This window comes from Parasteatoda tepidariorum, chromosome 2 (assembly GCF_982258835.1).
Source record: "Parasteatoda tepidariorum strain Cologne lab strain chromosome 2, Ptep-v5.0, whole genome shotgun sequence".
Lineage (NCBI taxonomy): Eukaryota > Metazoa > Arthropoda > Arachnida > Araneae > Theridiidae > Parasteatoda > Parasteatoda tepidariorum.
This window is the reverse complement of record NC_141756.1, coordinates 55316078-55388166: the sequence shown is the minus strand read 5'-3', so window position 1 is coordinate 55388166 and position 72089 is coordinate 55316078. Positions and strand designations below refer to the sequence as shown.

Here is a 72089-nt window from a genome sequence, read left to right as displayed (position 1 = left end):
TATTTAGCCGAAAAATTCGTGTCATAAAAAATACGAAATGCATAAAAAATATGTTCTCTGATTCAAGTCAAAATTACGATCTGTGGATGAATGGATGCATGAATGGGTCCGCCCTGTAAGCGAGTGTGACGTATGGTGTGGCAGAAGTCAAATTCTTGGCCATAGATGGCGCCACTGGAAAACAAGAACAATCGCACCCCTTCTGCCTACAGGCATACGTCAACAACGAAATGTAGAATTAAATTCATGGATAAGATGTGCAAAGCCATTATAGGGTTTCGAACCCAGAACATCTTTCAAAGAAGCGACTCCATGTCCGAGACCATACCTTCACACCCTTCATATTGTTTTAAAAACAAATGAATGATCATAAAAAACCGTTTAAAGGTAATGCTTAATAAAACAATTCATATTTTCACGGAAATAATGGCTTGGCATTTTTTTTTCACAACTAGAGTTGAATGGTAGCTTAGAGAATACTTTTTACAATAATATTACTGTAAAAAGTAATATATAATAATAATAAACGTCAATATATATTTTTCAATTCAAAAAAACTTTGTTGCAGCATCTTTTGTATCTGTTCCTATTTTTATTCGATGTTTATGAATGCTGTTACTGTCTATAATCTGCCATTGGAAATAATATATATATATATATATATATATATATATATATATATATATATGTGTGTGTGTGTGTGTGTGTGTGTGTGTGTGTGTGTGTGTGTGTCAATATATATTGACCTTAAAGTATTCCCAAAATGTTAACAATGTATTTTAAAGTAAGGCTTAATAATTATTAAATCTGTAATAGCAGTTGAGACGCAATAACTATATTTTGAACACCGAAATAAAGATGTCCCGGACAATAAATGTAAAAAACAATCTTCGGGGCATTTCTTACTTATGGCTATATTATATTTAGTTTGTTCAAATTCAGATTGCGTTTATCATTATGTAATGTTAAAAAAATTAAACTTTAATACTTTATCATCTTTAAAACTGAACCGGAGTAAGAACAAATTGAAATTTTATTTAGCTTTACTTAATTTACCTTTACCTATTAACCATTACCTAATAATTTTACCTTTAATTACCTTTACCTAATCTCTCTTTTTTAAATTAAATTCCTACACATAATTTAATTTCTAAAAGTAAAATTAAAATTCGAATGCTGTTTTTTTCATCCAAAATACTTTAATTTTTAGAATATATATTTTTCCTAAAGTAATAACTCTGTAGGGGTCATAAAAATTAATTACTAAATTAATTATAAAATAAGACTACACTGAGAAAAATAGTATATTAAAAATTACCAGAAAACTATGAAATCGACCGTGTTTCTTGCTCTATGAGAACACAAGAATTCTCGGCAATTTTTATTAAAGCATTATCCTAAAAAGTTATAGATTATTTTGAGTATTTCATGACTTTCTCTCACGTGACACTAATTCAGATTTATTTCGGTTGTTTTACCAGAATTCTCTTTTTTTTTTAGTTCAATTAGCCACGTTTTGCTACACTTACCACATTTAAAAATTAGTAACAGTGTACTCTAGTAGATTCCGCTGCAAACTGAAAACTTTAAAACATTCTTTTTAGGATTATCATCAATTGCATCCACAGCATGGTGCAAAAAACGGCACATACGCCAACATACGGAAACGCTAATATTTCAGTTGAAATGATTTGACGTACAGCAGTAAACATTCCTTTACAATTTTCTCAGCTAGCAGTGCCATCTGTTGAAAAACTTTGTAACTAATTTTTAAATTTATGTATACATCTGTTTACTTAAGAGGAAGACATCAACACGTATGTTTCTTTCTTTTAATTTTTCGAATCATCGGTCATTTTTGAGATACCCGGCAAAATAGAAAAACTTTCAGCATCAATTCATTCAGTTAATATGGATTTATAATTTTATATTTTGTGTGTTTACAGGTAAAGGGAAGTGTTGCTACTTAAGGACTGAGACTTCACAAAGGAAAAAAAATGCTCTTAATTACACTGAGAAAAAAGTATGGTCAAAACTACCAGGCTATGGTAAAACTTACCATGTTTTAAATATATTGGTAGACAAAAAATCACGTTAAATTTTACCGAAGCGATTTTATAAATATTTTTGTAAAATTAACGTTAAAATATTGCTTTGTAATAAGTGTTAAAATTTGGTAAATATGATAAAATGTAGTATTTTTTTTGTCGTGATACCTTAGAGCATGACATAAAAACCTTGTATTCGGTAAAATTTACTCTTTAGTTCTGTAATTTTTACTACATTTGGGGTAATAATAACTATAATTTTAAAAACTAGAATTTCCGGTAAACCGTTACCATAGCGGAAAAATTATCGAAAGAAAGTTTTAAATATTTTAATTTTTTTAATCTGAGTTACGTTATTTATTTTTTTTTTTACTAGAAATGTTAATACTATACCTTACGGTAATTTTTCTAGATTTTTTATCTACGTGTATGAATAATAATATGGCTTTATTATTTAATAAGAAACATGTGTTTCCCGTCCAAATTCAAAAATATTCCCATCTGTGTTAATATTTTATCTCATACACAAAACAAACTACAATATACAACATTCAAAATAAAAAACAGTTTTTTACTCAGAGGTTATAGAATTATTGACCTTTTTTAGGGACTTTACATTATCTATTTTAAAAATATACAGATACAGATAACATTTTTCTCTATAATTAATAATAACTAAGTGTCTTTTTTTATACACGTTTTGAATTCCTTATTATTCCAGCAATATTTTTTTGTGTCATTCATTTGTAATTTATTTATACGACTAGCATGCATTATTGAAAGAAAGATATGTTGGCTTTAACGACTATGTTGAGTTTATAAGTAAAATATAACAAGCATTCACTCTATATTTTAAAATGCAAAATGATTATCCTATTAAAACATTTATCCATTGAAAACACTAGGTGATAAAGCAATCTTCCTTTACATATGATCAAGACACTTTTCAAAATTAAATTCAAAGCAATATCTGGCTTTTATCTGAGTCAATCAAATTAAACTATCTCGATAGAATATTTAGAAACTACTCAGTTGAATTTTTTTGAACAAATCAGTATTGTGAAATAAAGCAATCAATTTCAATTTCTTACAAATCATGACAAAACACAGTTTACTTTAAAAATGCTGAAGCATTCCACAAACCATGTGTTTATAATCATTCCATTCCACTTTTAACAAAACATGGTATCTGTCTAGAATGATAAGGAACATATAATAGTTAAGTTTAGTTTGAATATTTTGTTTATATACCTTGCCGTGATTAAGATAGAATAACTGCTTTCAAACAGAGTTGCAAAATGCATGAATTTAATTATATGAGAGTTGTTCTCGAAATGCTGACTACAAGTATTTATAATACATTTCATTTGATATTTTACAATTGTCCGCAAAATAAACTTCACAAAACTGCATTTCAAAATAAATAAAGCATTTCAAACTGTAAGCTAATAAATAAGGTGATTTAGTGACTTTTAAATTTAATTGTAAGATTTAGAAGTTTGTATTATTGATGTACAGTTCGCCAAAAAAGGGACCAACTTAAGCAAGTTTTGATCGAATGATTGGATCGTCACGTTCTGGGACTCAATTTTAATGGTTCGAGGGGGTGACCTCAAATATCATAATTAATAAATAAGGTGATTTAGTGACTCTTAAATTTAATTGTAAGTTTCAGAAGTTTGTATTATTGATGTACAGTGCACCAAAAAATGGACCAACCTAGGCAGCTTTTGATCTAATGATTGGATCGTCACGTTTTAGGATTCAATTTTAATGGTTCGAGGGGGTGACCTCAAGTATCATAATTAATTGGTGCAGACGATATTTAAATTACAAAATTAGGCACAAAAACGTACTTTCTCTTAATAAGCGTACCTTTATTTCGATGCAGTCTTGTTTCTGACCCCCAAAATATAAGAAGTAGCCGTTATCTTATAAATATGGTTCCCAAAGTTTGGTTAAGAGAGCGATCTAAAGTTTGAACCCCATAGTGTTAATTTTACTTTTTGTGTATTTCATCGTGTCTCGAGAAGTTTTTAAGCGAATTAAAAAATTTTTGCACACAGTTATAAAATCCGTTTATCCAAAGATAACTCCACACAAAAAATAAATTTTAGTAAATATGCATTATATTTTATTATTTTGTTTAATAATAGTCGAAGTATGCAATTCTTACATCATTTTAAAATATGTAATTTTACTAAATACAAAATTTGAGCTAAATCGGTTGAATAGTTTCTGAGAAATCAAATTTTAAAAAAGTCGTATAGTTAAAATTCAATTTCCCAGGAACTATTCTACCGATCGATTTTACTCCAATTTTGTATTCTGCCATGTATTATTACATATGAAACCTATACATTTACATATAAAAATAATAATTACATGTAATTACATATAAAAAAATGAAACTGACTAGAAATCAGTGATCATGGGAATTTGCGGTTGCAACTCTTAAACATTGATTCGGACATAAATACACTCATAAAATCTCATCACGTTCCTCCAAGTCATCAATGTTTTTAAAGAAAAGTTATAATTTCAATAAATACTTCTTCAACAAAATATTTTTTTTTTAAATTTTCCTCTTAATTATGTACCTTTTTCACTTAAGGTCCATGGGCAAGTTTTGACTATTTAAAGAAGTCAAAAAAAGTTTCGGATTCACTTCCTTTAGATCATGTCATAAAAACTATTTGGTTAAATTTACTTTTCAGTTACGATGTATTACATTTTTTACGATGTGTGATAATAAGAATAATAATTTTGAAAGCTAGAATTTCCCGTTAACGGAAATATTACAAATAAATGGCTTAGGTACCGAATATTTTGGTTTTATTAACCAGAATCCTGTTTTTTTTACCACCTATGCCTTTACCATACAGTATGGTTATTTTTCCAGAATTTTACCAGAATTCGAGAGAGACTTTCATGCTTTTTCTCTCTAGTTAATTAACGTAGAGACTTAGCTTGTCTCTTTTGTCCCCAACTGATTTTTAAATTGAATTCTAAATACTGATAAAGGGCAAAACTTTCAGGAAATTTATCTTTTGAAAATTGTTCGGAAATGTGAATTTTCCCATCTAATTCTATGTCACAAACTATTTTTTTTTTTTTTTTGCTTTTACACAAGGAAAAAAAGTTAGTATGACAGAAAAAAAATAAACTTCAACTTCTTACTTTTTGAAAAAGATCTACCAGTGTACTATGTCACTACAATAAACTGACTTGCTACTTCTATAAATATTCACATTATCTTCCAACATTATGACACCAAATTCAACAGTGACATGCGTTTAGGGTATTAATCTGCAGTGAAACGCTATATTTATACACATTTTACAACCCTGGAAAGAGCTTGTTATTATGATTAATAGCTTTCACAACTCTTCTTATGTTTAAAACGATGATGGCTTTCTCTACTCGCAATTACTTTATCCATAATAAATGTCTGCATATAAAATTCTTAGAAAGTTTGATAACTTATCTTAGTTTAATAATGGCAGTTTTCTGTGTTTTACTAGATGCATGATTATAATACCGAGAGACACATAAATGTAACTTATGTGCCTGATGTGGCTATATCTTAAATGTAACGTACTTGTAAAGTGCGTCATAAGTGTGTTAATATCAAAGTATGTTACTTCAAAAAATTATGAATATATACTACAAAGCAAACTGAAAGTATGAAATATTGTCTGAACCGTTATTAAGAAACGACATTTTAAAAATCAAATTAAAGTATATTTATGATGTAGAGTGTTCATCTCCCATGTGTTGACCCATGCACTCAAATCTCATGAATTGTTCGGCTTATATATTGCCCTGATCACCGCAGAGTTGATTTAAAAAATCCTTTGTGAAGGTCAAATCACGGGTTAAAAACCTCTTTCTATTGGTCAACTTTAGAAGTTTTTAATTGTGTTCTTTTAAAAATGAAACAAATGTGGGTGAGTTGTTCTCTCAAAGAGACCTCCATGAAAAACGTTTTCCTCTATCTAGGAATTCACTCGTCCTCTGGGTTAGGTTCAATACAAGTCACGAAACTGATAGCCGAAAATCGGATGCGAATTGGCTGTTCAACACCAGTGAATTACCGATCAAAAGTAATAAATTTATGAAAGATTTAAATACCTTTAGAAACAAATATATTTATTTGTGTACGCAATTGTTCAAAAAAAGTTATGCTGCATCTTCATTTTAAAGTACAATATTGTCTTTAAAATTTGAGTTTATTTAATGTGAGAATGAAAAGAACTAGATTCAAACTCTGTTCATGCTGCACTAACTATAAAGTTTCAAAGCAAATCTTAAGGTAACAAAGTAATTTAGTAAAATAATTGAAACTGATAAAAAAAAACGGTTCACTGTGTAACAAGTATATTGCAAACTGTATGAAATAGAAAAAATAATTGCAAACACAGCCATAACATAACATATCATGCATAAACAAGTATATATAGTTTAAAATACCAAGAGAGTGTAAAATCATAAATATTATATTGTTAAAAATTCCTCAGAAAAAATGGTTAAGTAATAGTTTGTATAGTTGTTGCTTTACCATATTCAACAAAACAGTCAAATAACTATATAAAATATGGTATTCAATCGTCAGGTAAAAAAAAACGTTTATTGACTGTTTTCTTCTCTAATATGGTTAAACAACCAGAGTTTGATCCTCTCCAACTTGACCCACAGCCAGTGAGAATTACGCGCATGCTCTACGAAAGCTGGAAGCTAAACCATGTGGTAAAGATCACGAATTCACATTTTTACTTTTCATCATTGGATAACTAAGACAATGGTGGATGTTTAAGATAATAAGTATGTGGTGAACACTTTAAAAAGCTACTTATTTCCTTGTAGCTGAAATATACCATAGTTTAATCTGTCTAACTTATAACTGGCTGAATAGGTGTCCATATCCCAGGGTTAAAACCAGGATTAAAAACATAATATCAGTATTGAGTATTTAAAAGACACAGAGTTCTCTTTGTGGTAATATCATAGTAATTTGAAAGCAATTATACAGGAAGCTTATTCATCTCGTACTTTCAATGAGGTGATTCGGGTTTGAATCCCTGCGATGGCTGGTCGATACGAATTCCACACCCGGCTTGCACCGACCACAATGCTGATGTAAAAATATCCTCAGTGGTAGACGGATCATGGGTAAGAGTGCCCTTGCTATCAGGCTAACGATGGGAGGTTTTCCACTCCATTTATAGCAAATGCGGGTTAGTTCCATCAAAACGTCCTTTATGAAGGCAAATTTCTTTCAATACTTAGTCCAGGACCTCTTTTGTCTTCTTGATTGGGTTCAAAACTACAAGGCTATGGAGCTGAACATTAGTTATCGTAAATCCAAAATTGGGTCAGCTGTTCGACGACAGTTAATAAAATAAAATACTTTTTTTCTCAGTTTACAAATTAAATTATATCTTTCACATTTTGCTTCAAACATTTCATGTTACTTACATTTTCTTTTGCTTGTGTTTTCATAACTTTTTTTCCTGCAGCAAAAAAAAGACTTAATTTATAGCTATGTGGTGTAAATGTGTTATTCTTTTTCTTGCGAATCATTGGAAGTCAAAATTTGGTAAAATGGTTTTCATTCAATCTATCTAATTATGGTCGCTGAAATTCGTCAAAACAATGATAGTTTGCTTCTACTGTGCAATTCCTGACGTAACGAAATATTTTTCTGCATATATTTATCACTTTAATAAACTGAATTTCAATTCATATATTTGTATTGCCCTTTTTTTAAAATTTGCTCATAGGAAATTTTAATTTAGTTTAAAATCTATCTAAAATCTAGTTAATATTCAAAAGAAGAAAAAAACGTTATAAATATTAAAATAAATCTAATTAACTAAAATATTTATAAAAAAAATTATAACAAATTACATTGTAATAACGGTCGCGTCGAAATATTTTTCTGCATATATTTATCACTTTAATAAACTGAATTTCAATTCATATATTTGTATTGCCCTTTTTTTAAAATTTGCTCATAGGAAATTTTAATTTAGTTTAAAATCTATCTAAAATCTAGTTAATATTCAAAAGAAGAAAAAAACGTTATAAATATTAAAATAAATCTAATTAACTAAAAAATTTATAAAAAAAATTATAACAAATTATATTGTAATAACGGTCGCTAAATGTTTATTTTTTCCAACAAGAAATATTTTCTGATAAAATATTTTTACATATTTCATAAAGAATACTTTGTATAAAAGCGTAAAAAATATTCCAGATAAAGTGTCGAAAATTGGCGTTGCTAGAGTAAGCGAAAAGCGAAAATTTGGAAGAAGATGTTGGCAGCACCTGAATTTTCTTTCTATTTCCTGAAAGAAAACTATTCCACATAAAACATATCCGTAAAACCAGTAAAAAAGTTATTGAATTTAAACTAAAAAAAGTTTCACAAAAAATAGCATGCGCAAGGCGCAAAGACCGTAACTCGTTTTAATGAGTTTGGAACTAAGAAAAATATTTAAAAGAGACGCGAAAGCCCTAAATAAAAACGTATAAACGAGAATATTTTTCATCGTAAAAAATTTCATATCCTTTAAGCCTTTCTACTTTAATAGCTGTGTTTAAAAAACTTTTCTAAAAGAAAAGAAAATATTCACTAGATTATTTCGCAAAATTATTGTTTTATATAAGTAGATTAATAAAGTGCGTACTTTAATTTTAAGACTAAATTGGCTTCTAATTACCAGCAACTTTTTGATATAGCAAGAAAAGCAGTATATAGTTAAGATTTCAATGCAGTTAAACTAAATAAAATTTAACTGCATGGTTTTGTGCATTCAATATTTTAGTAATTATCGAAACTCTTCAAAAAATATTACAAAATTCTGAAGCAGCAATTTTTTTATCCATTAACACTTTATAAATTTAACGTCATGTCACGCAAGAGCAAATCAATATTTTTTTTTTTTTTTTAGAAAAATTTCTTAATTAAAACTTTACTTGTAATTTCTTCTGTTTAAGTGGGAACGCATAAGCATGTTTTCTTCTCTGTTTATACAATTATTAGAGCTATCCGAAAATTTCAACAAGTTTCAAATTTCGTTATATTTGTGCTATAAATTATTAATAGTTGTGATAAAAAGACAAACTAACAGCTAAGAGTTCAGGGTTATTAAAAAAGGAGCACTACAACACTTATTTTCATTAATGAGCAATAGTTTTTATTTTCTAGTCAAGTAGTTTCCCGATTTCGCGATCAATGATGAAACTTTATGCTATCCATTCAATGATGACCATTTCAAAAATACAATTTAATGATAACGGGAATTCTTCTTTGAAATATTTTGCATTCAAAGATTAATGTAAATAAAAGTTAATGCACCAAAATTTTTAAGCATCGAAGTGCTGTATCAAGGAAATTCAACCACACGATCAAAACGGTCAATTTGAAAAAAGATGGCATGGGAAAGCAAAGCTTCCACAAAAAATATTTAATTTGCTATTTTACACAAAATGTTATGGTGTATTTTTTAAATCAATAAAAAAAAATTTTATTAAAACCCTGCTTTTTGTTTTAAAGTTATTTCCAGCGTCCATTTAGGAACACTATAAAGTTAAACAGGAGAAAGTCTTCTTTTAAAAATTCGTCTTAAAGTAGATAATATTGAATCTTAAATACAAGTATTAGGACACTCCTGCCTAGAACAAAAAAAATTTCTCTTTTAAACTCTTATTTAGATTGCATTTAGGCTAGATAATTTTATACTCACAATCATACACTGAGAAAAAAAATATGGTCAAAACTACCCAAATATTGTAAAATTTACCGTATTTCTGACGCTATGGAAACTCCAAAAATCCCGATAATTTTTACCGAAACACTTTAGTTATAGTTTTGGTAAAATTAACAATAAAATATGATTTTTTAATGCGTGATAAATTTAATAAATGCGGTAAAATTAGTTTTTTTTTTCATCATGCATTAGAGCACGGCATACAATTTATTTATTCGGAAAAAAATTACGTTCCAGTTTCGTTTTGTTTCTTACTACAAAACTGTAATTTTTTGTATAATAAAATTTCTTGTAGTAGTAAGAACTATAACTTTTAAAAATCAAAATTTCCATAAACTGTTACTATATGAACGAAAAAATTACCAAATGAATGATTTAAATACGATATATATATTTTTTTTAAAATTAGGTTTTTTCCTTACTAGAAATATCATGTCCAAGTGCTTTGTTGATGACTTTGTTAAAATTAACAATAAAATATGTCTTTATAAAATTTGATAAAATTTAGTAACTGTAGTAAAATGTAATAATTTTATCATGATTTCTTAAATCATGACATGATGACATGAAAATCGACATTCGGTTAAATTTACTTATCAATTTAGTGTTTTTCTCAAAATGTGTGAGAATAAATTTTATTACCACACTCCATAACTTTCAAAACTGGAGTTTCCTGTTAATCATTACCATATGACCGGTAAAATTACCAAATGAATGGTTTAAACCGCATATTTTAGTTTTTTAACTACAATATAGGAATTCTTTTACCAGAAATGCCCTTATCCTTCAGAATGGTAATTTCACCAGTATTTTTTTCTCTTTGTACTTATTAGAAATGCTTACAAACAAAATAAACAGTTCAACATTCAATAAGTCTGACCTATATCACAATATTGTTAAATACCTAAAGCTTATGTTATTTTTCAAAACAAGCTATAATAGTTAAGGACTACATTAAACAGTTTTCAGACTTGTTGTCATTTAAACTAAACATATATCATGCTGAGGTAAATATAAACACATAGAAAACTATTTATTTTACTTTACACGGAAGGAAAATTTCAATTGTTGAGAGTTTATTTATCATAAATTCACTTTTCAAATCTTAAAATAATTTTTGAACGATTGTAACCAAATAAATTAAAACAAAATAACGTTTAATTCCTTGGTTGACAAAACTCTTTTTACGCAGTTCCTTTCCAAAAAATTTCAATCATATTTAAATAAATGATAGAAATATTAAACAAGTACTGACTCTTTATTCAAGTTTCATTAAACATTTCAAGCCTTATTTCCCAAATTATTTCATACCATTACACGGTTTATTTATTTCAAAAATTTCAATTTAATTCAATGTTTTCTGAGCAAATAGTTTCTTTGATTTAAACCGAATCAAATCCATCACAGCGTTAAGAGTTTATTGATTTCAAACAGGCGTATCGCGAAAAATTTCATCAACCAAATGATACTGCCACACAATCTTCAATAAACGAATGAGTTTTTAATATAATGCAAAGAAGTTAAATGCAATCAGTCAGAGAAAGGCACAAAGTCTTTTCTTTTGCGTTCCCAAAACAGAGTAACTATATTTATCCATCTAATTATTGCACTGCCATCATCGCATTTCTCTCTTCTGAAGCATACGAAATATCCCCCCCCCCTAACCAGCATCTGCATTCGCGGATGATGGATACATCCCATTGCATAATCCACCGGGCCGTCTAATTAAATGAGTTTTCCAATTTACGGTGCACTGATTGCACCCTAAGAACATCAATAACTTCAGCCCGGTTCTCTCTCTCTCTCTTTCTCTATAACAGGGAGTTGTATCTCTAATGCAGATTATGTCTAAGCCTCTTCAACCCTAGTCATTGTTCATCGGTTAGAAAATCTGATGATAAAATGAGTTCCGTGAACTGTAGATTAGCATGGTATAGAGAATTTAATTATTAGTCTGTGTGACCACTATATAGTTGGCAAAAGAAGTTTATTTTGGGTTAGAAACTAATCCTGAAACAAGAGTTTGCAATAAACAAAAATTCCCGTAGGCTATTAACGCAATACAGGGTTATTCATAATTCCCTCCGGGGTTTCGAAGCGTTATATTAAAGAAACGAAGACGAATATGGACAGAATGTAAGAACATATGAATTATTCCAAAAGTATACAAGTTTTAATTTAAGCAACTGCCGGTAGATGGCAGTAACATGTGCCACTGAAGCCAGTTATAGTAAAGAAAAATGGCGTTTACAAGCGGAGGGAATTATGAGTAACCCTGTATATAGACAATAAATATCTATGTATCACGATATTTCCCAGTTTAACTGTTTTATATTGCTATTATATCCACCACTAGTCATCGTTGCCCAAATGCAGCTAATACGATACACTAACTATTATTTCACATTTGTCTTTTATCGTCCATTTGATCCAATTCAACAAATTTAGATTACAATCAATAGTATATATTACCCAGATGAAATTTATAAACACTAACCGTAATTGTGAATTTTTATCGTGTATTGGACTAACTGTAATTTGGTAGTTGTTTTTTATAGTGTATCAGATTTGAAATTAATCCCAAAACAAAAATTTGGAATGAAAAGTTTCCATTGACATTTTCTATAAACTATGACCAAAATTCCATGAAAACATTCAATTGACAAGAAATATCGATTTATCACGAAATTTTCTCAATTTAAGCAATTTATATTATTTTGATATTAATCAGAGTCTTTATTACCAAAATAAAACTTATAAACGTTAAAGATAATTTCATATTTGATATTTTTCATTCGTTGGATTTGAAGCAAATCCTGAAACACAAGTTTGAAATGGAAAACAAGTCGAGGCGTTAATAACTGAAAATTAGGATCGAGGCGTTAATAACGTGATGCATCGTCGTAAGAAAAATCGATATTTCACCACTTTATAATATTTCACCACTTTATAATATTTCACCACATTATAATGTATCACCAATTTATGATATTTCCCCACGTTATGATAACTTTCGTTTTGTGAAAGAAGTTTATTAATACTAACGTAATATCGAATTCGATATTAATCAATTTTTCACGATATTATGCAATATTTTCCTTCGCTGAGTAATATTTTTCTATAAACGAACGTTGTTTATTAAATCCAATATTGGTGTTCCATATTTATCGTTTATTGATTTAGAAACTAATCTTGAAACTGAAGTTTAAAATTAAGAAACGAGCCCTTTGCGGCAAATTAAAAGAGAACAAAATTTCTATAGAGCAATGTATTGACCAGCAGTATCGATATTTTACAATATATCACAATATTTTCTAAATTTAGCTAATTTACATTATTTTTACTTAAATCAATATTTTTGCTACCCAAATGAAACTCTTAAACACTAATGTAGTGCAGTATTTGATATTTATAATGTATTAGGTTAGAGCTAATCCTAAAACAGAAGTTAGTATTAAAAAGAACAGTAGACAAGTGCTGTAAATCAGTGTAGGTCGAAATTTTAATAATACAATAAATAGGAAGCATTGACATCGGATGATATAGCAATATATATCCACTTTAGCAAATTGATTATTTAATTATTTTTAATTATTTATTTATTGAACTATATTTTATATATATATATATATATATATATATATATATATATATATATATATATATATATATATATATATATATATATATATATATATATATATATATATATATATATATATATATATATATATATATAAGTTCAAAATGAAGAATAAAAACAAAGAAAAATTATAGACATATGAAAAAAAGGGGGTGGGAAATAATAAGTAAAAAAAAATAAACAACATTTTATTAAAAAAAAAAAAAAAAAAAAAAAAAAAAATGAAATGTTAATTAAAAAACCGGAAAAAAAAGATATAATCTTTTCTTCAGCCCACACGATTATATCCGCAAAACAGAGTGCTTTCTGATATTGTATCAATAAAGCCAGAGCAAAATATATTAGTACAATAGTGTGAGGAGCACTCAAAAAAATTTTTTTTATATAAGATAACTACATAAAAATAGATCATAAAAAGTAAAAATAACATGTAAAAACAGATAATAAAATAAAATAAAGAGAAAAAAACATGAAAAAGGGGGGACTATAAAGCGAGTAGCAAAATCATAACAACTTACACGGACGGATATTTTTCAAGAATGATTTAAAAATATCAGATAATTTTAACCACGGATTTGCCCGAAATGGATTTACACATGGAAAATTGTATAAATTAATAAAGAAATTTTTAGCAGACAATTCTATCCACGGATTTGCCCGAAATGGATTTGCACATGGAAAAACTGTATAGATTAACAAAGGAAATTATTTAGTAAAGGAATTTTTGGTAAATAATTCTAACCACGGATTTGCCCGAAATGGATTTGCACATGGAAAAATTATATAAATTAACAAAGAAATTATTTAGTAAATAATTTTGGCAATGAATTTTGGCCGAAAATGGATTTGCACATGGGAAAATCATAAAAATTAACAAAAAAATGTTTAGAAAATATATCCACCAAAATATACGATTAATTCAATGATTTTATATAAAATTTTATTACATTAGTTGGGTATCCATTGTTTTTTATCAGATTTTGAAAGAGTTTATCGATTTGTATTTTGGATAAATAAATATTACTACATATTCTTTTAATTCTGTTCATTTCATTAAAAGTGGTATTTAAATAGATGCTCCTAGAAACGTTAGAATTCCAAGTAACTAGTTTATTAATATTAAAATTAAAATCATTTCTTTTATCGTATAAATCAACAAAGCAGATATTATCAACTTTCATAATACCCAAATCCAAAAAATTGAAATTAATATTATCATCATGATTACGAAGTAAGATTAATTCCTCAGGGTATATATCACTCAATAAAACAGTAAAATCTTGGAAATTAAAGATAATTAAGTCATCAATATATCTAAAAACAAATTTAATACTCAAAGTATAATTTTTTTCATAATAATGCAAAAATAAGTTAGCTAAGAGAGATGAATAATTAGATCCCTGTGGTATTCCATTAATTTGAAGAAAGGTATCCCTTCCATTGTATAGATAATTACTAAAAAGACAAATATATAAATAAATACAATAATATAAATAAATAAATACAAGAAAACACAAAGAAAGTTAAGAAAAACAATAAGTATCGTTTATTGCGCTTAAGCTGCAAGTAAACAGCACTCATTAGATAAGTTCAAAATGAAGAATAAAAACAAAGAAAAATTATAGACATATGAAAAAAGGGGGTGGGAAATAATAAGTAAAAAAAAATAAATAAATAAACAACATTTTATTAATAAAAAAAAATGAAATGTTAATTAAAAAACCGGGAAAAAAAAGATATAATCTTTTCTTCAGCCCACACGATTATATCCGCAAAACAGAGTGCTTTCTGATATTGTATCAATAAAGCCAGAGCAAAATATATTAATACAATAGTGTGAGGAGCACTCAAAAAAAAATTTTTTTTTTATAAAATAACTACATAAAAATAGATCATAAAAAGTAAAAATAACATGTAAAAACAGATAATAAAATAAAATAAAAAGAAAAAACATTAAAAAGGGGGGACTATAAAGCGAGTAGCAAAATCATAACAACTTACACGGACGGATATTTTTCAAGAATGATTTAAAAATGTTTTCGCAGAAAGATTGCCAGATTACAAAATATGAAAACAAAAGAGGAAAACAAAAGCGCAAATTGAGTGTAACAAGAGGGTTTTAAAGTGTCGTTCTTACTGCACTGCTGAAGTGATTTCTTATTCTGAGTTTTGATTTGTTAGTTACCAAGGATGGGCCCGAAATGGATGTGCGCAAGGTAATATTATACTGGATAATTTTAAAAATTTATCATAAATAGTTTTAGACGATAGATGTTTATTTAAGAAAAAATATAAAATAGAAAAGAGAAACATAAATTGCCTGCTTTGCAAATAATTTTAGCCGCGGATTTGCACGATATGGATTAGCACATAGAAAAATTATTTAAATTATCAAAGAAAAAATTTTAATAGATAATTTTAACACGGATTTGCCCGAAATGGATTTGCACATGGAAAAATTAACAAAGAAAAAATTTTAGCAGATAATTTTAACCACGGATTTGCCCGAAATGGATTTACACATGGAAAATTGTATAAATTAATAAAGAAATTTTTAGCAAACAATTTTATCCACGGATTTGCCCGAAATGGATTTGCACATGGAAAAACTGTATAGATTAACAAGGGAAATTATTTAGCAAAGGAATTTTTAGTAAATAATTCTAACCACGGATTTGCCCGAAATGGATTTGCACATGGAAAGATTAACAAAGAAAAATTTTGTACATAATTTTAGCCACGGATTTGCCCGAAATGGATTTGCACATGGAAAATTGTATAAATAAAGAAATTTTTAGCAAACAATTCTATCCACGGATTTGCCCGAAATGGATTTGCACATGGAAAAACTGTATAGATTAACAAAGGAAATTATTTAGTAAAGGAATTTTTGGTAAATAATTCTAACCACGGATTTGCCCGAAATGGATTTGCACATGGAAAAATTATATAAATTAACAAAGAAATTATTTAGTAAATAATTTTGGCAATGAATTTTGGCCTAAAATGGATTTGCACATGGGATAATCATAAAAATTAACAAAAAAAATGTTTAGAAAATATATCCACCAAAATATACGATTAATTCAATGATTTTATATAAAATTTTATTACATTAGTTGGGTATCCATTGTTTTTTATCAGATTTTGAAAGAGTTTATCGATTTGTATTTTGGATAAATAAATATTACTACATATTCTTTTAATTCTGTTCATTTCATTAAAAGTGGTATTTAAATAGATGCTCCTAGAAACATTAGAATTCCAAGTAACTAGTTTATTAATATTAAAATTAAAATCATTTCTTTTATCGTATAAATCAACAAAGCAGATATTATCAACTTTCATAATACCCAAATCCAAAAAATTGAAATTAATATTATCATCATGATTACGAAGTAAGATTAATTCCTCAGGGTATATATCACTCAATAAAACAGTAAAATCTTGGAATTTAAAGTTAATTAAGTCATCAATATATCTAAAAACAAATTTAATACTCAAAGTATAATTTTTTTCATAATAATGCAAAAATAAGTTAGCTAAGAGAGATGAATAATTAGATCCCTGTGGTATTCCATTAATTTGAAGAAAGATATCCCTTCCATTGTAAAGATAATTACTAAAAAGACAAATGTATGTAAAATGAAAATTTATTTACTTATTATATATATATATATACATATATATATATATATATATATATATATATATATATATATATATATATATATATATATATATATATATATATATATATATATATATATATATATATATATATATATATATATATATATATATATATATATATATATATATATATATATATATATATATATATATATATATATATATATATATATATATATATATATATATATAATTTTATTATTTTATTTAATTATTTTAGTTACTTATAAGAAAATGTGAAATTGAATTCATTTAAATAGAAAATGAAATGCGTATATGAAAATAGAAGATGAATGATAATAACTTGGTAATATAGTGGAAATAAATTCGCATGAAATAAATGTTACAAAGGATTTTTTTTAAATAAAATTAAATAACAATAATTATATGTTTTAGTAATTGTTTTTAACGATTATTAAAAAGAAAAAAGTATTTAAATAAAAATGGAATTGGTATATTTATGAAAAGAGGGGAATATGAAAATAAAGTAAAATGGAAAAAAATGATTCAATAGAAATTTTTTTAAGAAAATAAAATAATACCTTTAATAATTATTCTATATTTTTTTCCAGAAACAAAAAAAGTAACTTTTTTTTCTTAAAAAATAATTTAAACATCAAAGGTTTGCAGAACACTCCATTCATGAAACGAATCAAAATAATCGCTTAAAGCTAATGATTTTTTTTTGACGTAGGTATTTAATTACGAAAATTAACAGAAACACTAATGAAATCTCTAATACTAAATAAACAATATGTCCCAAGAGAAAGTGATAGTCTTCAATGTTAAACATTGCGTTGTTTGCTTTCGTTATTAAAAAATTCACTTTGTTATGAGAAATATATACAAAGGGCTAAAATAAACAGTGAATTGCCTTAAAGCAGGATAAAGAGAAATATAATAACTATTACATCACTGAAGTGTTTGCTTACATTTGCCGGTGGAGAAAAAATCAGTTGCGTGATTTTCTGCAGAGAGTTATATTTTATTATAATTTAAGCAATGTATTTCTTAAAGAAATTAACAGGTTATATAATTTAGCTCTATATGCATATACCAGGTTGCAGAATCTACAGAGTAAATCTGTAACACAAATTCATAATTTCCAACTTGCCTGCGATCTTAACGTAGACGGAAACTATTATAGTAAAAAATAATTTAATGTGACATGCGTACAATAAAATAACCAAATATAAAGTGGATCAAAATTATACACAAATTTATTATTTTATTTAAAATTTTTTATACACTTTTAAATAAATGAAAACTGAAATATTCTTTATGAAATCTATAAGTAAACGTTTAGAGTTTACAAAACATTTTAAATTTACATTTGTTTGTGATTTGTTTTTTTTTTTTTGTTTTTTGTATGTTAAATTCTCTATTTTTCAAAATATCATCTTATTAAAGAACATTACTTAGAATTTTCGAAAGAAGTCAACAATTTTCCTTTGCTCTTATATCTGCAGATAGACAAATATTTTTTGAGAACCTGAAACATTGAGTAATTGAGTTTCAGGAAATAAAAATGAATCATCAATTTCTCCTCTCATTACTATTTCAGGCTTGTTCTTTAAATCTGATATGTAAAATTATATTCCGATTCTATGCTGCTCTTTTTTTCCTTTTTAACCTGAGATTATGAACTGAAAAATGCTCCGCAGATGCCCTGATAATCTGCAGAGCCAGCTGCCATGCTAGAGGATTTCTGCTACAGAGTGCATATATTCAAGTTTAGCTATTTATTAGCTTACTTTTTAAGACTGACAATTATTAAAACTATATTAAAGCTAATAATTGTGGATATTTAAGTTCTTTTAATGAAAATGTAACATACGGCAAAACAAGATTATTTTAATAGTGAACAGATATTTCAACAAAAATCACATCAATTGTATATGATAATAAAGACATGTTTATGTCATCAAGTTATGACGAACAGAGCTTGCCTTCTATTGCCTTAAAAAAATAATGCATTTTTAATAGTTACATTCCTTTAAGTTTTGATATCATTTCTTCTTATAAGATACTATTTGTTAACAATAACTTTAAATGGATATAGTAAGCTTCAAACTTTATTTTCATGATAAACATATATTTTAACTTAAATCACACGAATTATAAAAGAGAATAAAAACATTTTTTTTGTCATTTAAAAAAATAATAAACTTATAAATAAAGATATTTTTTAGCATTCATTTTAAATTCAGAAACATTGTATTAATTTTCAAAATAATTTTCAATAATGTTGTTACACAGTTTTGTTCTCCAAGGTAATATTTGTTAGAACCAAAAGTACTTAAAGTATATTTGATTTTAAAAGTTCATTTTATGGTAAATATATATTCTAAAGAAAACAACATGCATTGTAAAGAAAAATGAATACACATTAGATACATTCATGTCAGGTAAATTATTAATGAACATAGACAAAAAGACACGAACTTTATAACATTTAACATCACATTCCCTTAAAAAAATATTGCTTTTTAGTACTAATAATATTCTTTTAGGTTAGAAGATGTAAAATCTTCTTTTTAAAATACTGGTTTTTGAACAAAAACTTAGAGTTGATTTTGGTTATTTCAGTCTATGGTAAACATATATTTCAGAAGTAATAACATCAATCAACAATAAAAAATAAGTATATGTTAACCCAATGTAATTAATGAATAAACTTGTATTATAAAATAAGAATTATTTTTATTAGCTCTTAACTTTATACTCGATATTTTAAAAAAATATTGCAATTTATAATAATAAGGTTCTTTTAGGTTTTGATACCATTATCTATAATCTTTTTTCTAATAAACTATTGATTAAACCTAAAAGTACTTTAACTGGATTTAGTTAATTTGGATGCTTATTTTCATAATGAACACAGATATTTTGCATCAAAAAGCATAAATTAGAATAAAAATATATTGATGCAATTTAGTTTGTTAATAAACTAATAAATAGGTGTGAATGTCTTAACATTTAATTTTATAATTATATAAAAATAAATTACTACATTTTTAATAAAAATGGAATGTAAGATTTTTGATATAATTTCTTTTTAGAAAATTCTATTCATTTAAATCGAAAGTACTTCAAGTGGAATAAATTAATTTATAGGCATATTTTTATAGTAAACACACATTTTAACTAAAATCACACAAATTAGAATAAAAACACATTTATGTCACTCAGATTTATAACATTATTATACTACTACAAGTAGACGTAATCATTTTAACATTTAATTTTTATGTTCACATAAAAAAATATTACATTTTTTTTTAAAATTAAAATGGTGTATTTGAGCTAAATACTACTTCTTTCTAAACGATACTATTTATTAAGACATTCAAGCCAGCACTTGGTCATGCTATAGCTCCTGAAGGAATCTCTATAGGGCGAGATGCAATGGCCAAACGGACAAATAGAAGGTCAAATCAAACAGTCAATTGATATTGAGTTGTTATTAGTCCTTATTTATGAAAAAGCACTTGTGTTAATATTGAGTTGGATTTAGGTTGGGGTGTGTTGGGGTTAAGATTACCTTCGTTTACTGTAACTAAGCCCATTAATTTTATTATCTTTTTACCAATTGATTCTATTTTCGAAATTGATAATTTCCATGCCATTACGTTCTGGAAGCTTGGTCTCTTTAAATTAAGTAATGCTTCCTGTTGCGAATCGTTGCAAAAACCACCGTTACTGATAGTTTGAGAGATCTGAACAGTCCATGTTCAGTGAGAAATCGTACCACTTCTCTTGAAATTACTATTTCGAATTTATTGAATTTAGGTATTGATGAAAAAATTTCTTTAATTTTGAGTCCTGATTTTTCTTCTTTGATCCAAGATTTCTGTTATTACCACGTTTATATAAACTTGCCTTCGTGTATGTCTGTCCGGGTGGAATTTTGTAATCGATTTTAAACTAACTTCCCGACTAGCTACAAACTTCAAATTTGGCACATAGTTTAGAATTGGATGACAATGCATGAAAATGAAGAGAAAAAAGACATACAAAGTAAAATAAAATTTAAATTTAAAAAAAAAAATTCGAGATTGTCTGTCGTTGTCGATTCCATTATTTCAAATTAGTATTACATGTCAGGTGAAAAGATTTTTATTGTCGGAGTATTTTTATTGGCTGAATATTCACGTGGTAGGATCCAGTTTTTCCTCATTCATTTCCAGATTGTTTTGGTTTTCATCAGCATAAAACTAATGAAAGTCATATCCCTAATTTAAAATGAAAGTTCTATTATTTTAGTAGTGGTCTTGTAGTAGTCTTGACTATTCTTGACTAAGAAAAATAATCTAAATAAAAATATATATTTTTAAAAACCACGTTTTTTGTAGTGAAGAATAATAATTGAAAAGTAATAATTTTTGAAAAATATAAAATAAAAATTTAAAAAATTATAATTTAAAGTAAAAAATTTCAAAATAAAAAATAATATTTTTAAAAACCACGTTTTTGTAGTGGAGAATAATAATTAAAAAAAAAATTGAAAAACGAAAAACGTGGGGTGCATGAAATACATAACAGTACATATACACATACATATACACATTTTCGTACTCATACACTTGCACAGCCACATATACATCCACATACATATGCATATACACAAACATATTCCACATCCACATTCAGATACAATTACAATTACAGATATTCCATACACATATTCTCAAGAGCACACATACACACACTAATAAAACATTACTGTTATGTATTTCATGCGCCCCACGTTTTTCGTTTTTCAATTTTTTTTTAATTATTATTCTCCACTACAAAAACGTGGTTTTTAAAAATATTATTTTTTATTTTGAAATTTTTCTAATTTAATATTAATAATTAAGTAAATTCTTGATGTGTGCTTTTAGATGTTTAATTTTTATAAGCAGGGTTGCTTGGATTCATTGTGACCTTTGCAAGTTCATTGGCCTTTTGTGGCCTCGATGCATGTCTTTTGAGATAAATATTTCTCCAAAGACCTGGTTGGCAAGTTTAATTGATTCCTTTATTGCTGTGACCTTTGCTTGAAACACTGTGTAGAATTCGCTGAATTTGAAAGCTATTTGATCTATAAAAGTTTCTTTATGGGTGATTTACTACTTATTAATAATAAGAATACTTTAAACAGATTTATTTTTTTATTTTTTTATTTCTAACATATGCATTAACTAAAATAACATGAAATATTAATGAGAAAGAACGCTTACAGCGTGTGTATTATAAATAAATTTAAATATAAAAATATGAGCTTTTTCGAGATTCAATTATATATTCACATAAAAAAAAATTTATTAAGTCTTTTTACAATAATATTCTCTTAGGATCTGACAAAACTTATTTTTCTAAGACACTATTTATTAAAACCAAAAGTATTTTAAGTGGATTTACTGTATTTGAGTGAATATTTCCTTCCAAACATATTCGACTTTAGGATTTAAATTTCGCTTAGAAACATTGTTTCATAATGTCGATCAGAACTTTTTACGTTATCTTTTCAACCTCTCCAAATGCTGAAATCAAATATTGATGCAACTTTCTCTCCCTCGACGTTTAACGTATGTTTTATTTTTTCTACTTTTCCTCTGTCAATTTCCTTAAATGGAAATGATTTAAAGCCAAAAGAATGTCAAGTTAAATTTTTGAAACGAAAAATATTCGACGATAGCTTTGAAATTTGTATAAGGGACTTTTAAAAATTATTATTTAAAGGTTTTTAATTGTTTGCTAAATTACTCAAATAATAGGGCAGAGTTATAATACTTAATTAAATTTCTAGCTTGAAATAAAATAGAATTTTTTACATTTCCTGAATAATACGATTTTCGATTGCCATTTAGTTCTCAATTGTTACGTATTTTTGTTAATAAGATATTTTTTCAAATTATTATTAGTATAATGATCAATATAAACCCTTTGGAAGAACTTCTTAAAAGTTTATTTGTTTTTGATCTTCTACACTGAGAAAGAAAGTCAAAACTATCAGAATATGGTAAAAGTTGCAGTACTCCTGAAAATTATTATTAGTTTAATGATCAATATAAATCCTTTGGAAGAACTTCTTAAAGGTTTATTCGTTTTTGATCTTCTACACTGATAATGAAAGTCAAAACTATCAGAATATGGTAAAAGTTGCAGTACTCCAGGCTCTAAAGAAAGGCCAAAATGCTTGGTAATTCTTACTGACGTGCTTTGGTAATGATTTCGATGAAATTAAGAATAAAAAAAAATTTTATAACATGTGATTAAATTCGGTGGATGTGGTATAATTTGGTAATTTTATCATGATACCTTAGAACATGACATACAAACCATTTCGGTTAAATTTACTTTTCAACTAAATGTGTGGTAATAAGAGCTATAATTTAGAAAGGCAGAATTTTTGACAAATCATTTCCATGTAAGCAGAAAAAAATTATCAAAGAATGGTTCTTCAATTCCGAATATTTTGGTTTTATTACCAGAATTACATATATTTTTAACCAGAAATATTAAGCACCCTACAGTGTAGAAATTTGAGCAGAATTTTTTTTCCGTGTAGTTCAATGTTATTAAAAAAATTTAATGAAAATTTTCAATTTGTAAAGGACTTAGAGTTTGTTGTTTAATGATTGATTGATATCATAGATCACAATTCAATTAATTGTGAGGATATTCAAAAAAAGTCAGTCTTTTTCTCTGCCAACGACATGCAGTATCATAAATCATGCTTAATAAAAGCCATGAATAACTTAAAATTGGTGAATTACTTCATTTCCTTATTTAATTAAATAAGTGAAATTTAATAGATTTAGTTTAATTTAAAAAATGTAAATCCGATATCCAAATCAACTTTTGCCCTAAATTCTTAATAATATTGCAAAATTATATCAAAAAATGATAACCCTAATTTTTGTAGTTATTAAAAAGTCAGATTTTTTTATATCAAATACTGCAGAAATGTAGAACTTCAAATGAAAGTGTACCAGCATTGTTTTTTTGTCTTTCGTATTGCATGTACTAATTGTACTCAAAGAAAGCACTTGTTAGATATAATTATTTAAAGTGAGGTGAAGAAATTTTTATACAATGTAGGTTATCATTTCTTACTCCAGAAGTCTATAATTGATTTAGAACTTTAGTATAAACATTTCAATTCTACTTTTTAAGGAATTGTTCCCCGTTTTGATGGCATACAAATTTTCGAAGAGTTATTTCTAAATTAATTAATTTAGATAAAAATCAGTTATCTGCATTTTATATCGTAGATTTATATCTTTATAATTTGGCTTTCTTTTTAAACTGGAAATTGTGAGCCTAAAGCATAAAAATAATAAAGAATTCCATCTAAAGAAGTATTTAATCAAGTTCCTAAAATTACATACTTTTTTTTTGGGGGGGGACAACTTTTGTATATAATCGAATATGAGGTAAAGTTTTTTAATGATAAGTAAAAGCTCTTTTGCCGATATAATACCACTATAATTAGATCCTTATCTCTAGGGGTTCATAAACTTTCATTATTATAATTTTAACTTTTGAATAAGAGCTATGTTGAAAAATATGGAACGATTTTTGGTTGAATTTTTTTTCTTCCTTTTTCTAGACGGTCATTCAGAAACAACTAAGTTTATAATATTTTTCGTCAAGTAATTATTAGTATTTGTGATTCATGAATCTTTTTATTATTATTATTATTATTATTTCAATAATAAAGTCAGTACATCAAAAAATCAGCTACACATACAAGAGGTGAGACAATGTACAATGAACATATAAATATTTTACATTTTACATTAATAAATGAAATAAGAGCATTTTACTGTATTTTACTTCGCTTATACGGTAACTATACTTCATGAATAAATAAATATATAAAAACAATTTGTATGTTTTATATATTCAATTAAAATCCATGACTGAATTTTTAAAAGAAAATTTATCTTTATCATAAAATAATAAAAAAGCAAATTATACACTGAGAAAAAAATATATGGTCAAAACTACAGGAATATGAAAAAATTTACTGCGTTTCTGGCTCTATGAGAACACTAAAAATCTTGACAATTTTTACCAAGCCATTTCAGTAACAACTACTAAAGCTCAGTGACGCGACAGCCCATAGAGGGCCAAAGCCTACTGTGCCCATCTCAGTTTTCTTGACCTTGGGCTCGGGGTTGCAGGAGCAGAGGTTCCGGTTTGATACAACACGTTACGTGGAACATTTTAGTAATTATATTGCTAAAATTAACAATAAAATATACTTTTATAATATGTAATAAAATTCATTATGATACCAGAGAACCTGGCATAAAAACCACTTTACAGTTCAGTATGGTATTTTTTACTAAATGTTCAGCGATAAGTATAATTTTGAAAACCAGAATTTCCGGTAAAACATTACCATACGAACGGACAAATTTACCAAACGAATGGTTTAAATACCATATATTTTGGTTTATTAACAGAAATATGTAGCTGTTTTTTTCACCTGAAATGTCATTAGAATACAGTGCGGTAATTTCACCAATTTTTTTTCTCAGTGTATGTTTTATTGCACACATTAACTTTCAACGTGTCTACTTTAGTTTGCAAAATGAAGAAAAAGTTTAAATCATAGTACATATAGGTGATTGTACACTATCAGAAAAATCGGACCATAAATCGTAATATTGTTTAATTTAAACATACTACATTTCAAATTTGCTGAAACCTTAATAAAGCTTTATATTTAACCATCTTTTCGATCAAGTTGAACCACAGCCTCGTGTTAACAAATATCGTACAATCAAAGTATGATAATGTAACACCATATTAACGTTGGAACGAATTTGAATGATATTATGGTTCGACGAACTCCGAAGTTTCTAACAGTGTATGGCAACAGTGTTTCATAATGTTGAAATCAAAACGTTTGGAAAACTCTTAATAAGCAGAATCAATAAAATACAGTCGTAATAAAAATTATTTTTTATATTGAAAAAAAGGAGCTTCACATAAAAGCACATAAACAATAATATGTTTCAAATGGTTTTTATTTATTTATTTATTTATTTATTTATTTATTTATTTATTTATTTATTTATTTATTTATTTATTTATTTATTTATTTATTTATTCATTCATTTCATTCATGTATTTAAATATTTATTTATTTGAAAAAAATTGGAGATTAAAAGTTACCGATTTTATTCAGTCGAATTTCAAGACTTCATTGCCATTTGTCGTGTCCGGAGAAACTATAGTGTAAGGAAATTACATTTTTTATAAGTTTTAAAAATATGTATTATCACCGAAACATGCATCTGTTTAAATTTTAAACGCTCAAAAACACGTGGAAGAGAGAGAAAATCCATCGAGAAATTTCAAATTTAATATGCGTGAAAAAGCGAAATTAAAATTTGATAAAAAGAAAGAGAGGGAAAGGAAAGAAAAGAAAAACTTAGCCTCTTATTTCCTTAACCAACTAAAAAATAATAAATAAATAAAGTTTACTTCTTATAGTAAGAGCCCGAAAACCACTATGAAAAAGATACCGAGTAGTTAGAAGAGTTACAATGTTAGTTGAAAACAAATAAATCATTCTCAAACTAAGAGAGTTTAGCAGAATCCATCAAAGCAGTGTTGCTTAGAAGTAACAGGAAGAATGAGTAAGTAAAAAACGTTTAAAGTAAATAAAGCATTTCGTTGGAAAATATAAAAAAAGTCGAAAGTAACTAAAACTAATTTAAGAATGTTTTATTTTAGACAGAATGAATTTAATTTAGGAAGAGTACTCCACATGGCATTTTCCACGCAGTAGATGTCTTCGAACTAAATTATTGATAATTGGGTCCTTCTAGAAAATATGACACTCATATTTGTCATAAGTTATCAGATTTAAATTAATCCAATAGTACAAAAATTTATACAAAAATAAGGTGTCATCACATGCTATTAAATCTAATTTGGCGCACTTTTGACAAAATTCAATTTTTTAAATGTTCTACAAATTTTTTTAGGCACATAGAGGCATTGTCTTAAAAATACTATACCCATTTTTTAATCTGTAACCCATTTTAAATTAATACCACGGTGCTGAAATTTGTGTTTTTGATGAAATTATAATTTTTAAAAACAGTGCTTTAAATATTCCAAGACAAGTACAAGCATTCTTATAATATATGACAAATATTTCTTATAAAATTCCGATTTAAACAAAAACGTAAAAAATAATAAGAAAAAAACCTTAATTTGCACAGAAAACCTTACTTACTTCTTAATTATCTAACTTATCGATTCCTGTTTTGAGTAAATCAATTCAGCAAGAAAACTTTCATTGGAAAATATATTTACATAGATAGCAATGTAAAGTGTATACAGAAGCACGTGTTTAAAAAAAATCATTTTTTGCACACAAAAACTCTTGCAATTTTTGAACCATTTGTTCTGTGCTGATTGTCGCATAACTTCATTCGATTTATAGTGACAAAATACATGAGAAACATTGCTTCGCGTGATTAGAAAGTAATGTCAGATTGTACGAAAAGCGCTAATAACTTCTAAACTATTAGTCCCATCTTCTAGTAATTGATCTCAATTATTTCATCGTGAAAAGATTTAACGATAAACCCGACACACTTGCCTGTCTAAAAAAATTCAATTCTCTTTCTCAAATCAATCTCATTTCTCTCAAAAAAAGGAAGGGAGCCTCAATAGCTCAAGGAATAGAGCGTTCACCTTCCAATGAGGCGAACCGGGTTCGAATCCCAGTCAATACTAATTCTGCATCTAGCTTCCACCGACCACAGTGCTGATGTGAAAGATCCTCAGTAGTAGACGGAACTTGGATTCGAGTTCCCTTGCCGCCAGGCTGACAGTGGGAGATTCTTGTGGTCTTCGTCTCCATGTAACGCATATGCGGGTTAGCTCCATCAAAAAATCCTCCACGAAGGCGAATTTCTCCCAATACTCGATCCAGGAGTTCCCTTGTCTTCTACATTGGGTTCAAAATTACAAGGCTACGGAGTTGAACATTAGTAGTCGTAAACCCAAAGATTGGGTCGGCTGTTTAAAGACGGTTATAAAAAAAAGGAAGGAAACGTAGTGACTCAGGAGATAGAGTGCTCGATTTCCAATCAGGTGAACAGGGTTCGAATCCCAGTGATGGCTGGTAGATTCGAATTCCGCAGCCGGCTCACACCGACCACAGTATTGACGCAAAACTATCCTCAGTGGTCGACGGTTCATGAGTTTGAGTCCTCTTGCTGCCATGCTAACCATAGGAGGTCTTTGTGGTTTTCCTCTCCGTGTAACCCAGATGCGGGTTAGTTCCATTAAAACGTCCTCCACGAAGGCAAATATCTCCCAATACTTGATCCAGGAATTCCATTGTCTTCTGGATTAGGTTCACAATTAATAGGCTGCGGAGTTGAACGTTGATAGTCGTAAACCCAAAATTGGGTCGGCAGTTCAACGACAGTCACAAAAAGAAAAAAGGAAACGTGCAGAAGAAAGTAGGAGAAGTTTCAAGTATCATTTATAAGAACATAACAATCAAAATAACAAAGCTTTTATGAAACAAACTAAAAAAACCTTGTGTATTAATTTTTCAAAAAGTCTTAAGCTTACTGGATTATCCTAAGAAAAAATTAACAAATCTCTATACGTTTATTTTAGCGAGTACTGATAAAACATTATACTAGAGACTAATAGAAAGTGTAAAATCATCATGTTTAAAAAAGTAGAACTAAAATATTTATATTATACGAAACCAGAACATTAAAAAAGAAAAGAAAAAACAGACGAAAGTAATAAATTACCATTTCAAGTAAAGTCAAACATTAAATACTACATTTATGTAGTTTTGGAAATCAAAATGAAAAGAAAAGCGGGGGTTAAAAATCCTTCATTAATTTTCTTCTTCTCTTACGAGGATTGAGATCAGTAAGAGTAAATTTCCGTTCATGTGTAAACAAAAACAGATTCCATTTCCTGAAAGAATCTTAAGACGGTTTAACTGTGTTAAGTAGTTTAATTTCCTCCAGCATTATTAAAAGACGTTAAAAATTTTGCGAAGGAAATTGCTGAAACCAAACTAAATATTTAATAAAATATGAAGCAACGTAATGGATGATAGACACGAAACATAATCGAAATATCAATAATTCCATGTGAATAACAGTTCTCTTAATATATTGTGTCAGTTATTAGGTTTCTATACGTAAATAACAGTTCCGTTCCTTTCCTCACCCCTTATTTTTCATTCTACTGTGAAAAGCTTTAAAATCTATCGAGATATTTATATTATACAGGGTGTCCCATAAATACTAATGTAACTTTAAATTGAAGAAGGAAGCACCAAAAGAAGGAAGAAGTGATTAACCAATGAGCGGAAACGTCATCGTGAGCTTATTTTTAGTTAGCTTCCTGGCTTTGAACTGGTATTTTTGTTTATATAAATAAATTATCTCAATTTTATTTTTTTCAATTATATTGCTGAAAAATTCATTCAAATAGGCTCAGAAAGCTGTTTTATTGTAATTTAATGATTGGGCGGCAAACTTGACAAGCTCGCCAAATCAAAAAATTACGATAAACACATATTTCTAAGCTTATTTGATGCAATTTGCGAAAGTAATTAGCAAAATACATAAATTTAGCGTAAGATTCAAATAATTAAGATAAATAAAAGTACCAGTTTAAAGACACAAGAACAAGAGATGCGCCCCCTGCGACATACGATTACATTTCCGACCAGCGTGAATCACGTCGTCGATGACATCTTTCTGTACCACCTCCCCCAAACATTTTTATCGTTTCTCCAGCATTTATTCAAAAAATGAATATTTTAAATTTTTAACGATTATATTTCTCAAATAAATGTTGGTTTTAAGTCAAATGTTAGAGTTGTATTATATAAAACGAAAAAGCATAATCAATAGTTTTTTTTTAATAATAATATGTTAAGATATTTAAAAATAATGACTTACAGCTTGAAATTTAGCTTGATTTAAATTTTTTCTTTTGGTTTTGTTTATTTGTTTAAAATGTTATTCTTTAGTTTCGGTAAAATATTTTTTTATTTTGAAGATTAAGAATTTTCAGGTTATTAGTTAAATAAGCTTTATTACAAGTTACCAATTTTGGTAAAATATCAAATTAGTGCAAAAATTGTTATTAAAAGTAAATTTTGAGCATATACTTTAAAAATATCTTATCTAACTTGTGTATAATAAGTGTAAGAATTGATTTTAAACTTTCATTCATTAATCTTTATTCGAATTTAATTGCATTAACGATTTTGAGGTTCCTAACGCTATTAAATATTAAATTCTCTAATTCAAATTTACCAAGTGCAATTATTGAACAAAACAAATAAAAACTACCCAGGATCAGTTTATATTTATCAAAATTACAATTAATAAAATAAAATGAATAGAGTTCTTATAAATAAACAGATTGAACTATATTTTTGTTTTAATTTTCCTTATCGATTTACTTAGATTCAATATTAATTTAGAACTAAACCTTAGTTTTAATGATGCTTCATAATTAACTCATTACGTTTTAACTAAGATATACGTTTTATCAACTACAATCGGCCAGCTATGTTTTTGTTTTTTTCTCTTTGTAAAAAAATATATTTTAAAAGTTTCAGTTAAAATGAAGGATTTTAATCTAAACACTGAAATTTATAATTGTATACACAAGGAAATTCTGCGAATTACTTGTTACATGTATAATTTTCAATTGTCGTTGAAAAGCATTTAAATCAATCATAATGCATATAAATTGGATGAATTGTGTATAAATCTTTACTATCATATACTATTTTCAAGAAATTCAAAAACTTGCGTTTCACATTTTTTCTAAATTCTAGTTAATTTCCGATGCAAAAGAAATAAGTAATTAAAGCAAAATATAAAGATTTTAATAAAGGTTCACTGCGGTTTTAAGCCAAACTTTCTTAATTTTTGACAAGACAAAAAGTTCTATATTTATTCTTTTTTTTTCTTATTCCACTTATTTAATTTTATTATCATTATTATTATTTTGAGAGAATAAGTTAAAGTTCTGGGACAATTTAATGTGCAAAAACATTCTAAGCATGAAACTTAAGTTTTTTTTCCTTTTTTTTAAATTAACTGTATAAAAAATATTTTAATTATAAATAATTAGAATTCGTATTACTTTTTCAAAAAATATAGTAAATGAATAAATCTTACGTACGAAAAATAAATAACACCAATACGTACAAAAAATATATCTAGTTTTATTCTATCTAGAAATCTATTTACTTCTAGTTCTTCGAATATTAAGAAATTCTCTTGATAGCAAGTAAGTATTTCTCACACGATGCAATGATAAGCACTTCATTGATAGGTAATTGTAACTGGCATTCCGTAATATGTATATCAATGAATAAACTACCTTAGGAATCCTAAAAACGAGAAATTCATTATATTTGTTAGGATTCTGTGACTTTACGCAATGAAGAGATATTATCTTCCTTATTGAGGGGAAAAAACATAAAAAGAGATCAACAAAAAACATCTAGTTGCAAAATCATGAGAATAAGTGATACAAAAAAAGTGCTATCGATGTGCTAAATAAATTGGCAAAAGAATTTGGAAAACTAGAGACTGTTAGAAATGATTAGAGATTCAGCGTCGTTCATTTCCGTAAGAATAAATATTCGTTTAACAAAAAAAGTATTAAAGCTTATGAAGTTTCAAATATTTTCGACTATACAGCGTAATCAAACAACAAATATTTAATAATTTTTGAAACAGTATGAAATGACAGAGGACCAAAAATATTACGAGGAAAGAAAAAATTTATTAGAAGTTATAATTTATAATTTATAAGCGACTGAATACCCGTTTTTCATAATAAGTAAATAATTAAAGTTTCATAATTTCAAAATAAGTAAATAATTAATAAATCTGTATTAATCAGCACAACGAAATTATATACAAAATTGAAAGCTATATTTCAACACCTTTTATAGAGCTAACATATTTGGTAATATCCTTTACTTATTTATTATTATTTGTAGCCCTTCTCGAGGACTTCGGGTTAATAAATTAACACAAAACACTTTTTCGAAGTTCATATCGAATCAAAATTAAGATTAACGAAATTCATTATCATTTGGCATAAAGCTCTTGTTCACGGCCAATTCATGATTGTCAAAATTTTACGCAATTAAGCAATTTCGTTTATACTTATTACTTTCGGGGACCATGAAAAAGAGCTACGACCACAATACCTAAACTAGATTGTTGACTATTAAAACAGCACCTATTTCCATAACACCAGTGGTACCTATAACCAAAATTAACTAAGCATCACTGGTACCAATAACAGTAGGGTGATTTTTAACGGTCAATCGATGCTTTCATGCATTAACTTTGCTCTTTGGTGTATTTTATTTTAATTATTGTTGATTTCAAATTGTATAGTTTTATAGAACACGCTTCAAGAGTTAAACTATAAACAAAACAAACAAAAAATTTCAGATATGTTTTAAATTCATTATTCGGTGATATGGGCAACACATCTAATCTAAGGCTTCTATAATATAAGGGCTAAACTATCCGCCATTATTGAGCACACAAGTTCGCAAGTTACGTTATGTTAGTATTACGTTAGAGTTTGAATGCTATTTGGATACCCAAAATTATTGGTATGGGCTGTTGTGGGACGATAAATTGTACAAACAGTTTAAAAAAGAAAAGGCTTTCGAATGTTCAGATTTCGTAAAACTTGAAAAGAAAGAAGAAATGGATAATAAATTGCACAAGATATAACTGGCAGTCTGGAAATGGAGCTCGCTTATCCTCGTAAATACTCATTTATATACAACTAATTAGATTTATTTGCTTATACACCGAAGAGCCATTACATTATGACCACCCTCCATCTACAACAATTGGCTCGCCTAGGAACAATGTTTTCATGGGTCACATTAGGACCCATAATCCTCATAGAACAATCCCTGACGTCTGTAAGCTACTTGAACATAGTTGCAGGCCAGGTTCACCCATTCATGGCAAAAGTTTTTCCTGCGGGGGATGGTGCTTACCAACAGGATAATGCACAATGTCATAAGGGTTGAATCGTCGAGGAACATTCCAGTGACATTCAAGTCATGTCTTGACCCCCAAATTCACCTGACCTTAATCCAATAGAGCATTTGTGGTCCTACTTGGAAAACCAAATTCGTGCTGCCACGCTACCCCCTCGCAATGTGAGGGAGTTGCAGGACCAGTTGGTGAGCGCTTGGTACCAGATACTTCAGACTACCTATCAGTACCTTGTGAAATCAATGCCACGGCGGGTGCTAGCAGTTTTGAGGGCTAAAGGTGGTCCTACATGTTATTAGCAGGGTGGTCATAATGTAATGGCTCTTCGGTGTATATGTAGTATATTAACCATATTAAGTTATTAGAATTTGTTTTTGAATGCTAATTTTCGGCTATTTTTTATTTATTTTTTAAATATGTGAAAAACTTTCAGGGTTACTTGAATTGTACAATTTTAACTATGTCCCAAATATAGGAATTTTCATTGAAATTGCTTTTATTAAGTATATATTTATTTAAAATATGACTTTTAAACAATATTTATTCATTTATTTAACAATTTTAATTGTTCATCTGCAATAAAATCAATAAAGATCAGAGATTGGCTGAATTCGCCAAACTTATTTCAGAATCGACATGTTTTGTATTCACTTTTAAGTATTTCTTTTTATTAAAAAAAATATTTACCTGATTTTTTATTATATTCCTTTTTATTTCACTACGATCAAGTAGTTAGTTTCTTAATCCTGACTCATTTAAGTATATTTTTTAGTTATTTATGGTAATATATCGCATGAAGTTTAAACAGTTTCTTTGCATTTATCATAAGAAATCTATTTAATATGCGATATTTCATATATTTTTGGATCTATCAATGCTTTTTCCTTTGAAAATCTTGTGTTAAATTGCTGAAATAATTAGTTCCTGCTTTCAAAATGTCATGGGAGGATGTTCATAAATTTTAAACTCTAAATTTTTTTATGTGATTTAGTTTAAGTATGAAAATATAAAAAGAGCATTCAAAATATTTTTGCAGATTCATTTTAAAGAATCTCAACAAGAAATCAATAGAAAAGATGGTAACGATAAATTAAAACCTGGTGCTATTTCAACAATTTTCGATATTCCAAACTCCTTAAAAATCTGAAAAGATATTGGAAACACCCAGATCTAACAGAAATAGGAAATTCAGTGCCAAATTTACTTTGAAATCATTTATAAAAAATATTGATGTAATTGACATGTAGCACATACACAAATTTTATATAAAATTTTTAACCGCTAATAAAAGTTGCAGTGAATTTGAATAAGCATTAAAAAAAGGTAGTCGTTTGCAGCGATTATTTGCGGAAAACTGTAGCTCCTCATTATTAGAGGAAAAGCTTTTGCTCCGAAACGGCTGATAATCGGCCTCTAATTCAGGGGCTCTAATCTAATCCTCGTTAATCTTTGAGCTCAACTGACATAATGAATAAAAAATAATTAAATATTAAAGAAAGGGCTATTGCCTGTTTTTATGATTAAATAGAGCAGTAATCTAGCAAACAACACTATACCATTTTTTTAATATTTGAAGAAAAAAAATCGGTAAAAGTTATGTTAAAATGCCTAATGTTGAACCTATGAGAAAAATTCAACTTTCAATTTTTTTTTCTCAGATGAACTAAGTAAATTTTTAATGGAATTTTATCCCTTGCATTTGCTGCCCAAATTTTAAGACCCTAACACAAACGGTTTTGCAGTTCAAAGAGAAACACATAGACAAATTTGCATTTTAATTAATATAAATTATTTGCTTTCAAAAAAGAGGAGCAGAATTTCATTGATTTTTCATCATTAGCAGTAATTACTAAGAGAAGTAATATTTTTTTTAACGTGTTTCGAAAATTTCCTAGATAATGATTCGGAAGAAAGTCTTGAAAGTCCACACACTAAGTGAAGCAATAACAGAGAAATTATATCATTCGAAAAGATTTAATCTGGTAACAAATTCCAGTCCAGCAATGAAACTAAGCTTTATCAAACTATTTAATATTTAATATGAACTAGTTTCTTATCCTGCATAATATTTGTTAGTGCATGAGTAATGTGTTTTTTTCTTTTTCCTGTAAAAATAATTCCATTTAGTGTCTAATAAAAAAGATTTAAATAAAAGGCACGATGCAATATAACGATAGGCCATATTCAAATAATTCACGAGAGCTTTTTGTAAGAACACCATGATTTTCGTGTGCGCAACGAGAGGTTGCTGTGATGTAGGGGAAATACTGTAAAACTGTAGGATACCTACCTGGAAACTATAATATAGAACAGTTTAATGTAAAAATGTCAAATTTGGAACATTTTTTTTTCGTTATTCTTTATTATCCTAAGCCTCTTATATATACTCTATAACAAAAAAATCGACGCACCAAGAAGGAGTTGTCCGATTGAAACGAAAATTGGTGGATAGGAAGACAATGTACAGAATAGTAAATAATTAAAATTTCAGAACAATTGAATAATTTATTGCAGAGTTACAGTAACAAGTTCAATAAGGTGTTGACCCGCCTCTAGCCTGGATACAAGCTGCCACACGGCGTGGCATAGGCCGATAAAGCTCCCGGATGGTCTCTTGCGGTATTTCCTGCCAAATTCAATCCAATTGTCGAACGAGGTCATCAACATACCGTGCCAGATGCAATCGCCTTCCCATCATATCCCCGACATGCTCGATAGGAGAGAGATCTGGTGATCTGGCAGGCCAAGGAAGAGTTTGACAATTTTGCAGACAGTTCATAGCAACACGTGCCGAATGTGGTCTGGCATTGTCCTGCTGAAAAACCAGCCCAAGGCGCTGCAAAATGAACGGTAGCAAAACAGGTCTGAGGATGTCGTCGACGTACCGCTGTGCAGTGAGTGTACCTCTAATGACGACCAAAGGAGTTTGGCTGTCAAAGGAAATGGCACCCCAGGCCATAATGCCTTGCTGAGGGCCGGTGTGGCGTGCAGCAGGATCCCCCCCCACCCTCTGCCCTTTGCGTCTCCAAACACGTATTCGATGATCGTCAGGACACAGTTGGAAGCGAGATTCGTCGCTAGAGACTATACGTCCCCAGTCGGCATTATTTCAGCCTGATCGAGCGTCGATTTTGCGCGTCTTAGTGCGTTCTTGGTGCGTCGATTTTTTTGTTATAGAGTGTATTTCTACTTCATTAAAGCCATTTTTATTTAATTCTATGAGGATATTAATTATTCAATAAAAAATAACTAAATATCTTAAAACATTTAAGTTTCTTCTTTCAAGTAAAGAAAAAACTGACGGCCCATTTTGTTTTTGTTTTTTGTTTTGCAAGGAGAACGGATTTCGAAATGATCAAGTCCAGACAAGACAACACAGAAATGCACTTAAACCAATTCAAAATCATAAGTCCCACTTCATGCCACGTATTAAAAAAAGATAAGCAAAAAAAACTTACAATTCTACACACAAAAAAAATTAACTAACCAAGATGGTATAAACCTTTGACAAAGTATTTCGGATTCTTTTTACTAATTGATAGTTTTCTCTTTTTTGAGTTGCCTATTTTTTTTATTTTCTCTTCCTCCTTCTAGTCTAGTTGGACTTAATCCAAACACTATTAACAATAAAAGAACCTAAAGACAATTATTTACATTCGGGTAAAAAGAAAGAAAAACATTTTACACACTTGTTAAAGAGCTCAATAGTCAACAAAAACTGTTTTACTGCAGTCTCACAAAGAACTAAAAATATTTAACCTTTACCTTAAAAACATTTGTAAAATAAATAAGATGAGTTAATATCTATTTCTTCTTTTTTTATTTCCAATTGTTCTTTCTACATTTTAAAGAAAATGAAATAAATTATTGCGTGTTATTTATTCAACAAACAATTTGTTTAAATCATGAATTCTTTCTTTCTAACTTCAATCTGAATTTGAGAATGAGAAAGTAACAGATATTATGTGACTCAATTTGAATTTTAAAAAAAAATGATAAATTTGCACGTTGTTGCTAACATATTTTTTTGACATATATTATCTCAAAAAAATATGCGATATAATACTGAATTAGACACACAAAAATACTGAAGTATTTAAATATGTATATATATAATTGTTGCAAATATTTTTGTGCTGTTTTAATGTAATAGACGCTTACATTCGAAAGAATAAAAATGAAAACAGACAAAATAATAAGAAGGAGCTTAAATCAAAGAAATTTTATTTAAAAAAAAAAGCTCAACTGCTTAAAAAGCAGCATATCATTCAGAAACCGGTTCGTTTAGGTATTTTTCGATTTTCTTCAAATCATTTTTTTAACGTACTGTAAACTCGAAAAACTATTTCAAAAAAAATATTCAAACCCTATATAAAAAACAAAGTTAGCAACCAAATGAAAATAATCTAAAATTAAAAGTAGAAATGTAATTGAGACATAAATAAAATTTAAACAAAAAATATAAAGTAAATAATTTATAAGAAATACAAAAAAAATTCTATTATTTCTGTGATTCTCAAGCATAGATAAATGTTTATCTCTCGAAGCTAGGAGCTGTTTAACTTCTCATAATTCCTTTTTACACGTATGCACACAAGTGCGAATTAATTAGTATAAATTAATAAAAATTTTCAAACGAACGTAAAGGTTAAAAAAACTGAAATACAAATATTTGATTGTAGCTAATAGATGGCAAAAATATTTTCATGTTTTTATCATTATTATTGCTATTCATGTTTAGAATATATAGTAGCAGAATTTAACACAACTCGCTTAACTTAAGGCTTTTTTAATAATGCTAAAATTATGTTTGCCTGCCAAAATAGTTAAATGACAGTACAGTATTGTGAGTATATTGAGTACTTAATTCAGGGTTAATTCCCCGACTCGGAGTTTTTGGAGTAAGCTCAAACTTTTCTGAATAAGTTCGAAAGCAAAAGAAAAACTTAAACCGGTTTTCATCTTTAAGAACAGTGGAGATATTTCCTTCTTTTTATCATAAAGATCATGAAGAAACGATTTTGAGTACAATTTATTATTTTGTAGAAAAAAAAACTTTCCATTTTAATAAAAAATATTTCCCAGCTCTGCAATTAAAATATTTTTCTCATCACTCTTTCATCAAAATAAAAATTCATATTAAATATATACATTATATATATTTAATGTTATTATTCATATTATACTTTTAGAAATCGAAATCTTGATTGATGCATATAAAGTAAAACGACAGAACCACCTTCAGTAAGAATGTTCCCTAAGTTTATAAAAATCGTGAATTATGTGTTATTATTCTTTAAAATTTTAACTTTTTATTGCAGTTTAATTTTCATGAAAAAAATATCTAAAATATTTATAAGAGAATTATTATCAAACCGTTAAGCGATTAACAACCATTAAATCATAAACTTCGCAAGTTGATGTTGTTGTTGTTAATTTACGTCGCACTAGAGCTGCACAATAGGCTATTGGCGACGGTCTGGGAAACATCCCTGAGGATGATCCGAAGACATGCCATCACAATTTTGATCCTCTGCAGAGAGGATGGCACCCCTGCTTCGGTAGCCCAACGACCTGCACGCGAAGTCGAGCATTTTACGGTAGAACAGTTTAACGAGGACCAATACCGCACACCCTCGGTCCCTACGTAGACTGATCCAAGTGGTCACCCACCCGCACACTGACCGCAGCCAGTGATGCTTGACTTCGGTGATCTGCACTTCGCAAGTTGAAGATAAGTTGATTGGAGGTATTTGGAGCGGGCTTCCAACAGCCACAGAACGTACAAACTATAGAATAGAAAGAAAAAAAAAATTTTACGTATATAAATTGTACGTAAATATGAAATTGTTTAAATGATTATATCATTTGTATACAAATAAAAAAAAGATTGGTTAAAAATTCAATTTTTTGTGGGAACTAAGATTAAATAAATAATGGTTTTTATTTAAACAAAAGATCCTTACTTAATATGTAACCACAAAAAGACACAATTAGTGAAATATAAATTTCCTTTAAACAAATCAGAATGAAATAAAAGAGTATCTGTAAACCTGCACAATATGAGGAAATAAATGAGAAATGAAATTATTCCTCACGGTACAAAAATATTTTTTTTTATCTTTCTTAAATTAAGTGTTAAAAATTTCAAAATTAATGTTAGGGTTTTGTAAATAGCAACATGTCTAATTTTTTCTTGATTATTTTTTATATCGACTCAAGCGCGAACTTATAACATAAAATACCCGAGATATTTTCCTATAATAATGAATAAATGGTAGTTATTTGAAGCAAAATGGGAGAATAAAATGCAAAAAAAAAAAAAAGCATTAAGTTCTTTTTCAATTTTGTAACTGCTATTGCCAAGACGCAAGCACTATTTGTGTTGGCATTTATTTGTTTTATCTAGGATTGCTTCACCTACAATTGAATAAAAATTAAGATTATCTACACACTGCGATATTTTTAGAGTAAATCGGTCTATTTTGATTCCAACTGCTTTTCTATTAATTTAATGACTTGTCTACACTGATCTCATGTCACAGGGTAAGTGTAAACAAAAACTTTAAAAAAAATGATGTTGGGCCTTAATGAATGTAGTAAGTTCAATTTGCAAACCATCGCCTTTTTTACCCATTGGTAGAATGGGTTTTTGGTTTGGATTTCATGGCGTCCTCACTTTCCAACTTCAATTATCAAGAGTAACAGTGAGCATGCGTTGCTATGGCGACAGCTGCAGTTTGATAATTTTCTTAAAGTTCTTTTTTCCACTTTTAATTTTGTTACACATGAAATTGGTGAGCTTATTTCTGAGATATGGGGCCAGAGAGATCCCATAAATACTTTTTGAGTTGTGAATAAAAGAGAATTTCATCATTTGAACGATTTTTTCTTGTCTTTATTGTTTTAATTAAGATTCAGAAATTCTAACCTATAGTTCAAACTGGATCGTTTTCAATACTAATTCATGTGAATATCACAAATAAAGAGGGTCCAAATTGATTGACACTGTCCCAAAAGTTAGAGTTGAAGTAAGAAAATAAAACGACGCCAAGGCCTAAACTGACCAAGGCTGAAAAAGCCAAAGAGTGTAGACGGGAAAAACGAAAGGATTCCGTTCGCAAACGCAAGCATGAAGCCAGTCCCTCACAAAAGTACCAAAGTAGATGAGAGAATCGAACCCTACCGAAGAGCGAATGGTGACTCTCCGAACCCCTTTCATGCAAATACGATAACTGGGCGTTGATCACCAGTTACGGATAAAAGGATCCATTGTCAACGTACCCAATAACTTGCACAAGACCGTAGACTGTCTTCCACGCAATATAAATAATTCATTCACTATTCATGCAAAATTGATAAAAAGCCAAGCTTTCAAATCATATTTCATGTATGAACTTGTGAATCCGAAACGGGTGTATGATGCAGTTTACAATCTCCGTCAAACACCATTGTACCAATCCTAAAATAATAATATTGATCTCAATTGGCTGTTCAATGTCTATTCAGACATCTAAAGAATTTACTCAGAATGTGCCAACTTCATTTAAATATATCTGCAAAATTGTGTACCGAGCAGTTCAGGATTAACAGTTAAAGATGTCCAAGATGAAAACAAAATAAAGCTGCTTTTCCAAAAAAAAAAATTTAGACAACAACCATTTTGCCAATGGGTAACCTGTGATCGCCTTGCGGCTATCACTATTCTCGTCATTTTTTAGTGAATCGCATTTTATATTATTTTGCATGCTAAAACTTACCTGTCCACATTTGCGTACATGTGCTCTCCTTGTCCTCTTTCACGCATACTTTCAAAAGCATTCAAATTCATGTTTACTTTTATAATAAAAGTTTCATAATTTTGCATTTATTTTATTTTTATTAAACTATAAAATACGATGTTTCTTTTTCAGTAGTCTAAAAAAATTTTTGCAATTTAGTGAAGAAATTTGAATAAAAAATTTTATTGAATAAAAACCCTTTTTTCAACGTTATGTAGCGTTTTATAAAAGCATGCTTCTGATAGAACATAATTATACACCGGATTGTGCTTAATGTGATTACATTTTATTTTTTTAGTTTTTCTCAATAATATATACGATTTCAATAATATACATACGCATACATAGATATGAAATAATATATTTATAAATTTCTTCACTATATATTTTATAATTATTAATACGAATACGTAGTCAACATTTTAAAGTATCTTAAAATTTCCCAACAACTTATATATCGTCTTAATCTTAAAATAAATTCTTTAATCACCTGTCCGGGAGAGTTTCGCAGAACTATTTTTCCAACGATTAAATTAAATTTCAACATTTTAAAAAAAAAAAATTCAAATTGAAACTGAGTCAAACATATTTTAAAATCAAATGATAAAATTATACTATGCAAGTTGAAAATAATTTTATTTTAATAATATGCCTTTAAACTGTATTAGAAGAAAAAACACATAAGTTATACAAACAAACTAAGCTAAAAAATATATTAAAAACATCTTTATGAATCATGAGAAAAGTAAACAAAAGACTTTAAATTTTTGAATAGTAGATTTCTAATATCTTTTATAAATGCATTCTTTTTTTTTTTTTAGTTCAATAATAAATCAGCCTATTAGAGGAAAATTTAAGAAATTTGAAGATAATACAAAAACTTTAAATTCATACAAAGATTATAGCTCCGTTCAATTTTAAAATTGCTAAGCGATTAGTCGGGTATTCTCTCATCATCGTTAAAAAGAGCTTCAAAAAATTATTAACATAATTACTTTAATATATTATATGTAAATATTCAATACAAATTTTAAGGTGCATAAATTTCACACATTCTAACACCCATAATTTCGCTAGTGCTTCCCTAAAATTCATCGAGTGGCTAAGTTGGGAACTTATATTACAAACCATATTGGTTGAAACAAGCCATCGGGTCAGGGCTCGAAAAACCACCCGTCCTCGGCGGTCAAAAATTCCCCGCGGACAACGAATTTCTCGAATCCGACGTCCGCGTGGACGGCCATTTTCCCGTTAATGTTGGTGATACATTTTCAATTTTTGTTATCTTACAAGAGTCTAGCGCCTCACTTCTAAAATGACCCTCTAATCTAGAAATACAGCAACATACTGACAATGGTGGAATTGACGTTTTCTCTGTCTCCCGTACTTCAGCGGTTGAAAGGGACTTTTCAGCAATGAACTTACAAAAAAAAAAAAAAAAAGAGCAGTACATACTGGTCTTAAACAAGAAGCGTTAAACGCAATTATGAGCATCTACCTAAATGGAAAACCCCTCTCAGATTTTTGTGCAGAAACCTCTGTAAATCATTAGCTTGATTGTGGAACTGGCAAGCGTCATATTTGATTCATTTAAAAAACGCAGTACCCTCGGATAAATTGACATTCCAGATAACTTGACATTTGTCATTTAAATTATTTCATAACAGAAGTAAATTATTTCATAAAAGATATAAATTATTTCATAAAAGAAATAAATTATTTTATAAAAGAAATACTAGGTTTCTATTAGTAACCTAGTATTCCTTTTATTACTGTATAATGCAATCCTAGTATTTGTAATCCTAGTAACTACTAATTCATTATGCAATTTATATAAATGTTTGTAGTAAATCAGAGAAAATTATATTTTTATTTATTTGGAAGCGACGGGTTAGTTTCATAGGAGGACGGGTACATTGTTGAACAAGCCGTCCTCGGGGGCGGGTAAAATTTTTGAGTTTTTTCGAGCCCTGCATACGGTGCTCTTCTTTATTAATTAAACTAAATTGTAATAGTTGATAAATAAAAAAGTCAAAAGTATTAGTTGACAGATAGCAAAACACGATAAATGTAAGCTACTTTGAAAAATGAGGCAAAAATAACAAAAATAAATATGATTTTTTATTAATATTTACAACATTTTCAATGAGATTTTAATGAAATGTATTCCGCTTATACATTCGAATGAAAACAATATGCTGAAATAATTAAGATCTAAAATTTTATGAAGGTTTTGGCCTCGAGCCAGGTCTGTTATGACCAGGTCCACGATTTTGACCACCACCTCGGCCTCCACCCCTCGCACCAAAAGTACCTGCAGAAAAAAAATGGAAAACAATAAGGAAAAAGTATTAGCAAACACAATAAACTTAATCATCAGGGGAAGGTTGCAGTAATAAATAGTATGCATATAACAGTTTTTTGAACAAAAAAATGGATTTATTTACTAACAACAATTAAAGAACAAAAATAAAATAATATGAAGAGTTCAAAAATTTTTAAAAATTTTCAAAATTCAACATTTTAAAATTAAGATCATTACATTTTAACTTAAAAAAACGTTTGAAAAAAATTTCAAAAATTCTATTTAGAAAAGTTTTAAATTCATAATTTTTACACTAATAAAAATATATAAAAAATCATACGAAATAAAGAATAAACAAAATAGTTCATCATCTGTAAATTATAATCTTTCTTAAAATATAAAATCAAGTAGTTTTAACCCACTTAAACAAAAATCAACTTCACAAAAAAATTGTTTAAACAACAAAAATATTTCAAAATTAAAGAAAAAAAAACCTGTACAACGTGCAAAATAAAAAATAGACAACTTAATAACTTTTCCTAGAATTATTCATTTTGTAGATAAATTCAATAATTAATGGTTTTATAGATAAAGCCAAACTCGCAAAAAGTAAATTTAAAATCAAGAGGATAAATTTTTGACTGCTCTCCTGATTAAATTATTTTAACCATATTTTTCAGATTTCAGCTACCCGCAATATTTTGAGGTTCAAAAATTTATATCCAGTATAATAAAAGGAAATTCCTTTACTTAAAATATCATCAGCTCATGTTGATTAGCATAATTTAAGTCAAATCCAAAGAGATTAAAATTGAGATGTGTCAGCATGTAAAAACCCAATTATTCGAGTTAAAGTTATTCAGCTTTTCTGTTCATTTCCATTATTATTTATTTATTTCGTGCTCTGTACACAGGAAAAAATCTTTTCTGTTAATAATGAAATGTAAAATATAGTAAATGTAAAATAATGAAATGTAAAATATAGTAAATGTAAAATAATGAAATGTAAAATATAGTAAATGTAAAATAATGAAATGCAAAATACAATCACTTGATTTTGAAACATGTCTTTTACTTTTGGCACTGGATTAAAGCATGAAAATATAAGCATATAAAGTTAAATTCAAAATTCCAACACTAAAATGCTATGTTCTAATAATAAAATATGAAACCTATTCACCAGGATTAAGTATTTGATTGATAATGGTAAAAGTTCTGCACCCTAACTAAATGTTATAAAAAATAATTTAGTTCATAGCTGGGCTACTCTGTCAATCTGGGAAAAGCTTTCCTGGAATCATTTCATTTTGAAAAATGTAGGACTAGAATAACAAATAAATTATAAATGAGCTTTTAAAACAGTGCAGACTGGACATATATAACATCTACATGCACCAAAAACCAAAACTGACCACAAATAAACAATGACAACCAAATTAAGCAAGTGCTGCATTGTTATAAAAAGTAGTTTTTTAAGTTTAAAACAAGAAAAGCTTAAAAAATTATTTCAATGAAGGGCAAAAATAATAGTTTTAACTACCTCTGCCACCTCCTCTTCCTCTTTGACCCATTCCACCTCTTTTTAAATCACCTCTACCCCGACCTTTAGACAAAGTTTCTTCTTTGACCATATCAATAACTTCATCTGGAATACGCATGTATTTAATTGTGCTACCTCGAACATAACACTCAGGCATTCTCCAAAACTTATCCCCATCCTAAAACACAAGATAAAAATACATATAAGATATAAACTAATTAACTTTCAAAATTAAATACAGAAACTAACAGAATAAAACTATGCGTTAGCATATTTTCAGCAACATCAAAAAAAAAATTATAAATAAATAAAAATCATGTATATATATGTGTGTGTATCTATATGTGTGTGTTGTTTAGTCAAAATGGATTAAGTTAACACAGGATGCCTAAGATGAAGTATATTTTAAACAGTTAATAGTTAGAAAAAAGTTAACCTGATAATACAAGCTATATCAAGAGATAAAGATAATTTATTTACATACAGTAATACCTTAATTATTTAAACCTTTTCCTCTGAATTTATTAATCTCTGTTAACAGATTACAAAAAAAAAATTTTTTTTCAGTAAGAAAAATATAAAAAATAAAACACTCTGATTTAAATTATTGAATTTTTACAGAATTAGAACCAGAAACTAGTGAAGTACGGTTTTCTTTTCAAGAACAAAAGTGGGTCTGCAAAAAACTTTTTTGCAGAATTATTTAAAAAATGCTTTTTTTTTTTTTGCAAAATTGTTTTCAAAAGATTGTTTTTCTCGCATACCGGAAAGAAACGCTTGAAAAACCACCGTGAACTCAATCGGAATTTGAACAAAATTTCGCCAATTTAATTTTTTTGCAAAATATCGTTAACAAGACATTTACAGTTTTCTTAAAATAAACCAGGGTTGGCAAGTTTTTGACACATGATGGTTTTTACCGGTTATTACCATGGTTTTTACCGTCAAGTCAAAAACCCATAGTTTTGGTAAAACTGTATTTTTATTTGAGTTTAACTGCTTATAATTTAAAATTAATAAATTTTTGGGCAATAAAATTAGAAAAAAAGTTGTTAAAAGATATTTAAGAACAGATTCTTGCATTTTCTCAACATGTTTATATCAAAACATACTATTTTAAGTAAAATATTAGGATACTAAGCAAAATTTTCAACATTTCCAAGCATCACTTTGTTTGGCATATTACATTACTGAAGAATGTCAAGATTGATTACTTTCATTCATAAAATCTTGCTTTGAGAAACACGTGTACACATAAAAAGAAAGCCTCATAAAATAAACTTTTCTTATCATTTTTGTTTTCAATATTTTACACAGAAATGAGACATGAAAAAGCCTGGGAAATCCTTTTAGAGTTTCCTTGCAACATTGCAATAACCGTTTGTTATCATTATCCTCAATGACAGGCTTCCATTGACAGAATCTTCTCGAATTTTGGACTCATCCATACTAAACTCAGAAAGTGACTGGGTAATGAAAAATGCGCAAAATTAGTCACTTGCTATCGTATGCTTCGGTACCGTGACCCCGACTACTGAACATGTAATTTTGTTTTTAATTAAGTTTTGCTTAATATGCTTTTTCAACTGAATAAAAGCTTTTAACTTGACGAAATAGCAGCAATTCTTGACTTAGAGTTTGTTAGTACTTACAAGTTTTGAAAGTTTATTTTAGCTTATTTCTAATATTTAAGAAATGCCAAATTTTAAATTATTCTTTTTAATTCTTGAATTTATTAATAGTTCCAAGCTTTTTTGTTTGTTTGTTAATTTCTAACAATTAAGAAGTGCAAAATTTTGAATCATTTGCAAAACAAGCTATAATAATAAAAGTAAGTATCACTATTTTCAATAAGCATATTACATTATTACTGTATGAATGTATATCCTTCTATAAGAATACATGTTTATAGTTCCAAAATTAATAGCAATCATTTACAACATTCATTTATAAGGGCAATTATGTGAAAATAATATATTGTCCGCTATATGCCATAAATTTAAGAAAACAGTAGGTTTTTGACAGTTTTTATCGGTAAAAACACGGTTTTTACCACTGTCATGTCAAAAACCAGTTTTTGACGGCAAAAACCCAACCCTGAAATAAACTCTTATCTTTTTTTCTGCATGAGCTCTTGATGACTTGAATTTATTTATTTTTTCATTTATTTACTTATTTTACGCAGACTTGCAGGAGCAAGACGCGACCTCGGCATAACTTTCAAAATTAAAAAATTCCGTAGTGGCTGGAACTGTGTACTGCTGAAACTTGAAATTGATAGTATAACTTCTTTTTTTTTTTTTCGGAAATCGCGAAAATTTAATCGATTGTTGGCTCTAGAAAAAAAAAAATTTTCACTTCTTTAAGGAACTTCATATTTTACTTTTCAATAAAATATGACTGAGTGAAATTTTGTTACAAATTCAGATAAGTCAAAGAAATATAATTACATGAATATACCTTCTTTTTGTATTTGGCTAAAATAAAAATATCGATTAAATATTTTTAACATTAGATTATGACCTGAAAATTACAAATCCCGCATTTGAAGTAATCACTTTATAACACACAACTAGATCTAATTCAAATGTTGTGGTAATTCTATGTGGGTGATTTGAAAATTATTTCTGCAATTATTGTCATGAATTTTTATATGGTTTTCTAAAATCTCAATGTTTTTCGCTATTCTGTTATTACTACTGATATTCGATTAAAAACATGATGATATTACAACACCTGAAATTCAAATCACACATTTAAGGAATCACTTTTTGAGACGTTCATTTTGTGCCGATATCATTGTAAATCCATGCCATGTTTCTAGTATTTTTTTCAACAGTTACTGTTGCAAATTTGCAGATTTTGAAAAAAAAAAAAAATTCTTGAAATTTTTTTTTACACAATATTATTACAACACTCGAAAACCGAAAAGCGCATTTGATTATTCATTTTTAAAGAGCGATTACACCATTTTTTCAACAATTATTGCTACTGATTTCCATATACTTTTAAAAATTTGAGTATTTTCCATATATTATTACTGCACATGAAATTCAAATCTTCATCTAAGCAATCAATTTTTGTAACAATAATATTGTAAATCCATATGTTTCTTAGATTGTTTTTTCAGCAGTTCCTGTTATTGATTTTCACATGGTTTTTAAAAAATCTTAAAATATTTCATACACTATGATAAACTCAAAACTCAAATTGCACAGTTGTGTATTTACTTTTTGGCAAGAAGATTCGAGCGGGGTTTTTTTCTGATTGTTATTGTTTTAGTTTTTTGTATTGATCTTCACATAGTTATTACGATATTATTTATTCAAATGCGCAAATTTCGAAACATGCATTTGAGTAACCTTTCTTTGAAGAGTTCGACAGAAATCCACATAATTTTGCTATTGGTGTTTTTTCTTTATTATTAAATTACTATGGTACGGTCTACTATGGTATGGTCTTTATTATTAAAGTACATATTAATAAATTAATTTTTTTTTTTTTTAAATTACTGCTATGGATTTCAGAATCTTTCAAATTCGTTTTTATTAATGTTGTGACGACTTCCAAACTGCGATAAAAAAAGGAAATAGAGTTGATGTCCCCCCTCCAAAATGTGATAATATCCATAATATTAATATATATATATTCCTTTATATGTTATAATATTATGAGTTGATGAATAAAATCCAGTTTTATTCCTTATGTGTAGACCTTTCTAAAAACACAAAGCACTTCTGCTGTTATAATTTGACTGCAAATATATTTCAGTGTTAAAAGTGTAGTGTAATATTCAGTGTAGTGTAGAAAGGCTCGCCTTTTGATTCCTATAAAAGCGCTCTTGTTGCCCTTTTTTTTGTAAAAATAAGCCACACTTGAGTAGATGTCAATTAAAGGAAGCAAAAGATAGAGGTTACTTGTTGTTAGAAACTAATTTCAACATTCATAGAGAAATTTTCAAAAATAAAAATTATAAAAATTTAATAGCAATAACAACCATTCCAGATTTAAATTGTTATACGTCTCTTCAATGAGTATAATTACGTCCCATTTATTTCTTCTCCAAGTCTTAAAAACTGTATTCTTTGGGTTAATTTTTTTATTTCTCAAATCTATTATTTTATAATTAACATATTAACAAAATGTTCTTAAATAATGCTGCTATAATTATATACTTTGAAACAAAAATATATATTTTTTGTTGGAAATATTTATGTTTATGAGGAAATAAACAACGATGAATGAGCAATTACGAGGGTTGGCGAGTATAGCGAATAGAAAGCAGAGCCGTCTACTTTTTTAAATTCTTGGTAGATATGATACATATAAAGCATGTATTTTGCTAATTCACAAATAGAAATATATATAATATTTTATTTTTCAAGTTTAAAATAAAAAGAGTTTTATAAAATCAGCTCTGAATGTTACACTAGTCACCATGGAATGATCCTAAATTGACAAAGAATAAGTGACTTTAATACTACAATGAAACTATTAAAGAAAATTTATAATGAGAACCAAAAATTAATAACAGGACACAGTGACTGAAAATTTCGTCCCATTTACTGAAACTTAACTTTTAGCCTTCAAGCTGTCGCATACAATTTGAAAAATTCAATTCACTTACAAAGGCACCAGAGGGTAATACTTTATAAAAAATTGTTGAAAACCTTACGTCTTACATGTAATCTAATATGTATTATGGACTTAATTTTGTTATGCTAAAATGCGGTAACAATTTTGTAAATAAACAAAAAAAATAAAAAGAATACTTTGGAAGAGAGACAAATACAACTTACCCGCGAAGTGCAAATAACTTCTCTCAAATTGATATTCATCCAATTGTCACAGTTGACAAGATGACCGTTATATGTTTCACCATTTTTTAACTCTACAAGCTGAAAAATTAGAAAACAGAATTTATAAATATTATCAACAATTAACAACAAAACAAATACAGTAGAAGACAAATCGATAATTTTCCATACGACCATTCATAACAAACGATACAGGAAAATGATGAACGCAGGCCAATATAAGATGTTAAATAATCACTTTAAAATGAAAGAAACATAATAAAGTGATTAACTTGAAGATTGATAAATAAACATTCAGAATAAAAAACATTTGTACTTACTACAAGAATATTTAGAATGCAAAAACAAATTTATTTATTTAAAATGTTTGGAAAGTTTGTTCTCTGTAAGTTTGTAGAATACAAAAAGTTCCCCATCGTTTCAAAGACATTAAGGCATTCTGCAAATGAAAGCACTGATTGTAATTCTGTTTTTCCGTTTTCATCAGTATCACTTTGCAATTTTCAGTTTGTGCAACCATTTTTTTAATCAACAATACGTAACGTAACAGAATCAATTAGAGCACACATTTCTGAAAGGCCTCAAAGCCCTTAAAACAATGGGAAACTCTGTTGGTTGCACTGACAAGAGAACAAAAATGTCCAAATATTTTAAACAAATAAATACATTAATCTTTCTTTTGCATCATTGTAAATTATTGTAAATTTATTAATTTCCATACATTTTCTATTCATTATTTGATATTATGTTGACATGCATTGGTTGTTTTCTTGGATTTATCATTCTTAATGAATGGTTTGTGATGCCATATTAGGCATCATATATTTCCCAGATTATAAAATTTCTTTAATTTCTGAAACTTATTTTTTTTAATCCTTCGTAATTGAATTTTAATTGAAATAAACTAATTATTTAATTTTTATTTTTTCATTTCAATACTTATGTAAGACTCGCTAATTCAATGTTGCGACTAAATTTAGAACAAAAATCTATTTATAACACTTTATTCTTTATTTCTTACCACAAATATGTTTCCAGTCCATTGTTATACTAATTTTAACTCTCTTTTCGGCAATTCGAGATCGCCAAGTTATTTTCAAATTTAATATTGATTGCTTTAATTTTCGGCTACGTTATCTTTCCATAATTCGCCAACCTTGGATCTCTTCCTGTGCTCCTAACCATCCATTGGAACCAATTCTTACACTTTAAATTCAGAACTCTTGGAGTGAAGATTGGGGGGGGCCTTTGGGGCCTCCCAGACCTAACCGTTGAATAATCTTAGCAGAAATTCTCGATACGAAGAAAATTATTTCTTTTTATCCCTTTAAGGAACATCTTTTCTTTACTTTTATATTTTTTAATTTCGCCATTCTTCTTAACATTTACTTAACCCCTTAACTTCCACGGGCGTATATATACGTCTCGGCCAGACGATGCGTTAACTGCCGCAGGCGTATATATACGCTTTCCCGAAGTACGATGCTTTGCATTGCGCTGCTATAAATAGAACCACACCCCTCTACTTCAGAATGCAGTAAAATGACCTTGAAAGTGTTTGCTTTGCAAATGTATTACTAATTTCGGAGGAGGGGACATGGGGAAAGGATGTTATAGAAAAGTGATATCGTATTAATTGCTTGCATGTCTCTATTCGGGTTTATTCTTTTTTTGCTTTTGTTTCCCGTGTCTATTTGGTGCTTTTTATTCTTTCCATCAACGTCTTCAAAGAAAAATGCATCGCGAAAATATTCTGTTTGTCCAAGAAAAAAAATTCGTCATGAATCCCGCTATCAGTGCCAATGTGATGTTGGTTTATGTTCCATGTATCAGGATTTATCATGCAACAGCTAAGTTTTAACATCTTTTATATTGTATTTTTATTATTTAATTTAAATTCCGTATTTTCTTTCTTTCCTTTTTCTTGTCTTGTAAAAGTAAACTGTTTTTAAATTGCAACGGGTGCATCATTTTTCCCCACCAAAACACAGCGTAAGAAAGTGCACTTGAGCGAAAAACGGTGGCACTGGGGAATGAATCGCATAAATTTTACTCGGCAGTTAAGGGGTTAATAAATTTATTTTTCCCTAAAATGAATTTCATTCATTTTTCTGGGATAATATCAACATATAACATCCAAATTAAGATGTATGATGATCAAATTAAGATAATGGCCAAAAGTTGGCTTAAAACTACAAAGATGCTATCTGTACAAATTCACTAATTCAAATAATCGCCGCCTTTGCATGGTCCCTTGAGAAATTGATCCAGGTTCTACTCTATTTATAACTAACACAATAACTCTTCTCTTATTCCTTTATAATATAAATCTTGAAATTGCCGAGAAAATCTCTAGCAAACTTGAACAAAATACTTGCAACCTATTTGTTTATACGAAAAACGCACTATAAAGAGGAGAGTGACAAGTTATCGGGGAGATTTTCATATCCTGATCTGTGGCAGAATAATCGCCAAGTCTTGGCATTTTCCGGGCAACGGCCCGTTAGAAACTTAAAAAAAACATCACAGAAAGGGACCAACTCGAAAGGTATAACTCGTAACCACCCCCAAGCAAACATATACAAGCTTTTTTTTTTTAAATTGCAAGTTTAAAATCTATTTGGCCCCTTGGCGATTGCAGTTGGCGCAACAGATCAAGATACGGAAATATCCCCCCTGAGTAAACATCTACATGCTTGTTTTTTTAATGTTTTCCATTTAAAATCAATTTAATGCCTTGGTGATTATAGTTTGCATGACAGATCAATATCCTCATCAGGATAAAAATAATTATCTCAAAGTATAAATCTGGTGATTAGGATATCACCAAATAATCTAGCTTTCGAAATTTAGAATGTGTTGTAAAAAAGTGTTTTACTCATGAAAACAATTAAAAAGAACCATATCCAAAATTGTTAAGCAACTCAATACCCTTACCAACTCTGTACATTTACAAACAGAAAAGTTTTCAAACCAGAAAGATATAATTAATAGTTATCATTGTTCACTTTGAACATATTCAGCCTATATTACTATAAAACCACAAATTTTTAAAACAACTTACCATGGGGTGGTTTTGTGCTGTTCTTAGAAGAGACAATGGAAGCTGAAAAATAACGATGGTAAAATGAATAATATTTACTAAAAATATAAGATGTTTATGCTTAACGAAAAACTTCGTTTGAGAAGAGCTTAAATGTTTATCATAGAATTGCTTATCAAAATGGAAAACTTACCATTTTAGTTTTATTTGCAACACACCAAAATTACAATTTATATTGTATAAAATTAATGCAAGAGTAACAAAAACTATTTTATTTATAACAGTATTACCAGAAATAATACAATATTTGTTTTCATTTGCTAAAATTTGATACCGGAAAAATATGTATAACAGTCACAGTTACAGCTTAAAGAGTAAAGGTTTCAAAAAACCAATTTTTGATTCTGTCTGATTTGCTTAAGAGCTGCACAAATTTCATTTTCTCGAAAGAAATATATTCTAGCAATAATAAATCCCGTGTATCAAAAGCTTTTCGTTATTCAAATGATAAACTAAATGACGAATGGCATTAACAAACATTCTAAATGAATATCGTTAACATAGACATTCAACGCAAATACTGATTTAGTTCCCTTTAGAACACAACAATGTATTAATGTAATAAACTTTTTGCACATTTAAGAAAGATTCTTTTGACAAAGTTTCACCGCAGTCAAAAGTATGATGGAAAATTCAGTTATGATAGATCTAACTTTTCCGTCTTTAAAGGAATTAAGCTCTTATAGTGGCTCCGCAGATGCATTGATGCGCGTTTCATGCATAAAGTTTGGATTTTTTACATGAACAGCTGGGTAAACTCCTACTAATGCTTACTTGTAAACTGGCCACAAGTATTTTAACACGCTAAAATCACATACAACTGGCGGTTCCTTGATTGAAATTGCAATTAGCCGTCACCAGTTTCAGAATAATGGTATTCCTGCTTCATCGAGTTCGCGCTTATTAACGCATGGGCGGCCTGCTTGTTAAAGGAGCGAATGGGAAGCAAGAGGCGGAGGCTAATTTCCGAACATTTGCAATGACATGCAAACATTAACTCTGCACGTGCAAAAACAGACAAACTCAAATGCTTAAATCAAATTTCGATGTATCTTTTTAATTGTTTAAATTATTATTTCAACCTCTTTTGTGTGTGGTTTGTGACTTCATTTTTGAAAAAGAATTCTTGAAATATATATTAAGGGTGTGAAATACATAACACCTTTGCTTTCATAAGTTACCCGTAATCACCGAAACTATGTTAGAGGGAAAATTAAACACTCCATAAGCAACACAAACATAGTTGAATTCTAATTTTTTCAAATTCCCTCACATCTGAAAAAAGATTTTTTTGTTGCAAAAATAATTAACTGCAAAAAATTCGTGGGAGCTCCTTCATTAGCATATTTAAACAACTTTCAAAATCTTAACATTATAACTATTATGGTAGTAAAAGAAAAAAATCATTGCCGGACCTTAAACTAAACGATAGGAAAACGATATAGCACATTTCCACCAAAATATAATTTACAAATCACAATTTCATTTAAAACCCCATTTTCATGGGTCTAAACGAGAAATTCTCGCACTGTGCTATTACCTAACTTGAAAACTATTTTGTGGAAGTTAAGTTCTTATTGGATGTTTTGGACGAAATTATGTTGCATTTTTTTTTCTCTCTCTCTCTCTCTCAATGATATAGCGTAAAACTATTTTTATAAATGTATCGGTACTTTCGGAAAATTTAAATCTATTCTTTCATACAAAACTATTTTCAAGGGATTTTCGCCCCCGTATAAGATAGGTTGAACTCCGACCCACCTCAGGGGGGTATACGGAGATAAAAGTAAAATTATTACAATAAATTTCTCTAAAAACTAAAATTACAGTAAAATTTTGCCAATTGACAGTGGTGGTGATCAGTTAAAAGTGGATTAACAATAACACTTGACAATTAAAAATATGTGTTAAAGGCAATGAAACCCAATAGCGCCGGTGTAAATGTCGAGAATTAAATTATTATAATAATTCGCCCCCGTATAAATAGCTCCTTATAAATATAAGTATTAATATAAGCTCCGTATAAATATAAGTCCCGTATTAATAGCTCCGAGTAAATATTTATTCGCAATAAAAAATATTTAAGAAAAATAAGTATGTAAATTTTGAAAGGAAATGCGAAATAACATATATATTTTTATAAATTGCATATTTTTATATGCATATTTTTATAAACATTAAACTTGTTATGCTCTCGACATGGCGTTTTGGTTTTAATTCATTAAAAAAAATGTCTATAAATTTTATAGTACATATGTGGGTATTTTAAGAGAAAATAATACTAGTTTTTCAATGTTCTCGATTTGCTTTGGACCAAATTATTTTAGTATTAAAAAAAATGCTCTTGGAATATTTCAGAAAATACGATATTCATTTTTTTTCCAGCGAGGCCATTTTCAGAAAAATTCTGCAATGCACAATTCATAAAAAAAATTCCTATAATAATAAACTAATTTTAAAATTAAAGAAACAACAACGTTTCGACTGCTTTGCATGAAACAGTAGGCAATATAATATTTAGTGTAACTTATAAGAATCGAATTGATATAGTCTCAATTAATTTTCCAGATATTGTGTCCATTTTATATAAATTTTATATTAAAATATGTTGCATATAAAGCTGTCAAAGCAGGTAAAAAGTAAATGGTTTATTTGCTGTTATTGTTATTCGAAAACCAAAGACTTTTCATTTGCTTCCTGTGAAAATTTTATAACAAATTCTTACAACACATTTTAGAATAATACTTAATAAAATGAACATAATATCTGGAAAATTAACTGAAACTCTATCAAATCAATTCGTATAACTTATATTCAATATTTAATTTCTTATTTCTTTGTATAAAACCATAGAAAAGTTATTATTTTCTAAATTTAAAAATTTCAATATTTAATTTTTTTTCATCGCGGAATTCGTTAAGTCAGTAAAAAAATACACTTTACTTTTCTTCAATATTTTCTCATCATTGTAAATTCGGTACTGACTGTAAAACTCGATATGGGTCAGGTGTATTTTTATATTGCATAATACTGAAGAGAAATGTTGCATAAATCCGCTTACTCTATTGCGAAACAGGGTTAATAGATTGAATAGACAGGAACTAAAGATATCAGGTTTACTTTTAGTCTTAGAATAGAAATGATCACTTATATTAAAAATAATAAGTAACTTACATTATAAAATACGATTATAAAATATGATATAGTAATAATTAACACTTTCATGGAATCCGGTAGAAATTTTAATTGAGTGTAGATCGGAATCTGATGCAAGCTCTCACGAAAGTCTGGAGACGGAGTTTAACTCGAAAATTTCATTAGTAGGAGAAAGATGAGCACTACACCCCACGTTTAGGATTTCGACCCGCTTCGGATCAATAACCTCTCGTCTCTAAGATGAGCACTACACTACACCCCATATTTTCACTATGAATGTGAGTTCAACCCCACTGATAAGTTCTTTGTACGGCTGACGTAACATGGCTCTTTATTTTTTTATTATCTTATAACCAATTTTTGGGTTTACGACTTCTAATGTTCAACTCTGTAACCTTGTAATTTTGAACCCAATCCAGAAGACAAGAGAACTCCCAGATCAAGTATTAGAAGAAATTCGCCTTTGTGGAGGACTTTTTGATGGAAATAACCTGCATTTGCATTACATGGAGATGAAGACCACGAGAATCTCCCACGGTTAGCCCGATGGTAAAGATGACTCTTTATTTGGCAAGATTTGAACTAAACAAATGAATCTTAAGAATTTTGGGTATTTATTTCTTCACATCTATGGGTATATTTCCAAAAAATTGACGTTAACTTTTTATTTGAAAAAAATTTCAACGATATCCTCATGGCAAAAAAATTATAAGGAATTCGCAAAATGTCCTTCTTTATTTCATAGGTATGCTCAGAATGTAACATTGATTGGACTAAAAATTGCTTCTAAAAATTTTTGAGTACCTAATTCTCGTCACACATGGGTATTTTTGTGGGAAAAAATTGACACTGCCTTTATAATCTGAAACAAATTTAATATTATTTATTCTCTGGAAAAAAATTTTGAAAAAAAAAATCGCAAATTGTCCATTATTACGTAATTATACATATACATATAACTAATACTTAATGTGAGTAAACAAATCCTTCATACAAATTTTGAGTACTTAATTCTTGAAACATATTTGTATTTGTGAAAAAAAAATGATGATCATTTTCTAATTTATAATAAGATAATTGAATTACTCATTGCAAAAAATTATAAAAAAAATTCACAAAGTGCCCTCTATTATGTCAACTAATATGCTCTTAACGTAGCATGCTCTTAACTCTGTGATTCTTATACGCTCTTAACATAGCATGGTTTGGACTAAACAAAGGCTTCTTAAAACTTTTGAGCTTTTTTTTCTTCTAATCTATGGGGATTTTGGAAAAATTTGACGCTTATTTTGTAATCTTAAACAAGCTTCAAATGAATTTCTGATTGGAGTAAGTTACAAAAAATTCGCAGTGTCCTCCTCTATTTTTATATGTATGCTCTTAATGTAGCATTGTTTGAACTGAAAATTGCGTCTTAAAAATATCGGGTATATATTTCTTCACATCAATAGGTATTTTTGAAAAAGTTGATGCTCTCTTTTTTATCTGAAAAAAATTTTGAAAGCATTCCTCATCAAAAAAAATTATTATTATATTATTCTTTTGCTTGTATCTCCCTCTCCAAGTCCAAGCATTTCTTTTATGATACTTTTAAGATCGATTCAAGAACATAAATAATTCTACTTCACAATTTTTTTTAGAAAAGCATAATTTAAAATTAAGAGTACATTGTTACAAATTTGGTACGTTCACAAAGGTAATTTAATATTTTCGCTTACCAGACTGTTATTTATTGTGCATGCGTCACATTGTGCATGAAGTTGATCATTAAAATCTTAATTATTTAAAGAATCCCTTTAACAGTAATTAATAATAGCACATTAATGTAATTTGTGCAAAACATAGGAGCTGTAAAACTGTTAATATATTTAGACACCGATTTCAATAAGTTTATTTAAAATTTAAGCGTATTGATCATAGAATTATATTATAAGAGAAAAACAACTCTTTTTGTTTTAAATTCTTAATTTAGAAGGCACTCAAACTCAAAAGCGTAATAATAACAGAGTAAAGCAAGAAAAATAAATATTTCAGATTACCTTTAAATTAGGGATATAAAAATATTTTATAAGAAAACGATTTCATTATGATTTTTATTAATTTTATCCTGATAACAGCAAAAAATATAGTGTAATTCATGCGAAAAAACTAGATTCTTTTTATAAAAATATACCGAAAGCAATGGAAAACTAAGTTTGAAAATATTGCTTTCATGTAGGGCAGAAATTTTTATTATTCGTATTTGAAAAGGGTCATTAAAGTAACAATGATTTAATAACTTTCCTATTTCTGATTAGCTGATTGATGCATTTGAAACATAAGACCTCTGTATTATCAGCGATTTCATTGGATCTAGTGAAACCAACAGACAATTTTTATATTTGAAGTTAAAATTTCGAGATGCTTGAAGTTTTACATGAGTAAAAAAGACAGACAAGCTGTTTGCCACAGTATATACCTATGTTGAATAAGTACTGTCATCAACATTAAACAAAGAATTTCTTTTCTGAAAGCATACATTTTAAACAGAATTGTCATGCAGAGATTTATATTTCGTATTTGAAAAGGGTCATTAGAGTAATAATATTTTCTATATAATAACATTCCTGTTTCTGATTTGCTGATTGATGCGTTTTAACCGTAAGAGTTGCATATTATCAACGATTTTATCGGATCCAGTGATTCATGCAATTTTTATATACATAACTTAAAGTTTCAGGTAACGTAAAAAAGATAGACAAGCTATTTGCCTCTGTATACCTATTGTGAATAATTATTGTCGTCATTAGACATAGATTTTCTTTTCTGAAAGCATAAATTTTAAATCTAGGATTTTTTTTTATCTCTCTTCAATTGATTAAGCGTAGGTACATACATAATATATTTTCGAAAATATTTTCTGCAGCAATCTGGAAAATGTGGTCCTAATTGCTTACTCTGGAAAGTGGTCGAAAGTTTTTATCCTGTAAAATGAATTTTCTTCATTGAATAATTTACCTTATCTGGAGAACTTTTAAAGCGAATCGAAAAAAAAATTCACATAATTGTAAAATACACTTATCCAAAGATTTTTCCATGCAAAAAGTAATTTTTAGTAATTATTTATTTTTTTAATACTTTATTAAATGATGGTTAAAAAATTTAAATAGTGTGGTGTAAAATTCTACATCATTTAAAAGAATGCAATTTTAAATATCAAAGTGCAAAATCTGAGTGCAGTCTGTCAAATAGTTCCTGAGTTATAAATTTTAAAATAGTTGTAGATTTAAAATTTGATTTCTCAAGCGACTGAATTCGTTCAAATTTTGTAAGTCATTAAACGATTAAGATAAAGATCTTTTATTTGATAATTCGATCATTAGATTAAAAGTTATTACGTAGCTTTTTTTGTGCACTGTACAGGATAACTGAAAAAAAAATAGTGAATAATAGTAAAAGACTAATTAAATCATGGCAATGATGAAAATAGTCACTTCAGCTTTCTGGGATGAAGTGAATAAAGTTTTGTCGTATTCCGCTATAACTTCTAATAAAAAAAGAAATTTGAGTGTTGAAGTTGCCGGTCACGTTGTAATGAAATCGAGTTAAAAATCAACTCAATCAATAGTGAGGTGTATAGTTTTACATCATTTAAAAGAATGCAATTTTAAATAGAAAAGTGCGAAATCTTAGGGCAGTCGGTCAAATAGTTCCTGAGTTATAAATTTTAAAATAGTTGTAGATTTAAAATTTGATTTCTCAATTTTCGACTGAATTCGTTCAAATTTTGTAAGTCATTCAACGATTAAGATAAAGATCTCTTATTTGATAATTCGATCATTAGATTAAAAGTTATTACGTATTTTTTTTTTTTTTTTTTTTTGGTGTACTGTACAGGATAACTGAAAAAAATAGTGAATAAAAGTAAAAGACTAATTAAATCATGACAATGATAAAAATAGTCACTTCAACTTTCTGGGATGAAGTGAATAAACTTTTGTCGTATTCCGCTATAATTTCTAATAAAAAAAGAAATTTGAGTGTTGAAGTTGCCGGTCACGTTGTAATGAAATCGAGGTAAAAATCAACAAACCGTAAACAACTGCAGTTTCCAATGCACATTACAATGTATCTCTATGTTATCCACAGCATGGTGTTTCGACCGAAGGCTAACATACACTACTTTTGAAGTTCGAACGAACAAAAATTTCGTCTGAATTCGAACATTCTGGTTAATGAAGGTATAAATTCTGCCTGACCTGCTCGAAATAGTTTGACAATTATTGAGGCGTAAAAGCTCCGGGGAGCGGAAAAATAATCTAGATTAATGTCGAAGGATTAGTTTTGGCACCGTCCTAGTGTCATGATGCCCCCTTCTAAATGGCCATAAACTCCAATTATGGACGTATAAACGCTTCAACGTTGGAAAACAAGTTTCTGCTAAAGTAATATAAGATGTAATTTGAACGCTAATCAATACAGCATTCTGGAGAGCAAATCTATTTATACAAACAGTTCAAGAAATATGGGTGTAATTAGGATATTTCTTGTAAACATTTTATGGAAATTCAAGATATTTTTTCAATTTCTATCTTTAAACACTATGTGCAAAATTTTTACTAAATGTAAGTTTCGTAGGTTATAATACCAGCAATTAAAATTTTAAGTAAAATATATTTATTTCATTAGGATTAAATATTAGGTATTTATTAGCTAAATTTATACAAAAATGTGAAGTTTTAGTTTTGTTTTCTAATGGTAATTTAGAATCTAGTGTTGTAAAATTACAATTAAAATGTTTTTACAAAAGATTATGTTATTTGGTTTTTGTCCAATTTGATTTCACAAAATAATCCAATGCGCACGTTATCAGTATAGTCCTGAAATAAGGGGATACGTAAATAAATCATAAAATCTAACAATAATCACAATAAATAATAAAATGGAGAAAAAATTTTTATTTGACCGAACCTGGTTAATCAACGAAATGCTAACAATCCGTTAATTGTTTAATCCACCAAGAGCAAATATCAAGTTAATCTTTAATCATACAAAAAAGAAAAAAAAACAGATCATTCGCTAATTTTGTATTTTATGTAACATAATGCAGTAAATCTGTACAAATTTGCACTCGAATTATAAGACTTACTGTAAAATAGAAGTATGATACTTTGTGAAGAATCAGCAGCTTTATGTTTTAATTTAATAATAATATTAATAATAAACTATTTCAAGACAAAATAAAGAAGAAAAAAACATTTTTTTAACAAGAACATTTTTATTCAAGAAACTTAAAAGAGAGACTCGATAATTTTAAAACATAAAGGATTTCAGGGCGAACTACACTGTGAAAAGTTCAGGATAAAATTACAGTACAAAGTACCGGGACGCAAGATGCTGATACATTTGACCATAATATCCATTTTTACCATAAAGTTTTATGGAACAAAAAATCTAATCTATCGCAATTTTTACAATAACATGTAAAAAAAAGTTACAGTAAATATAAGATGTAATAAATCGCTTAATCACTGTGATTAAATAAGTATTAATTTAAAAAATATGATATAAAATTTTACTGTAAAAATAAAAGGTGCCCAATCAGGGTGCCAGTACTAATAACCGTGATTTAAACCGGAATTTTTTACATTGTATTAGAAAGCAGTAAATTCAAAATCATTTCTGGTTTTGTAAAAATTTTATCAATTTCAAAATTTTATAGTAAGTGCCTATTTATTACATAATGCGTTGGGATTGCCATAAAATATTTTCAATCTTCCCTACACAGATTTAAGTTATTATATTCACAACCACATTTAAGCAGCATTGTTTTTGCATACGTCAAAAATTTTATTTCAGTTCAAAAATTTTTGTTCTTTGATGCTCATTTAAAAATTGTTACGTTTGTTAGGGTACTTTGAGAAATAAAGTATGGTCAAGATTACCAGAATATGGCATAATTTACAGTGTTTCTGGCTCTATGGGTTCAAAAGGAATCTCGGTTATTTTTGCCTATGTGCTTTCGTTATGACTGGTAAAATTAACAGTGAAATAGGGCTTTTTAATATATGATAACATTTAGTAAACAAGACAAAATATGGTAATTTCATCATAATTTCTTAAAGCATTGTATAAAAACCATTTATTCGGTAAAATTAGCTTTTCACTATTGTAGTTACTGAATGTTTGGTAATAAGAGCTATAATTTGGGAAACCAAAATTTCCGGTAAACCATAACCATATGAACGGAAACATTACCAAATGAATGGTTTAAATACCGTATATTTTGGTTTTACTATGTAGAATTACGGATTTTTTCCTACCAGAGATGCCATTACCATACGGTATGGTAATTTAAACAGAAATTTCCTTTCAGTTTATTAAAAGAAATTTAAAAAATTTTATTTTTAAAGAAATTTCTTTCTTTTATTTATTTATTTCATAGCTTTTATACGGACAATATCCCAATCAAATTTGAAGTGAATTGTCATCAAACCAACAGATTGAATGATTTACTCTAAACAGAAAAGGCCAACAGTTGGTCAATTAACAAAATATATATTGCCCTCCACCAAGTTAATGTGAGAAATCATACAATTTCAGTAAATTGTCAGGAGCTATTACAACTTGGGTAGGATGCATTACCACCCCTTCTATATTCTCCAGATCAAAAACCAGATATCGAACACAGTTTAATTATTTTTTGTTACTATCATATTTCTACCTTTCCATGAACTAAGGTTTTATTTCAAATAAGGATGACAATAATAACTTAAATCATTTTTTACAGTAAAAAATCTGAAATTTCATAGGAAGTTCCTACGGGCAAAAATATAGCAAACTGTATCTGAAAAAATTAGAAATTATATAATTGAAGAGAATATTTAAACAGTATAGGAAAATCATCTCTCATATTGACAAAAAAATAATGAAGGGTAAAAGTGGACATAAAGTTTCGCAATAAGTGCAAAAATGTTACTTCAAAAAAATGTAGATGTTTTTGCTTTTTATCAAAAATTTCCTTAATCATAAAGTAGGCAAAAGAAATTAAGCAATTAAGTTCTTCATAGTTATACACTGAGGAAAAAAGTATAGCCACACCTATCAAAAACTGGTAAAAATTTACCGTGTTTCTGGCTGTATGGGAACGACGAAAAGCTGGGTAATTTTTATCGAAGCTCTTTGTTAATGACTTTGGTAAAATTAACAATAAAATATTGTTTTATAATCTATTTTGAAATTTGGTAAATGTGGTAAAATTTGGTAATCTTATCACGATATTTTAGATCATGGTATAAAACATATTTATTCGGATAAATTTACTTTTCAGTTTCGTATTTGTTACTAAATATATTTTAATAGAAGCAATATTTTAGAAAAATTGAATTTTTAGGAAACCATTACCATATGAATGGCTTAAATAGGGTGTATTTTCATTTTAAAAATTTATATTTTTTTAACCTAAAATGTCTTTACCATAGAGTTCGGTAATTGTACCAGAATTGTTTTTCATTTTTCGGTTTTGATGATGCTCATAAAAATGTTTTGATTTTGATGATGATTATTAACAATTTTGATGATATGGTTGATTGATGATTTTAATTTATAATTGAATACCATTTCATTCTCAACTATCTCTAAAAAATCATTTTGTGATTTTAATCCCATCATACAAGCGTTTTGACATATTATGCTCATTAACTGCCTTTTTTATGCATATTATCAATATCACAGATTCGACCAAAAAAACTTGCCATATTGTATTGATCGTGAACTAATCTTATAAGCTAAATATTTTGGATGATTGTTAGATATAAAAGAATTATCTTACTTCCTAAAAGCAATTTTAAACGCAATTTTAAACACATTTATTTATCGAGGAAGATTTATTTTAATTTTCCTGAAACCAAACAAAGCAACATAATTCAATTTTACTCAAAAATGTATAATTAAATTTGTTTCTTCAAACGAAATAACTATTACTAAAAGAAAAAAAAAATTTTTTATACCGCTCAATAATTTCAACAGTTTTCAAAACCAAGATTTCAAAACGAATTTTATTTATGTTTCTCATTAGAAAAGAAGGTGAAAACTATTGCGCTTTTTCCCGAGGAAATATGTAAAAATACCTAATTAGAGATTTGAAGAAATTTTTAAGATGGAATTATATTAAAGTATTAAGCTATCTTAAGTAAAATTCATGTTTGAAAATTTTTTTTTATTGAGGAGTTTTTAAGGGCTTCATTAGGATGAAGTATTGCAATTCTTTTGAATGATGAGATATTTTCCTTTCAATACAATAATAAAATAATTTTGTTCCTTGAAATTGTTTTCTTTTATAAGTTCCAAATAACAAGTTAATTTTCAATAAAAGTTAGGTGGATTAGTCTTTATTTTTTACATGCATATGTATATATATATATATATATATATATATATATATATATATATATATATATATATATATATATATATATATATATATATATATATATATATATATATATATATATATATATATATATATATATATATATATATATATATATATATATATATATATATATATATATATATATATATATAACGTCGTTGCCGAGTGAAAGGAGTAAAACAGGTCTTAGGCAGGGAAGGAGGGTACAAAATTTATTTATTAATTATTAAACAGCGAACAGCTATAAAAGTGGTCATTAAAAAGTTGTGCTCCTCGATATAAGTTAGCGAAAATCTCGCAAAATGAATCCGTAAAATGTTTAATTTTAGGGAATAAGGGAAATCATAGTAATTGTAATTGATTTATATAATAAGTCGCGTGATTCCCACAAAGAGCGAAATTAAAAAATTTCTAACTTTTAAATAATGCATACTTGAGCCAAAAATAGATTAAAGGACAGTATGTGAATTTAAAAGTGTGAGAAAGTGAGATATATATATATATATATATATATATATATATATATATATATATATATATATATATATATATATATATATATATATATATATATATATATATATATATATATTTATATATATATATATATATTATCAGTACAATACGTTTAAAAAAATTTTTTTCACCGTTTTCTCATAAAAATATATATATATATATATATATATATATATATATATATATATATATATATATATATATATATATATATATATATATATATATATATATATATATATATATATATATATATATATATATATATATATATATATATATATATATATATATATATATATATATATATATATATATATATATATATTATCAGTACAATACGTTTAAAAAAAATTTTTCACCGTTTTCTCATAAAAATATATACTTATTTGTAAAATATTGTTAAAAGTTGTTTATTTTACTTAATCTTATTAAAAGCAAATATAATTTCTTAACTTCACTATTTCTTGGGAGAATAATAAATTGACATAATTACTAAAAAGATTATATTTAGCTATTTCACGTAGTCTTGAATGTAAAGGGTATTTTGTTATACAGTATGCGTTATTTAATATTTTGTTTTACATGTTAGTCATTTCTAAGTTACTAAAAAGAGCGTGACTATTTAACCAAATAATTGATTAACATACCAATTTTAATGATATTCTAGTATTAAAATGAAAACGGGTGAAATGCAACATATATTTCAAGTCATTGATAAAACTTTCCTGTTTAATGTGTTGAATGTTATATCCAATTTATTTAGCAATCAACACTCATATGAGGTGACTCTTATAGGAAACCCACAAACACAAAATCTTGCAACTAACAATAATTAAATCCAACTATAATTAATTTATTTTGTACACTAGCAGTGTAACTCTCACTATTTTAGTCAGTAACTCTGATGATATAGAGTAGAAAAGGTGCTTTTTCTGAGATTATTCGCGAGGATAAAAGGACAAATGCTATTAACGAATAAGAAGTAAAGATGTTTCCTTTCTTTAGCAATTGAATTCCCTTTGCAGCCGTCCAAACAAGTTCTTGAGTGAAGTGAAGCAAGAAATCAATCTATTAGCGGGGAAAGGGAGTCTATTGGCAGCAAAGGAATATGTGGTAGGCTAATTTCTCAGTCCTACTTCTAATGGCTTTAGCTCAACTAGCCTCTTCTTTTATTAAAATGTTTGGCAAGAAATAAAAGGAAATAGATTGCTTTGTTTTCATCTTACTAGCTCATTGAGCTGTAAAGAGTTAAGATTATGCTTAGATAATTATTTTACTTTAAATATTTGTCAAAGTATTTATTTATATATATATATATATATATATATATATATATATATATATATATATATATATATATATATATATATATATATATATATATATATATATATATATATATATATATATATATATATATATATATATATATATATATATATATATATATATATATATATATATATATATATATATATATATATATTATTATTATTATTATTATTATTATTAAACAATGAAATGAGTGTTCGCTGACGCTTTTATTAATGCTCAAAAGTTAATAGGAATATAACATATGAGAAATTAGATTGAGATAATTCTTTTAAATCTTTCAAACAATAAACTTAAAGAAATCATTAAAAAATAAGTAAACAGACTAAAAAATTTAACGTTTTTCTAACTCATAGAAAGAAAAATTACTCTAATTTTGTGACACCTAATGCAAAAAACTTAAGATCTATGACTCTAATTTACTTCTTTTATTTTAGGTGCGGCAAAATTAGAATTATTTTAAATTAAAAAAAATTTAAATTTCATTCTTTTTAGTTTAATACCTGTTAGTTTCGTGATATGAAAAAGTGGTCCGAATTTCGATTGGCAATAAAATAAAGATAAATTTGTTAACATTTATGAAACGTTTGGAACTTGCGTTATCGTCAAACACTGATCTTCTATTGTATTTAAAGCACTTTACACTGAGTAAAAAGTATGGTCTAAGCTACCAGAATGTAGGAAAATTTACCGTGTCCTTGGCATTATGGGAGCACCAAATAGCATGGTGATTTTTTCTGAAGCACTTTTTATAATGAATTTGGAAAATTTAACAATAAAATATGGTTTTATTATAAGAGAGAAAATTTGGTAATTTTGTCATGACACCTTAGAACATGGCATAAAAACCATTTATTTTACTAAATTTTGTTTGTTAAGTTTTGTTAATTTGTCTTGCTAAGTTTTGCATGTTTTAATAAATATGTAATATTAAAAACTGTAATTTTGAGACACAGAGTTTTTGGGAAACCATTACCATTTAAATGAAAAAAAATACTAAATAAATTGTTTAAATGGAGTATATTTTGTCTTTATTAACCATAATTACGGTTCTTTTTTTTAAAAAAAATGTAGTTGCCATACAACTTTTTCTCCGTGCAGCTAGTCTGAAAGCAATTATGAAGTTTGATTGGCGGCAAATTCTGCTTGTTGCTGTCACAAAACTTTTGAAACTTGCAACGTCATTTAGCTTACAACAGTTGCGTTTTTTTTTTTGTATTTAAGCAAGTTTGAGATCAAAACTTCGATTTAAGACTTGGGATAATATCACGATAAATCCTGCTAATAGAAACCAGAAAATAATTGAAACTTTATTTGATGTTTTGTGACGCTTACCTACGGTTAAAATTTAAGCATTGCAGCTAGTCAGAAATGGCCAAATTTCAATTAACAATAATTTTCCTTCTGCGTTAATAGCGCAATAAATTCTGCTTTCAGCAGTCAGGAAATTATATAAACTTACTGAACAATGTATATATTTTCTCACTTTAAAGTAACAAAATTATAAAAATAAAAAAATTTATAAGTTTATTTAGCTTGTTCAAAATATTTTGATGAAATATATATTTCTCAACTAAAAGTGTTGCATAAACATTAAAATCAGGTTTGCTTTTACTCTAATAAATAGTGGTGACATTCTAACTTTGTTTTATGATTAAAGTTGTTATTAAATAAATTAAAAACTTATTTGAAAAATTTTAATTTGCAGAAATAACGTGAAAAATATGAATTAGAAAAGTAGTTTTTAAATTTGCGATATTTTCTGTGTTGCAAAATAACTATGAAGATATTTAAATCGATAAAATTAACTTGATATAGTTAGCAAGGTAACGTAAAAGTTAAAATGCAATCTTATCATTCGTAATGTATGCGTATCGTCCCACTTAATACATTAATTTTTCTCTTCTTGCAGAAAAAACGCTTAACCTATGCAATTTTCACCTTACAGATATTTTGTGTGCATACATATATTTTTTATGAAGCATAAATAGGTCTTCTTTTCATTATTTTTAATTTCCAGCAATTTCAAATTAAAATCCTCTAAACTCTTTAAACAAATCAGAAAATGAAATGCAAAGACAAATATTGAAACTCATTTTTCTACATCACCCACGCAAAAGAACAAAGATTTTATAATGATCGCTCAGAAATGTTTTTAAGAAAATTTGCATAATAGTTTATAAATTTTTTTTTTTTTGTTATGCATGTCGCATTTCAAATTATTTTCCTTCATGGCATTTAGAAAATTTATTCGGTACATCCTATTTAATATTCTAAAATGCGTTAGAGAAAAATAAATTGAATTTCAATGCAAAAACTAAAATAAAACATTTTTGACTGGCATTTTAGGGTTAAAACAAAAAAAATATTTTTTTAATCCAAAAACTATGAAAGGTGGAACTTTTTTTTTCTACTTTAAAAAAATATAAATTAGCAAAAACACTTTGTACGAATCTCTTAAATTCGAAGGTTAAAAAGAAAATTGGTTAACATTAAAAAAAACAATAGCAAAACATTGGAAAGTTAGTACTTTTAAATGAATGGTATCGACTAAATTTGATGTAAAAAATTTCTTTGAAGTATAAATTAAACTTTAAAAAGAAAACATTTTATGAGTTAATAAAGATGAAAAGGCAGCGTTTAATATTTTAGGTACAGTTTGGAGTATGTATATAGAATTGCTTATTTCAGCCTTTCATGTGCTTGAACTTATTATAGGATTATGATCTTGAACTTATTATAGGATTATGATCTTGAACTTATTATAAGATTATGAGCTTGAACTTACTATAAGATTATGACCTTGAACTTATTATAGGATTATGATCTTGAACTTATTATAGGATTATGAAGTTGAACTTATTATAGGATTATGATTCTGAACTTATCTTGTGCTTCATGTTGAACTTTCTTTTTTTTGAAACTAAAACCGAGTTACTAACTTTGAAAAAAATTTCCCATTTTCTTCAACACCTATCAACTATTTTTTTTTAATATCCAAGAACCAAAAGTTCCCAAATAATGTTCTGAGAACCCTAGGGTTTGGAAAAGTTAAAAGAGTTCTGAAAATTGAATATTTTTTTAAATCTGTAATTTTATTTAGATCCAATCAATAACTCAATATCAGTTCCAATCAATTATTTAATTAATTCAATTGCCTTTATGAAATAATATTTAAAGTAAAATTAGAAAAAGAGAGAAACGAAAGTTTTTAATTTTATGTATAATTTTTTTAATGCCAATTATGAAAAAATAGGAAAGGGAATTGCATTTATAAAAAAATTGTACAAGTTTTTCACATTACTCTTTTTAAATCGAAATAAAATAACTTAATTAATAAAGAAGTATGTTTCCCTAATAACCATTTTCAACGTTTATTTTTCTTTTTTATATAGCGATGTAAAAGCCAATTTTCAGTTAGACTATATTCATTTCCAAGACTGCAAAATCATACTGTCGATCATAGAACCGAAACTAAAACTATTAATGATGAAATGAGAAAAAGTTTCATTCATCCCATTACATATAAAAAAAAAGGCTACAAGTCAAACTAACATAGTCTTTTAAGGGTTAATGCTCACACAATTGTTTTTATTTACTCTAATAATGAAATAGGGCTTTCGCTTAAAGAAGCTTGACTAATTAGAGTTCGGTAGCCGAGAAAAATTAGTAACCAATATCCTAGATGGTGTTAGTAAGTAAAAAAACATTTCACTAAAATTAGTTAGAAAATTTTCTTTAAAAAATTAAAAAAGTGACAAAAATTGAAAGTATTTTGGAACAATTTTTGAACTCTTAAATTGTTTACAGATTTTATTTTCTAGAGAAAAGTTTCTCAAAAAAATCACCGGAATAAGTATGAGAAATTTTCTTCAAAATATAGTCTTAAAATGCCTTCAGTTTTTTTCCCCTAATTTATTTCAAAAATTAGATTACAGGGAAGACGAATAGTTCTAAAGTTGCTACCGGTTTTGGTAATAAGAAGTACTTACGTATATACTTTACATTGCTATCCAACAGCTATTTCAACATATAAGGTGCATTTTTCGATTACAGCTTTCATACTTAACTTTTTAAACATGCATTTCTAGTTGTGTCCATTTTCTTAAACACGCATTTCCAACTGTGCCCATTTATAAACACGCATTTCTCCCTTTGTCCATTTTCTTAAACTCTCATTTCCAGTTAAGTCCATTTTTTAAACAAGTAACTTCAGCTGTGTCCAGTTTCTTAAACATGCATTTCGAGCTATGTCCAGAATAAAATACTCATCAATGAATATGCTTTTGGCGTCTGATTTTGTAACTTAATTCATAAGTATCCCAAATAAGGATAAGTATTAAGATTGTGCTTAACGAAATATATTAAGATTCGATTTTAGTACATGAAAATCTGATCTTTAGATCAAAGGTTATTCAAATCAATGAATTTTTCAGACTAACTGCATAAATAACTTGACTTAGCGGTTTAATTAAGTATCTCCTTCCGTATTATAATGACTTCTTTACTATTTAAATTTTAATATTATCTTCAGCTCAGCTAGTTGTTCTGGCCATCAAGTTTTGAAATATTATTTTATTTATTTTCTATTTTTTTTAGCTATTTATGTTCACAACAGTTAACTTAGATAAAAGTGTTAAATTTATTTAAGGCGTCAAATTTAAAACAATAACTTTTTTTCCCATTCTGTATTTTCTATTTTATCGCTAATGTTTTTTAGATATTTATGATTATAAGTGTTAGCTTATACTGATGTGTTAATATATTTAAGGTGAAGAATTTGAAATAATAACTTTCACTGCTTTTCTTAATTGTCTATTTTATTGTATATAGTTTTTTTTAACTTCCTGTGAACATAATTGTTAGTTTAGAATAGTCTGTTCAATTTATTTAATTCATCAAATTTAAAAATATAACTTTCTTTCACACTCTGTATTTTCCCTTTCATCGTCAGTGTTTTTTTTAGCGATTTATGATCATAAATGTTAGCTTAGACAAGTCTGTTTTATTTATTTAAGGTATGAAAATCAAAACATTGCTTTCTTTCATTTTCTATTTAATCGTATACATTTATTAACTATTTGTGTTCATAAATTTTATCTCAGAATAATCTTTTCAATTTAATTTATAAATCAATCAAAATAAAGCATCAAATTTATAAATACAACTTCTTTTCCCATTCTGTATTTTCTACATTATCATCTAGTCTAAACTAACATTCATGATCATAAATGGTGAAGAAAACATAATCTGTTAAACTTATTTAAGGCATCAAATTTGAAACAATAACTTTCATTTCCATTCTGCATTTTATATATCATTGTCCAGTTGTTTTAGCTATTTATGATCATAAATATTAGCTTAGACTAATCTATTTGATTTATTTAAGGCATCAAATATAAAAAAAATAGCTTTCACTCCCATTCTGTATTTTCCATATTATCATTAATGTTTTTTATCTGTTTTCGATCATAAATGTTAGCTTAGACTAATTTGTTAAATTTATTTTATGCATCAAATTTAAAACAATAACTTTAATTCCATTTCTGTATTATCGTAAAAAGTAGAACCTATGCATACCGGAAAGATAACAAAGGTAATTTTTATTCATAAGCAGATTTTTTCTGAAACACAAGTTTAGCTGAAGTAAATAAAAGAAGAGAGAAAAAAATATTCTATGAATCGTTTAATATTGTAACAAAAGAAGTTCAGTTTTTAAAGATTGGAATCATAACAACTGCGAAAAATGACATTTTTCTAAATATCGTTTTCCACCATTTTCTGAAAAATAGTTTTGTAGAATGTAATTTTCTTCCGAGCAGATAGTGAAAGTAAAGTACAAAGATAAAAAAGAGTTCTAAATATTTAAAGAATAAAAATTTAGTACAAAATGTAAC

The 72089-nt window shown here is 27.6% G+C and overlaps 1 protein-coding gene across 1 annotated transcript; it reads right to left on the bottom strand.

The window, feature by feature from the left end:
* Window positions 1-43106: 43106 nt before the first annotated feature.
* Window positions 43107-53061, bottom strand: LOC107443327 (U6 snRNA-associated Sm-like protein LSm4). Its single transcript, XM_016057153.4, has 5 exons — window positions 52906-53061; window positions 52734-52775; window positions 49652-49750; window positions 44853-45030; window positions 43107-43321 (listed from the first exon to the last, which is right to left on the bottom strand). The coding sequence occupies exons 1-5, from the start codon at window positions 52906-52908 to the stop codon at window positions 43230-43232; spliced, it is 414 nt and encodes a 137-aa protein (XP_015912639.1). The 5' UTR covers window positions 52909-53061; the 3' UTR covers window positions 43107-43229.
* Between the last annotated feature and the right edge of the window lie 19028 nt (window positions 53062-72089).

Coding starts and splice junctions, on each gene's coding strand:
- LOC107443327 (XM_016057153.4), bottom strand. Junction 49,751..52,733: donor CAGCACAAAACCACCCCATG/GTAAGTTGTTTT, acceptor CTAATTTTTCAG/CTTGTAGAGTTAAAAAATGG. Junction 45,031..49,651: donor AAGTTATTTGCACTTCGCGG/GTAAGTTGTATT, acceptor CTTGTGTTTTAG/GATGGGGATAAGTTTTGGAG.